Genomic DNA, 72,089 nt, shown 5'->3' with positions numbered 1-72,089 from the left:
GCGGAACACAGGGCTCAAGGGAATACAACAGCTGAAATGGAAGAAGGAAGCAAGGTAAAGCCACCGTACTGGTGGAGTAAGGGCTGAGTAAACTCATCTCAACAACCCTGAACCTTGAAGCCTTTGAATGTCTTCCACCAAGATCCCAAGTCGGCTGCCTTTTTAAGGAAAGTTCAAGGCAAATGTCTCAATTGTCTAGCTTCTGACCATAGAGTTGCCACTTGCAGAGAACCAGCGCCCTGCTGGAGATGTAGGAAATTTGGGCATCGATCCTCTGAGTGTAGGCAAAGAGAGAACAAACAGAGAGAACACCAAAAGAACACCTCTATTTTGCACCTTTTCCCTTCTGGTTGTCAACCGTTCAGGTCCTACAAAGAAGCACTGCTAGCCATCCGTGAGCCTCAACAACATCCACTCCAAGAGCAAGCCTTGGTGAAGTCCAGCTCTCCCATGGCCTCCATTCCCGGTGACCCCGCGACGAGGCTACCAGAGGAGGTTGTTGCTATTTCTGTGACTAGTTGCATCGCTAGACAGCAGGAGCACCCGCTCAGCCATGCGGCGGTGTGGTGGTTGTCGAGAAATAGGCCTACGCGCTGTCAGCGGAATTTGGCATCCGGGTTCATCAGTGCTAGGCGATCAAGCACTGAGGATTTCCTTGTCATTTTCAATAACCAGCATACGAGGGATGAGGTTGTCAGGAGGCACAACGTGCTCCACTGTGAGAGAGTTTTCAGGTTTGCTGCCTGGAACGAATGGAGGTTCGCAGACTCAACAAGCTTCAACTTCCATGTCCGCATTAGGATTGAGGGCCTGCCGGCCATGGGTTTTCCATGTCCGCAAAGGTCGTGGGGAAGTGTTGCACCATTCAATACATGGACGAACACTCAAGGTGGAAGGAAAGAACAAATACTTATGATCTTTGGCTCAAGGGGGAAATGACGCTTCCACTTCAAGAGTTTTTGTCCTAACCTCCAAGGTTTTCAGGAGGCTGTCAAATCAAATTGGGAAGCTCCGGTTGCTGTGACCTGTCCAGTTGAACGAATGTTCATCAAGCTGCAAGAGGGCTTCAGAGTTGAACTGAGTGGAAAGTTCAAAATATTAAGACACAACTTGCCATGGCAACAGAAGTCCTTCATTGCATTGACATTGCCTAAGACTTGCAGCAGCTTTCAGTTGAGGAAGAGTGGTTGTGCAAAGAGTTAAATGTCTCGGCTTAGTGTCCCTTGAGCGTACAATTGCTCGGCTGCGTTCTCGTGTGCTCTAAAGGAAGGGGATACCAATACTTCCTTTTTCCATTAGGAGCTCAGGTTTTGGAAAAGAAAGAATTTTGTGGCAAAGCTCCTTGTGAACAATCAGATTATCACCACTCAAGAGGAGAAGCAGGCTGCTGCATATGATTTCTATTTTGATCTGTTGGGCAGTGAGGAGCGTAGGAGCATGACCTTGGACCTACCCTCATTCCATTCTCATCCTCATGATCTGGACTCTCTAGATGATTTATTTATGGAAGATGAAGTTTGGGCAACTATCCAACAATTTCTGCAGGACAAGGCACCGGGCCCGGATGGATTTACCTGTCATTTTTATAAGCCTTGCTCGCAGATCATCAATAGTGATGTCATGATGGAACTATTGGCTATGAAACAAGAGTTTCTAAACTAAGACTATTAAACACAGCTTTCCTCACCCTCATCCCCAAGAAGGTTGATGCAACACAAGTGAAGGACTACCGGCCCATAAGCTTAATCCACAATTTCATAAAGCTGAGTGCAAAAACTGGCTAACCGCCTTGACCCCAAATTATCTACCATGGTTTCAACAAATAGAAGTGCCTTTGTTAGAGGACAATGCATTCATGACAACATCCTTCTTGTTCAACAAATAACCCAGTACTTGCATAGGAAGAAGGAACCACATGTGCTCCTCAAATTGGACATTTCTAAGGCCTTCGACTCCATCTCTTGGCCTTTTTTATTGGAGGTGTTGCGATATCTGGGTTAGGTCGCTGTTGGTGCAATCTTCTTTGTGGCTTGCTATCAACCTCCTCCACACGGGTTTTAATGAATGGTGAGCCGTGTGAGGTAATTATACACCATCAAGGCTTGCAGCAAGGGGACCCTCTCTCTCCCATGTTGTTCATATTAGTGATGGACATGCTGAGCTCGCTTATCGGTCGGGCCTGCCATGATGGTTTCCTACAGCCACTCTCGGTTCGAGGATCGCAACACTGAGTGTCCTTGTATGCAGATGATGTTGTTTTGTTCCTCTGACCAGCTGATGTTGAACTAGATTTGATCAAGCAAGTTTTGATGGTCTTAGCTCAGGATCAATATTCTTAAGTGCTCTGTGTCTCCCATTCAGTGCCAAGATGAGGACATGGTGGTCATCACAGATCAACTACCGTGTGATGTAAAAAAATTCCTTACACATATTTGGGACTGCCCTTATCTATCAAGAAACTTTTCGAAGCTGAGCTGCAGTCTTTGGTCGATAAGGTGATGAATCAATTGCCGATGGGAGGATAATCATTGTTCGTGTGGTGCTCACTGCAACACCCATTTACCAAATGATTTCAATGGACCTCCCTAGGTAGGTCATCAAGGCAATTGACAAGTGGAGGCAAGGTTTCCTATGGAAAGGGCGCAAGCAAACTAATGGTGGAAGTTGTTTGGTTTCTTGGCAAATTGTCTTACCCGATCCAGTACGGGGGCCTAGACATACAGGACTTGGCAAACCTTGGATGGCTCTTGTATACGTTGGTTGTGGCTGCAAAAAAACTGATCCATCACACCCTTGGATGGGGCTGCAAGTGAAAATCCACCCTAATGCGATAGCCTTGTTTGACATGGCAATAGTAACTATCAATGGAGATGGGACAAACACAAGATTTTGGAGGGATAGGTGGCTACAGGGCAGGACCATCTCTAAAGTAGCTCCCAACCTTGTTTCTCTTGTCCCTCGCCGGGTTTTTAACCAATGGACGGTGGCCCAAGCGACTGAGAACATGACTTGGGTAACTGACATTAGGGGTGTTCTCTCTGTGATAGTGCTTGAGGAATATTTGCAATTATGGGACTTGCTGGAGGCTATCACCCTACAAAATGGTGTGCCAGATCATCACTATTGGAAGCTGACTGTTTCAGGCTATTACACAAGCAAATCTACTTATAGTGCTTTCTTTGTTGGTTCCATCGGATTTGCACCATGGAAGAGCATATAGAAGACATGGGCATCGCTGTGATGTAAGTTTTTTCTTTGGCTTGTAATGCTCAACCAGTGCTAGAAAGTGGTTTGTTTGGTCAAGTGAGGACTGCGCCATCCTACTTCTTGTCTGTTTGGTGATCAATCAGATGAATCCATCAATCATATCTTGATTGCCTGCATGTTCACAAGACAGTATGGCTCACCATCCTCCCGATGGTTGGTTTGTAGCCCGTGACACCTTAGCTCGATAAACCACCTTCTCGGGCTGGTAGTGTCGATCAGTTAGAACAATCAGCAAGCATCACAGAAATGGTCTTAATTCTCTGATTATTCTTGTTGCTTGGGAGTGTGGAAGCACTACAATGACTGTGTTTTCAACAGTGTTGCCCCAAGGGTGGATAGGGTTGTGCAGACAGTGGTAGAGGAAGGCTCGCTATGAGTCAGTACTAAGCTAAGGACCTTGGGAGCTTGGTCCTTGGTCCTTAGATGGTAGCTATTGGTTGCCCAATCTAGTGCAAGTGGTGCGTCTGTTCTGATTGCCAGTGGTGTGTGTGGAGTGTGTGCGTTGTGGTGCATTTTTGTACTTTGTTTTTCTTCTCCTTCAATTAAATGACACATGTTGGCCAAAGAAAATGTCTTTCACTAACAAACACGATGAGAACACACTCACACGAATGGATCAAGCTTGGAGAAGAAGTGGAGAGGAAGAAACACCAAATATATTGATCATCAAAAATTCATCCTCTGGTCTGTATTTATAGTGCCATTCGGGGTATAAACGTATAAGTATGCCCCTACAGAAATAACGGAACAAGCTACCACCATACTGCAGTGCCTGTGACCGGTAGAACTTACACAGCCCCGAGCCCTAGTAAAAATACTTTTACCCCTACCTAGAAGATATTATCTATGGAAAACACAGTGGTGCAGGCAACCATAAGGGTGCGATGTCGAGCTGGTCGTCAATTACAACATGACGCCACACTATTTTCGGTGTAGGGATAGCCTTCACTTGTACTGGCATTAACTACCGGTCGCTTCATGTCAGATGACTGTAGGGGGTGTCCTTTCTTTGCTAATATTTCCTTCAGAAGCTAGCTGCCTTCCCTACCTAGAGAAGAAGCGGTATGATGAGCCCTTATGACCTTCAGAGGTTGTAATCTCAGTGGGAAGCCCGAAGCCTTAGGGCTCCGGAGTGGCACCAGCTGGTGACTTCCTGTTAATGCCTATGGGCCCTAGCATTTCCCCCAACAGTACCCCCTTATCTATTGACACCAAGGTTCGGAGGGGTGAGTAGATGTTTAGAATGAATTAGCTCTAGCACAGTCTCATAGTTAAGATTTCCTGAACAACCTCTCACCATCGGGGAGTCTCTTCGTAGTGACCGCGAGTGATGGTGGCGAGGCTCCAACAAAGGTGATATTGTCCAAAGGGAATTACTTGGATTCCCCTGGGCTCCAGAGCCTATGTGGAGGCCAGAGGCATGGCCGTCGTTAGAGCCGAAGGCTATCAAGGTCCATGACTCCCTCGGTCCTTAGCCGCAATCAGGCTCCAAAGGCAGGGCCCTCCAGAGCCCTGTGGTGTTTGCTGGAGGTGAAGCCAATGGCTGGGTCAGGGAGGTGGTTTGTGACCCCCTCGGCCCTTAGCTGAGGCCAGGCTCTGGGACAGGGCCCTCTGGAGCCCTGCAGCACTTGCCGAAGGCGAAACCGATGCCTGGGCCGGGGGAGGCAATCCGCGAACCCCTCAGCCTTTAGTCATGGTGAGGCACCGGAGGTAGGGCCATTTGGAGTCCCATGACAATTTGCCAGAGGTGAAGTCAATGGCTGGGCTGAGGGAGGATGATGCGCGTTTGCCCGATTTTCCGAAAGTAATCTGATAAGTCGATTAGTGGAGTTTCAACATTGATGATCCAAAGGCTTCGATCAGAATAGAACAAGAACCCTTGCAACCACTACACCACTACTCCATAGTTATCAACTGTGCCAAGACGCGATTGACCTCGCCAAGAAGTCTTTTCCTGCAAACGAACCGAGAATACAAAAAGGAACAGGTAGATGCAATCTGAATATTGCTAATTACCAATGAAGCACTCGAGTTTGGGGTTCAACAAACTGATAAACAGTGAAATTGTATTAAACAGAATAATCTAAGCTAAACTCAAGCCAAAACTATGATGGCTACTGTGTATATAAAGGGGGGCATGAGGAGGTCGACCTAGGGTTATGCAACCATGGAGAGAGGCGTGCACAACCTGGACTCCGACAGCGACACGATTACAAAACCCGGTAGGGTTCAAAATAGTGATGCAGCACCTTATTCCTTTGACTCTGACTAAACTATAAGGAATATTTATTCGAGCTCATATCCATTCGAAAGGGATCATCATAAGCTTTCCAGAATGTCCAATATTGCCTAAAACGTACTTCGTATGAGAGAGTTATGCCTGTTTTACTAACGTGCTGTCTTGGAACTCGACTTCAACCATGACCGCGACTTCGACCACAACCATGACTAGAGCTCAGCCTTGAGTCTGAGTAGACTTGGCATTCGAGGAGGACGTCCGAGTAAGGTTATGGTGCTTCTCCCACGTTCCTATGCAATAAAACATCACAAGAATTTAGTAGTAATCCATCCAAGGAAACATGAACAGCAAGGAACGAGTTCACCTGGTGGTCTAATTGTCATGCACGTGCTCATGTAATTGGACCTTGTATGATTTTAGGATTATTTGTGGTATTGATCATATCCGAAGGAGCCATGGGCTCATCATCCTCCCCCTCTTGAATTGGAGTCATCCTCGACTCAAACTCATCTTCTTCTCCCAGATATGGCTTCAAATATGAAATGTTAAATGTGGGACTAACCCCAAAATCTGCAGGTAGGTCCAATTTGTATGTATTGTCATTGATTTTCTCAATTATCTTAAATGGTCCATCAGCTTTAGACATCAACTTTTATTTTCTTAGTTCTGGAAACCTATCCTTCCTCAAATGCAACAAAACTAAATCACCTGGTTCAAATTTTATTTTCTTCCTACCTTTACTTCCAGCAATCTTATACTTTTCAGTCATGCTCTCTATATTCTTTTTAGTTGTGTCATGCAACTTAAGAATAAACTCAACATGTTTCTTAGCATCTAATATCTTTCAAAAGTAGGCAAATGTAGTAAATCAATAGGATCATGGGGATTAAATCCATACACTACGTGGAACGGACTTACTTTGGCGGTGGAGTGTACCGACCTATTGTAAGCAAATTTAACATGTGGTAAACACTCTTCCCACATCCTCAAATTCTTCTTTAGAACTGCCTGCAGCATGGTCGATAATATGCGGTTGACGACCTCTGTTTGACCATCAGTTTTTGGATGATATGTAGTAGAAAATAACAGCTTTGTTCCCAATTTATTTCAAAGTGCTATTCAAAAGTGACTCAAAAACTGTGTCATGATCCAAGACGATAGTATTAGGCACTCTATGTAGTCGAACGATTTCCCTGAAAAACAAATCAGCTATGTTTGTAACATCATCACTCTTATGACAAGGTATAAAATATGCCATTTTAGAGAATCGATCCACAACTACAAATATGTTATTCCTCCCTATCATTGTCTTAGGCAATCCTAAAACAAAATCCAAGGAAATATCCTCCCAAGGTACACTAGGAATAGGAAGAGGCATGTAAAGGCTATGTGGATTTAAGCGAGACTTAGCTTTATTGCAAGTGGTGCAATGTGACACGTAGCGCTCGATGTCACGTCTCATCTTTGGCCAAAAGAAATGAGCGGCCAGCATATCTTCAGTCTTCTTTGCTCCAAAATGTGCCATCAATCCTCCTCCATGCGCCTTCTGCAGCAACAAAAGACGAACAGAGCTAGCTGGAATACATAGCTTGTTAGCACGATAGAGCAATCCGTCATTCAGCACATATTTATTCTATGATTTCCCTTCTATACAATGTTCGAGCACTTTTTTAAAGTCTAAATCAGCAGCATATAAGTCTTTAATGGTCTCTAAACCAAAAATCTTATGATCAAATTGAGATAACATGGTATAACGCTTAGAAAACGCATTAGCAATCACATTATCTTTTCCTTTCTTATGTTTTATAACATATGGAAACGACTCGATAAATTCTATCCATTTAGCATGTCGTTTATTCAATTTAGCTTGACTTCTAATATATTTCAGCGATTCATGATCAGAATGTATAATAAATTCTTTGGGGCATAGATAATATTACCAAGTTTCAAGAACATGAACTAAAGTATACAATTCTTTATCATAAGTGGAATAATTTAGACTTGGCTCACTTAATTTCTCGCTAAAATAAGCAATATGTTAACCTTCTTAAATTAGGACACCTCCAATTCCAATCCCACTTGCATCACATTCTAGTTCAAAGGTCTTACCAAAGCATCACATTCTAGTTCAAAGGTCTTACCAAAATCAGAGAGTTGGAGTTTCAACAACTTGAATGCCTTTTCTTGTGTAGGTCCCCATTTGAAAATTACTCATTTCTTTGTCAACTCGTTTAATGGAGCAGCAATGGTGCTAAAAACCCGCACAAATCGTCGATAGAAACCAGCAAGACCATGAAAGCTACTTACTTGAGTAACAGTCTCAAGGGTCGGTTAGCTCTTTATGGCTTCGATTTTTTCTTCATCCACCTCTATTCCCTATGGAGTAACAACATAGTCAAGAAAACAAACTCGATCCGTGCAAAAGGTGCACTTTTCGAGGTTACCGAACAAACATGCATCTCTCAAAGCATTAAAAATAGCACATAAATGATCAAAGTGTTATTCTTGTGACTTGTTGTAAATCAAGATATCATCAAAATAAACCACCACAAATCTTTCAATGAAAGCACATAAAAATTTATTCATCAATCGCATGAAAGTACTAGGTGCATTAGTTAACACAAAAGGCATTACTAACCATTCATACAAACCAAACTTGGTTTTAAATGCAGTCTTCCATTCATCTCCAAGTTTCATTCTAATCTGGTGGTATCCGCTTCTCAAGTCAACTTTTTGTGAAATTATAGAACCACTCAATTCATCAAGCATGTCATCTAACCTAGGGATAGGGTGACGATATCTAATAGTAATATTATTAATGGCTCTACAATCAACACATATACACCAACTACCATCTTTCTTAGGAACCAAAAGAACGGGAATAGCACAAGGGCTAAGGCTTTCTCGTACATACTTGCGGTCCAAAAGGTCTTGAACTTGTCGCTGAATTTCCTTAGTGTCTTCCGGATTGGTCCTATATGTAGCACTGTTTGGTAAAGTTGCTTCCGGAATCAAATCAATTTGATGCTCAATCCCTCGAATAGGTAGTAATCCTAGAGGTACCTCAGCTGGAAATACATCCACAAACTCCTGCAAAAGGTTAGCAACAGCAGGAGGCAAAGAGGTAGATATATCCTCAAGTGAAACTAAAGCATATTTGCATAACAAAGCGTAGCATGGTAGATCATTATCATAAATTTCAGCAAGGTCAGATTTAGTGGCAAGCATAACACACTTTCAGTTTAATTCCATCAAACTTAGAAGTTGTTATTGCTTTCTCCTTTTTGGGTGGAAAAACTTTTTCCACTACTTGCTGATTTTTATATTCATTCTCAAGCTCTTTTCTCTTATTTTCTGCTATCTCTTGTTCATATTTCACAATTTTAGCAGGGGTTAAAGGTAAAAAATTTATGTTCTTTCCTTTATGCATAAGAGTGTACTTATTACTTCTACCATCATGTGTTGCATTACTATCAAAAGAGAGAATGCTTGCATGAGAACTACATCAAAATCAGCACAATCATGGTATGAACCAATAAAAAAATGCACCCTACCTGTTTGCATTAACTTCACCTTACCGCTATTGTGGAACCACTGAATGTGGTATGGATGAAGATGTGTTCTTGTTAGCAAGGAAAGTTTCTTGATCAAATTTGAACTTACCAAATTGTTACAGCTTCCTTCATCAATAATGACTCAAACACGAAAGTTCTTGACTATGAGGAACATCTGAAATAGATTATGGCATTGTAACTATTCCGCTTGCTCCATTTGAGTACTTAACACTCGCTGCACAATGAGTGTCCTATAATTCTCCGTAGGAGCTGCACTCAATTCTTCCTCATGGTCGATATCCGTCTCGAGTTCGTACTCTTTACCTGCAAGGTTAGCTGCAAGAGCATATTCATCCTCAACATCACTAGCACTTACATCCTCAGCATCTACATGTATGCTAGGATCAGTGTCATCATACATGCGGTGACATATAAGTGATATACAGTTCTATATCGAACAAAATAACTTTATTGAAATAAATACCAAAGTCTACAAGACAGCGGCGGAAGAACAGAAGAGGACTCCTATGAATATTCTGGGCACACCACAGGCAAACGATTGGGGGCAATGCGACCTGGAATGCTCCGTCTTCATAAAGCCTTCAGCTTCCTTCATCTCCTTGTAGTTTTCTCCAACTGAGCAGCAATTATTATTGAAAATAGCAAGTGTGAGTACATATCGTACTCCGCAACTGTAGAAAAGCATGACATGAGGGCTAGAGTCCAGAAAAGGTTAGACACTGGTTTACTGCACTAAGCAACCTTAACTTATCATTCCAAGAAATAGGCATCCTTTTTACTAAGTGTGAAGACACAACTTAAGCAAGAGAAACAGCTCGTCGGATTCCACCTAGCAACCAAACTCACCAGATATCTCATATCTGGCTACTAAAACTCACCAGGTAATCCCATTACCTGGCAACCCGATCATCCATTCCAGAACCCTGATCCCAACTAATACAGAAGAAGTCCAAGACCGTTGATGACCGTGAGCACGGCTGATTGATCAGTCATAGACTCTACAGAGTTTGCACACTTTACCCACGAGTCGTGATCAACTATTTTGCCGGTACCCGTCGGTACCTTACACACTTCTGAGGTGTGCGCCAAGAGATCACTACAAGGCCGTTACAAAGCTCCCACCGACCTGCAAGTATCCACTGAGATTTCACCGCTAACAGACGATTACATCGCTGTAGAAACCCCCTCTTGTGCCACTCAACCGTCTAATGGTGCTCGCAAAACCGGAGGGGTGGCTAATTAATTGGCCAAACCGTACCCATATAGGTCTCGTGGTTGCGCTGTTTAGCCTAGTTACATGTTCAAGAACCGGTCCTTAGGATCCCACGCAGGAACAGACACATTCCCACCGTGCAACACAACACATGCGCCTTCTTGCACCAACCTCAAACCAACCATCCTGTTAGGATCCCCATACCATGTTGTTACAAAAGATTACCATACCCGGTTCATGTTGCATAACATTAGTCAGGTTTAACTCGTAACCCAACTATAACAGCAGCTAGCATATCTACCTTTTATTCCTAAGACTCATCAACAGCGATAAGGAAAATGATACAAATACTAGTAAACTCTAATCATGGGATTCCAATTTAGACAAGCATGCATGAAGGATAAACAACTAACATAAATTCCTAAAATAGGTGCAAGATGCTTAAGTACACTTGCCTAACTGCTGCTCAGTTATCTTCGTAAGCTCAGTTCTGGCATATCTTGAAATCTCGACCTTGTAGCTCATTGAATCCGTAGAAATGCCATATTCTGCTCGCAAGATCTACCGATAAAAGAGAAAGCACAAAACAACTGAGAAACAATACACCAAACAAAGACACACACATCATAAAAACTCTATAGTTGGATAGGTCATGAGATTAGATGAACCAAGGAGTGCTGCCTGTATTTGAATAAAATTCGTTGGACAAGATTTGAAATGATAACTTGTGTTTTAATTGAAATGATTGGAATTCGTACAGGGAAGAATGAAGCTATAGAAATTAGGGTTCGTATACAATGATAAAAAGATTAACAGATCGACTACTGAATAAGATACAAAAGCTAAAATATTGTTTAATATATTGAATCCATAATTTGCTATGCGATGACATGGGGCCCACATGTCATTGTATGCTAATGTGAATTCAATTGTTAAAAAATATCTTAATTTTATAGGGGCCAAAATGCCAATGAACATATAGGACTGGATATTGCGAATATCATGATTGCAGATTAGTTTGCATGGAGAAGAACCTAGTGAAAAGGAATGATCGGTCACACGAAATGCTGGTAAGAATAGATCAATCATGATGAACAGGGTCAATTTGGGTCCTTGTACAGGAAATGACGGAAGAGTGGTTGACTGATGACACCTACGATCTGCATGATACTAGTTATCTTAGTATTTTAGATCCATATCGAGACGTGACGAGTAGGACCCAACTACGAGTAGGCGGGTTCATAGCATGAGCTATTATCTTACACGACAATGCCCACTAGTCTAACTACTAAAATAATGCATAGCATTTGCGAGATCTAAATGCCGCAGAAGGATATCAACTAAAGAAACGCTAGGCTACAACCTAATACAATATTTTAATACAATAATTCCATACTGTGCAATGACATGTGGGCCTGCTTGGTTTAGACGTGGACCTATCTGTCAAGGCAATCAAATATGAAGTTATTTATTAAAATAATGCCTATCAATTGCATAGCCACAAACTACCGACTTCAAGTATAAATATTTGAGTGGATAACTATAGATGTGGCATGAATGTATGAGACGGCAATTTGGATCAAAATTCGTTGAAAAGAATCTGAATAGGTGAAGTTGTATTTGTGCTGATTGGACTGAAACAGAATTAAAGCTACAATGTAGGGACTAGCTTAAAAGAATTCTAAGCAATAATAAAAGGAAATAAGAAATAAAGGAAAGAGGGAATTTTCTAAGAAACTTCATGAGGTGGGTGGGTTGTTTTATATACATAATGACTTGCAGGGGGTTATGCAGAAAAACACCTTTCTTCTACCTTTAGATTGCATGCACGCACGCAGGCATGCTGCCATGGCTACACGAAGAGCTCCAGCTAGCGCTGCTTCAGCCAGCCGGCAGAGAGGATGGGGGGCTCGGCGGTGACCTCCTCGACAAACTCCTACAAAGGGCAGCATCGGAGGGTGGGGCGCACAACACGCAGCGTGAGACTGCTGCGTTGGGGATGGCGGGCTCCCGGTGTTGCCGGCGACTAATGACTTAGGGTGGTCAGGAGGGGTGCAGACGTGGTCGCCGCTCGGGGTGAGCTTGTGGCCGTGCTCACCCTCGGCTGCGATGCACAGAGGCATGCGCACCTGCGAGGAAAAACGGTGGCGACTCACAGGTGGTTCGCGAGGCCACGCACGACTCCAGTTGTTGGGGATGGCAGTGAGGAGACACATCGGCACCGCACGACCACGGTGAAGCCATAAGCAGGCGCGGCAATGGTGGGTCGAATTAGGCGAGGGTAAGGAGGGGCCTCGTTGGGTGGCTGCTGCAGTTGCAAGGGCGGCGGCCGGCGAAGAGGCTCGGCGGCGAGGTCAAAGCAGAGGAGCACGGGCAGGCAAGGACAAGAAGAAGGAGAATGGAGTGGTGAAGCCTGTGGACCAGCTAAAACTGAAGGAGGCCCATGGCTAGGGAATTGATCACACGGGCTCAGTTACCGTCATGAATTGATGCTTTACTGCAATTGGAGGCCGACAATTTCCATTTTCGTTTTCAATTGGCATTCAAGCGCATTAATTTCGCATGGGCTTGTGGAACTAGGATTTGGAAATGGTTCTAGCTCTAGTATGGAAGGCGATTGATGGGGAGAAAGAAGATTCCACTGGCCATGAAGTGGGGAGGTGAAGAGGCCGGGGTTGGAAGCTGAAATGAACGGGTGCAGGAAGACGAAACAGATAGCTCGGTTCGAGGATGATATTGTCACCGTACGAACTCCAAATTGGATGTTATTTGACTCTATCTTGTAGTACTCGAAAAGATCTACAACTTTGGTATTCATTGGAGCTTCTGAAAATGTCATCTTGAATTTTAAAAATGCATCACAAGAGAAACTGTTTGAATTCTATCCAATCTATGCAGCACTGATTTTGGTGGCCATAACTCCTAGCTCCATTATCCAAATGTGGACTTCCACAGGTGCAAAATGGATCTCTCGACAAGAACTACAACTTCGGTATTGTCAAGATTTGCATTTGAGGTTGGAGGCTTGACTTTTTAGAGAAACGGGAGGGGAAGCGTTTAGGGTGCGGAAATAACAGCAGCCGGCTTCGAATGTCACTAGGGTCATTAAAGTGGCGGCTTCCACTCTTAATTGCCGGAAATTGAAAGAGGATGGAGTTGCCACTAATTTTGCTTACTTGATGGATGTCATTGTGCTTGCCTACCATATCGCGATGGTGCATGACTGCATGTGCATGCCCATGCATGGTGTTTTGCAAGGAAAGAAAATGTAGGGGCAGGAAAGCACATGAGATGAGATTGTCAAAGGAGAATTTTTGGATGATATAGATAAAAAGGAACAAGGATTTATCCAATCTTGAAATTCCTTAACCGATCCTAATATTTATATACATTTTTCACCACACAAAACAAATTCTTTTTAAACTAACATTTATTTGAAAAGCTTTCAAATTTTAGGAAAAATGTTATTTTATTGTTTTAAAATGCTCACAACCCAAAATCAGAATTTTGGGGTGTGACAAACTACCCCCCTTAAAAGAAATCTCGCCCCGAGATTTGGATGGACTAGACAGATATTAGAAGGAAGAGCGAGCATATGGCCTTAGGGTTTGTCTTGCAATCAGCTAACCCCCTTAAAAAAATTATTTTTCTTATTTGAAGAAAACACCACTCAACGTTTACTATTGCGTTGCACACATGGATATATTTTCACTTACTAATCAAAAAGACACCTAAGTGAGTGGAGTATATTAATCGTTAAGGAGAATCTTCAACGTCGAACCTTTATCTTCAGCAGCAAACCTTCATCTTCAACAGCAGGGGTTTCAAACATTCATTCGAACTAGGGTCACATTCCTATAGTTGACATATAGCTCTTATAATACTTGTCATGCCTGATTTTTTAGAAGAATCACCAGGTGCAATCTACATATATGCCAGAATTAGTTTCATCATACATGCGGTGACATATAAAGGATATACAGTTCTATATCAAAGAAAATAACTTTATTGAAATAAATACCAAAGTCTACAAGATAGTGGCAGAAGAACAAAAGAGGACTCCTATGAATATTCTAGGCACATCACAGGCAATCGACAGGCAACGCGATTTGGAACGCTCCGCCTTCATATAGCCTTCAGCTTCCTTGATCTTCTTGTACTCTTCTCCAACTGAGCAACAATTATTATTGGAAATACCAAGTGTGAGTACATATCGTACTCTGCAAGTGTAGGAAAGTATGACATGAGGGCGAGAGTCCAGAAAAGGTTAGACACTGGTTTACTGCACTAAGCAACCTTAACTTATTGTTCCAACAAATAGGCATCTTATTTACTAATTGTGAAGATACAACTTAAGAAAGAGGAACAGTTCGTCGGATTCCATTCGACAACCAAACTTACCAGATATCCGATATCTTGCTATCAAAACTCACCTGGTAATCCCATTACCTGGCAACCTGACCATCCATTCCAGAACCCTAATCCCAACTAACTAAGAAGAAGTCCAAACTCGCTCATGACCGTGAGCACAGCTGATCGATCAGTTATAGACTCTGCAGAGTTTGCACACTTTACCCACGAGTCGTAATCAACTATTTTGTCGATACCCATCGGTATCTTACACACTTCTGAGATGTGCGCCAAGAGATCACTACAAGGCCGTTACAAAGCTCCCGCCAACCTGCAAGCACCCACTAGGGTTTCATCGCTAACAGATGATTACATCGCTACAGAAACCCCCTCTTGTTCTACTCCACTGTTGAATGGTGCTCACAAACCGGAGGGTGGCTAATTAATTGGCCAGGTCCTACCATATAAGCCTTGTGGGTGCGTTGTTTAGCCTGGTTACATGTTCAAGAACCGATCCTTAGGACCTCACGCAGGAACAGACATATTCCCACTGTGCAGCACAACACATGCGCCTTCTTGCACCAACCTCAAACCAACCATTCTGTTATGATCTCTATACCATGTCCCTACCAAAGATTACCATACCCGGTTCATGTTGCATAACATTAGTCAAGTTTAACTCATAACCCAACCATGACAGCGACAACGACTAGCATATCTACTACACTTTATTCCCAAGACTCATAAACGGCGACAAGGAAAATGATACAAATACTAGTAAACCCTAATCATGGGATTCCAATTTAGACAAGCATGGATGAAGGAAACAACTAACATAAATTCCTAAAATAGGTGCAAGATGTTTAAGGACACTTGCCTGGCTGCTGCTCAGTTATATTGTTCAATATATTGAATCCATAATTTGCTATGCGATGACATGGGGCCCACATGTCATTGTATGCTAATGTGAATTCAATTGTTAAACAATATCTTAATTTTATAGGGGCCAAAATGCTAATGAACATATAGAACTGGATATTGCAAATATCATGATTGCAGATGAATTTGCACGGAGAAGAACCTAGTGAAAAGGAATGATCGGTCACAAAAAATGCTGGTAAGAATAGATCAATCATGATGAACGGGGTCGATTTGGATAACATGGATAGCTTGCAAAATCAGCCACAATTGTTATTGATAGTTTCTTGGGGATTAGCTGAGAAACCAAGTGAAATGTGTATTGGTTTATATGTGATAGTTGAGAAAACAAGTTGAAATGTGTATTGGTTTATATGTGATGAGTGATTCATAAAGTTGTTGATTTGGTTTGTCAAGTTTTGGATTGCCTGAACTTGGTTTGAGCTTTTTGATTATAGAGTTGAAGTTGGAGAAATATGTTTGCTTGTCTCATAGTATGCATGTGATAGATGCAACTTGGCGCTCGACGTAAGTGGGTGCTTGGTGCTGAACGATCAAGAAGGTTGAGCGGAGCCAACCATAATCCTAGCTATACACGTGGAGGTCAAGCAAAGCATGAAACGGAGGATGAAGACGGCGTGTTGACAAAGTCAAGCAAAAGGGATATCGGTGCAAGTGACAAGACGGTTTGAGGGATCGAGAACGGGAGAGACTTGTTGACGGTCAGGATTGCAAGACGTAGTACACGTGTCGACATCCGAGCGCTTGCTCAAGGTTTACGCAAGTGGCTAATTACGCTTTAAGAAGCGTGCTAAGAGTTTCATAGTTGGGTCTTAAAACCGTGAGAGGACTGGATGAATGTGTGGCACCATCGCGAAGCTTGCGTCGAGGTAAAACTAAGTCATGAAGACGCCGCGACCGTTCGATGGACGAAGTAAGAAATGGACCAAAATGCCCTCAGTGGTAGATAGTAGTGTACTACAAGAGAGGGGTAGTTTAGTAACAAACTGAAAAACTTACGAGTTAAGTTTCTTAGGCCTATAAATAGAGGGATTGGGCTATGGGAGAGTTTGAACCAGCCACTTGAGCTTTTTTGCTACCCATTTGAGATCCTAGTGCTAGGGTTTTAGAGTAGAGGAATGATGAGTTTGAGAGCCTATACAATAGGTGTAAGTTTTGAGAGAAAAATCTTTGTAATTTGTCTAAAATAGGGTTGACCTATTTGAGTAATGAAGTATAGGTGTAAGTTTTGAGAGGGAAATCTTTGTAATTTGTCTAAAATAGGGTTGACCTATTTGAGTAATGAAGTTTATATTTTTGGATATACTTAAATTATCCTCCTTTTAGTTTCTCTTTATTGGTTCTTTTTTTTTTGCAAGTTTTTTTATCTCAGTTGTGATTTTTGTTTTCGTGCTTGAGCTGAATTTTTTCACATTGTTGGAGTTAATCTTCTAGTTGCTAGAGACATAAAATTCATGTACAAAAGTATATAATTGGTTATTGAATTTCTTTGCCTCTAATCTATCAACTTGGAGGTTTTCTTCACCCGGTAAATCTCCTTGAGTTTTTTGGTGTTTCTTCTAAAGATCTAATTTTTGTGTGAGTTGAATCATAGATTGGTTTACTGTGGAATTTAGGATTTCATTCCAACCATGAGACCCACCTTTTGTTGGATTTTCAAATTTGGTTTTTGAATCTAAACTTCCAGGTTGAGTCTGAATTTCTGCTGTGTTGCTCTTTGTGGGGATTTTTCTTTTTTAGTGCATTAGGTGAACAAGAAGTAGGCTATTTATTTCGTAAAAATTTGTAAGACACATATTCATCTTTTCTAGTCGCCTATTTTGATCCTACATTAGCCCATCAACACTCTGGCTGCTTTATCTTATATATGCAACTTTTTAAGCTATAGGATGAAGAGAATACTACATTGTTTGGTTTTGGTATTTCGAAGTTGCTTGTCGTTGTTTGATTAAGTGTAAGTGATCTCCTTGGTCATTGGATTAGCTTTGAGATGTGTATGTGTGTTTGTGTTATTCTCATTCTCGTCAGATAATTAAAGTTTGTCTTATAATTAATATTTTATGAGTCACAATATTTATGTGGAATAATTTCCTATTAGGTATTTCAATGTAATTGATGACTTGTGGGATTCACCTTCATGGGACGTTATTAGATGTTTCTTTCCAGAAAATAATCTTAGAAGCAGAGTGATAGTAACCACGCGAAGCTGGTCTGTGGGTAGTGCATGTTGTTATTCCAACGAATGCATCTTTGATATGAAACTCCTCGGTCTCCATGACTCGACGATTATTCCTAACCAGAATATTCGGCTCTGAAGATGGCTGCCCTTCTAAGTGTGAAGAAGATTCAGACGAGATTTTAAAGAGGTGTGATGGTTTGCCGCTTGTGATTACTACAATATCGAGTCTTTTAGCAGTCCACCGGATCAGACTAAAGGAACAGTGGGAATACATACGTAACTCTCATCCCAATGTTGGAAAAGATATTAAATCTTAACTACAGACATCTTCCTCATCATCTGAGGGCATGCTCTCTGTGAGAACCTTTACAGTACACTATGATACTAGATGATGGAGAGTATCATTGTTGTGATCCAACCATCCATTTTAGTAGGTATTATTGTAATTATCTTGATACCCTTAGGGGTAATTACGTCATTAACTGATCGGACTTCGGACATTCGCCACCCATTATCGACCGACCCACAGAGGGTGGAAACCCTAATAAATGAAATGAACAAAATAAGTGAAAGCTTATCCGGAGAATAAACTAACATTTTGATCTTCCCTAATTAAACATATAATTTACAAGTTTATTATAGTTTTTTTTTCCAATTCTACCTTTATGATACCCATGATACTCTTTAATGATACCCATGATACTGATGGACGATAGAGTATCATTGGACCAATCTAAACCACCGGATAAAAAAAATGGACGGTATGCACTCATTTAGGTGTACCGTAAAAGTCCTCCTCTGTATTTGGGTATGTACCCAGAGGATCATGTGATTAGTAGGAAGTAGGAACAGTTTGGTCAAGCAATGGGTGGATGAAGGCTTTGAAAGTAATTTGCGAGGGCTAGATGCAGCAGATGTTGCAGACAGCTACTTCATTGAGCTTGTCAATAGGAACTTGATTCAACCGATTGGACATAATGACAAGGTGTTCTCATGTAGAGTACACGATATGATACTTAAGACTTGATCATAAGCAAGTGCACGGAAGATAAGTTTATTAGCTTGGTGGATGACTCACAACCAGCAAGTACAGGACTGCACAACTACAAAGTCCGTAGACTCTCTATCCTATCCCGTCGAGCTGAGAATGATACAACGATGCCTGTGGGTGTTGCCAGCCTATCACAAGTTCGATCACTTGCAGTCTCTAAGAACGTACATGCAGTCTTAAGAGGGACAATGCAGGTACTTCGTGTTGGGATGATCTCCCGTACCTCTTTAGATGACGAGTCAAACTCCGTCGGTCATTGAGCATTGATAAATATTGCAGTTGTGTTTCAGGAAGTGCAGGCGAAGGCTCTGGTGGACCTTTGATCGGAGACCCAAAGATTGATCCGCGACACCAATTGTCAGCATAGGCGAAGGTTCTAACGGGCCTTCGATCGGAGCCCGAAGGTCGACCCGCGGCGTCGAGATCAAGATAAGTGAAGACTCTGGCGAACCTTCGGATGGAAACCGAAGGATGACTCGAGGTGCAGCGCCGAGGCTGGTCGAAGGTGCCTGGTGGACGTGAAAGCCCGTATAGCCGCTCAGAGTATAGTTGTAAATGTGCAGATGTGCTTGATGATAACATAATACCCCGAATATGCTAGGAATGTGACAGTTGAAGGGTGAAACTGTAAATTCTAGTGTAGAGTGGTTGAGTACGGGTTATAAATAGATTAGAACTATAACTAACGTGACAGAGAAATTAAGATTATTTCACCCTCTAATACGTATCACATTTCGAAACCTTCATCTTTCTCTCGAAGGCTTTCCTTGTCTGAGGACTTAGTTCCAACACCTCGGTCATCAGATTTTAAGTTTCTCCGTGTGCTAAAACTAGACCTTTGGTGTGACTACAGAAACCCAGGGGTGAAAGTGACGAATCTTACTGGTATTAGCCAACTGCTTCATCTGATATATTTGAGGGTGATGTCTGTGTATACTGGCAAATATTCCGTAAGGCTGCCTAACCAAATTCAAGGCGTCCGACAGTAGGAGGTGCTGGAAATAATTGGGACTGAAGTTGAAAGCATCCCGTCACATATTGTTCGTCTGCCCCGCTTGTCTCATCTAAGTCTCCAAGGGTTGTCTTTGCCTGATCTGATCAAAAATTTAAAATCCCTTCGAACCCTGGAGCATGTTGACCTGCTGCACAGCTCCTTGGAGAACATAAACGGGCTTGGTGAGCTAACCAAACTGAGGCGTCTGTTGCTCTATGTCGGCAGATAGAGAGATGGAGAAATGGCTGCGCCGGAGGCCATGAATGCTCTGCAATCTTCCATTCAAAAGGTCGGTAATCTCAAACGCCTCTATCTGATTAATTTGATGGGGATCGGCAACAATGTCGTTGTGAGTTCATTATCCCCTTCCCTACATATCGAGCAGCTTACTCTGTCAGGATGTGTGCTGCCCCGAGTTCCCAGATTGTTTATCAACCTACGCAGCTTGTATTGGTTGGAATTGGATATTGCTGTTGGTAGCATGTGCAAGGATGATCTTCATCTTATTGGGGAGCTGCCCTCCCTCACCAATTTGTATCTTTCGATCGCTGCACCTGAAGTGAAGGTTGCCGTCACACGCATGCGGGATTCCCACATCTCATCTGTTTTGAATTTAAATGTAATAAGCTATCTTACTTGATCTTTGAGGAAGGGGCAATGCCCAGCCTCCGAACCCTATATCTACGATTCTCTGTGGAGAAATGTCACGGCACTACACCTGTCGGCATGGAGAGCTGTCCAGCCTCCAAGGAGTCAAGTGGTACAGCTTGTTGGGAGCACCTTGTCGCCCACAGAAAAGAACAGATGTGGATTATGTGTTCAGGAACACAATTCGACCTAAATATGACATGGTGGGGGTTTGCGTTAAATTACATGGATTGAACCGTGGAAGGGTGCATAATTTGAAACTGAAATTTTGTTTGTTGGAGGCACAAATTTTGTTCTGAGAAGCAGTGGTCCGGGTTAGCCTGAACCGTATCGTTGTGTTTTCGTGCTGGTGATCGGACTATGCTCCGTTGGTTATATGGAGAGCAGATACTTTTTTTATTTGGCGACTTATGAAACTGTTGAATTGTCACCGGGTATTAGTACCATGTGTCTTAAGAGCTATTTATATGCCTCACTGTAATGAGCAGCACCCTATTTATATGCGAGTTTATTTGTTTTTAAGAGCTGCTCCTATCTAGGATGCACTGCAGATGACGAAGGAATTATCATGACTGTTGCTTTTTATGTTGTCCTATATTCCAATTTAGGAATAATCATTTGATCTTTGCATGCTCAGATAAGTGCGTTCTAGGTTCTCCTCGCACCTACAATAAAGAATAGAGGAATGATATTTGCTGTCTCGGGAAGAACACGGTAAAGAATAGAGGAATGATGTACTGCTCACAAAGAAAAGAAGATGCTGCAGACTGCTTGCTCGAAGATGCTCATAAGCATCTTGCGGTGATGTCCACAAGACCATGGAGTTTATTAATCCTCTGCGCGGGGAGCATTGAACTGGTTAAGTGATTACTTGCTTTACCAGTTTATCAAATCAACAACTCTGGCTGCTTCGCATGTTGGTGTGACCTATCATGAATGGTGTGCACTCAATTTTTTCCCTACCGGTTTCACATTCCATGAATGTAAGAGCTTATGTAATTGGTTATCCGTAATCGTTTTGTGTCATTACTCTTAACTCCTTTGAAGTGGTAAGCAATAGTCCCAGTATTATATGTTTTGCAGCAGATCTAGATCATAGCAGAGCATACACTACTCTATCTAAAATTTAAGAATTATCCCTCTTTCCATTTTATACCCTTTAAATTCTGAAAAATGTCCTTGCTACGATTTCATGGGAAGATCTGATAGTAATCATGCTAGGTATGTTGAATATAGTGCACTAAATAAAAAGATTGCGTATAAAAAGTTCTCTTTTGATTGTTAAGGTTGGATCTGATTTCCTGTGTTTCTCCAAAAAGGAAAAGGGTTTGCAAATGAAGTTATTCTATTATCAGACTAGACATATGAGAGTTAACAAAAAAATTTGGAAATTTAAGCAAGTTGTTTTTTCAATCAGAAACAATGCTGGTAAAGAAGATATAAATTTCAGCCATTATTTTTGCAAAGGAACATTAGACCATAAAAATGTTTTATTTTGTAACATGGTCACAGTTTGCTGTTTATTTTTCTTATTCAGATGCTATCAGTTATCTATTCATTGATCGTGTCTGGAAATTATATATTTGGGTGAAGCTACAGATAATGCAAAGATGTTCAAATAACCTCCAAGACTGGATCTGTGGTGACCGATCTGTCAAATATGTAATACCACTTGGAGATGTACATATATTTTTTTGTCATTTTGATCAAATTGCTCGGTTTAATATTGATTGTCTGAAATTATGGGCATTTTTAGCTTGAGGTGGTAGCTTCCTTTCTTCGTGGTGAACCAATATTTACTGTTTCTTTCTTTTAAGCATTCTGAGATTGACTTGCTCTTTTGTGTCATGAGTTTAGATTGATTTTGCAGAGAAGCCAAGTTCAGAGTGACTGATAAAACCTTTTGCTCCTTCTTAGATTGAATTTGCACTCTTCAACTTCTCAGAAGGGCTGTATAGAAGTTTTGGAAATCAGAAAACAAATGGCAGGTAATCTGAATTCTTTTGTTTTAGTTGGATCCATTATGCTACTATGTGCTACCCAAATCAGTGTGATTAGAAGCTAGGCATGCTAATTGAGTTTCTCGTAGGCTCATAGCATTGCCATGTTATTGGGGATCTCGGTGTTCTGGGTGTTCAATTATGTTAGACAGCTAACATTTTTGTGTACATGTCAGTATCGTTAACTACTTCTCAAATCCATTGTGTTTTTATTTCCGTATTTTAGAATTTGAACCAACTGGCAATACTAAAATTACTTTGGATCATTTTAGGTTTTTTGTGGTTTTTGCTTCTGTTGATGTCAGCATGATTTACTTGTTTAGGCCAGTACATTTTCAGATTCTTCTGTTTATTCAGTGATGCCACAAAGTTGGTAATCAATTTTACTTCTCATTGTCATTATTATGTTGAACTTTTAGATATTGCATTTTCACTTTGCATTAATGCCTAATTAGTGATCACTCATTTGTCATTTCTATAAGGAAATAAGCATGTGTAAGCAAAGTTCTTTCCAAATTTTGTTATGCCTTGTATGAATTTTTTGGGTCCTTCCAAAGTGAAGGAAACAAAGAATAATATAAATATTTGCTTGATCGTTCATTTCAGCAAGCAATATGCATTTCTCCATGATTAGGCTCTTCATTTTGAGTATCATGTTCAACTTTAAGTGATTTTCTTCCTCCATTGTATGAACCTTATAAAGAATCCAATATAGTACCACACCATATGTATGAGATTTTTAGTTTCAAGGAGCACTTCTTCCACTTTTAGCAAGACTAAATAATATGTAAGGATGATGCTTTTAGTATAGTGTTCATAGATAGTGATGCAGAAACATGTATGTCCCCTGTGTCCTGGTAGTTGTTTGAAAAGCCTCTTGTATAGCCTCCAACAAAATTAAATCCACCGCAAATACTTATCTGCTACATTTGTGTTGCTTTGCTAATCCGAGTTGTGTTAGAATGGTGAGAAGCATGATTTTTCATTGCTTTTTTATGTTATCATCTCTCTCCTTTTAACCACAGCTCATCATAATTCAGAAAAAACTTTACTGATCCTGTTCCTAACTTGGATTATCATTCTCAAATCCATAAGAACATTGATCCAAGAGAGTCAAGCGATGTGATACCCTCTTAACCATAATGTTGTTAATGACCTTGGGGATTAGAGAGCTTGATCACGTTATTAGGGTGGATGTGTATATAGAGAGCTATAAGATGGGCCAATACGGGCCTAGATGATATATGGGCTTAACACCCCCCTCAAACTCAAGGCAGATCTGAAGCATTGAGTTTGAGAAAATGAAGCTGATGCTGCTCTCGAGTCTGTGCTTTAGTGAAGAAATCTGCAACTTGCAGTTCGGATGACACATACTGAAGAGTAATTATTTTCTGATGGCAATGAGACCGGGTAAAGGAGGCATCAACACCGATATGCTTTGTAAGTTCATACTTTACAGGATTACTGATACTCTTTATGGCTCAAGTATTATCACAAAGAAGAGGTGTGGGATCATCACAAGAAATACCAAAATCTGCCAACAACCATCAAAGCTATACAATCTCAGAGGTGGTAGTGGCAAGTTGTCGGTGAATCAAGAACCAGAGGTCCCCGAATCCCGAGGCCAGGCCAGCAATCTACCACGTGGCGCCCTCCCGCGGGGTCATCTCCGCAAGGTAAAAAAGACTAAGTCCCGGGAGAGGGTGCTCGGGGCCACAGTCAGTGGTCCCCGAGTACCCGGGTTCCCTGATGATCTGCGAAGACTAAGTGACCGGGAAGAAAGTGCTCGGGGAGGTTAACAGTGACCCCCGAGCACCCAAGTCCCCCGACGACCAGGAGAACCGAGTGCCCCAAGGACCCAAGGAAGGAAGTTCCGGGAGAGAGTGCTCGGGGTTGCGAGCAGCGGCCTCCGAGCACTCGGTTCCCCGAGGATCCGTATAATCAAGATCGGGAGAGAATGCTCGGGCCGTGAACAGTGGCCCCTGAGCACTCGGTTCCCCGAGGACCAAGAAAGGGCATTCCCAGGAGAGAGTGCTCGGGGAGGTGAATAGTGATCCCCGAGCACTCGGCTCCCCGACGACCCAGGAAGCCCCCCGTCAGTGGCCCTCACAGGGGTCCAGCGATGAGGTGTCAGCCAGTGAAAGGCCCAATGCTGCATTTAAGAGCACGCGTGCCCTGTCACCTCCAACTGCTCCTGTCACGCTCGGTGTCAGTTCCTGCCATATTCTGGCAGAAGGGCGTGGGGATATTTAAATGCACGGGTCCCATCCCGCGCTATCCGGCACGCCTCGAGATAGCATCACGAGGCCCGAGGCGTTTTGTCTGCCGTGCTACTGTGGTAGGCGAACAAGACGGGGCGGGCACGCCGGGCCGCTCTGCGGCTGCCCGGTGGGCCCTCTCCACGGCGCCCGTTGCCAGCGCCATCATGACGATTGAAGACCAGGCGCGGGGCGCGTTTTCAACCCCCATCACTTCGCGCAGAGGTCATGATGACGCCCTTTCCATTTATGGCACCTTGGAACTCGTGCCCTCTCTTTTGAGGTGTGCTACCGTCGGCGGGTATTTAAAGCAGTCGGCAGCACGGACAAAGACAAGCGGGAACACAGAGGTAGATCGAACACAGTCTACGGCAAATTCAGGCTCAAACAAGCGCACACAAAGCCAACTGAGTCCAACAGAGATCGAAGAACACCTTTGTACGGGCATAGAAACCGAAGAACAAGGAGCCCAAGGCTCTAGGATAGATAAACATTCTTGTAACTAGCACATTCCTGAGAGATATTCTCAGGATATTTATAGCATCCACACAAGAGTAGGGTGTTACGCGCAGTGTGGCCCGAACCTATCTAAAAGTCCCCCAGCACATTTACTCTTTTCTGTATTAGATCATTCCACCCCACCTGCCATCGCATTTACATCCATTTATTTCTCCAGCAAACATATTCAGAATCATCCCCCCGGTCGAATCTCTAAAAAGGTGTCCCTCAGGATCCTTGCAACAGGAGCTAACCCTCCGACAGCTGGCGCGTCAGGTAGGGGGGTTGCATCCCTGAATTTGTTTGTTTTGTTTTCTCTTGCAGAAAAAATGGCTGGTGGCCATCGTCTCCAGCGCTTCGGCTCCAGCTCCAGTGAGGAAATGGAGCCCCTCGCTCAGGAGGCCCCAGTCACTGCTGCTTCCCAGCAGCAGCCACGGTCGGCACGCACGGCGTTCCCCTCCCAAGGGGACCATGGTGCTGGGCCCAGCAGGGCCACCACCGGTGCACCGTCTAACCCTCAGCAGGTGGCCGAAACTCCTGCCGCCAGATCCACGTATGGACAGCACCGGGCGCCGTTGCTGCGTAGGCTCGCCTTCGGCGAGGCTAGTCCTGGGAGTGCGCTGCTTGCAGCGCAAGCTCTCCTTAGGCACCCGCCAGTCCAGGTGGCGGGGGAAACCCCGGAAGGCCGCTAGCTCCAGGAGGTGGCCGCCTTGGTCGGCACGGCTCACCGCCAGGTGCTTGCCGAAAGTTCCTGCGCTACCTCACACCGCGGCGCAGCTAAGACCGGCCCATCATCAGGTGGTGGTCACACTGGCCGGGCGGCCTCCAAGCGGAGCGCTGCCCCCCCTGGCCACTACTGGAGCCCAGGACCTCCACCTACACCTCAACGAGCGGAGGGCCATCGAAGACGTGCGCGTCACCCTCGAGCGCCAGCGGGAGACTCGGCATGAGGCTGAAGTCGAGAACCAGGCCTCCTCCTTGCCGGCACATGATCGCCGGGGCTCCCCGGCGGCGTTCACCGCCTAAGGGCGCTGCCCGCGCCGCAGGGTACGGCACAGGCTATCGTGCCTTCACCAGCGAGCTCCGCCGGGTCAAATGGCCCACCAAGTTCCGGCCAGAACTGCCGGAGAAGTACGATGGGTCCATCGACCCCGTCGAGTTCCTCCAGATATACACCACTGCTGTCCAAGCGGCTGCCGGCAGTGAAAAGGTGATGGCGAACTACTTTCATGTCGCCTTGAGGGGCTTTGGCCGCTCCATCAGCTCCTGGGATGATCTTTGCCACCAGTTTGTGGCTAATTTTTAGGGCACATTCACGCGCCCTGGCCTGGAGTGCGACCTCCATGCCGTTAAACAGCAGGAAGGGGAGACGCTGCGATGCTTCATACAGCACTTCAGCCAGGTCCGCAACACCATCCTGCGGATAACCCCTCACGCTATCATTGTCGCGTTCCGGCAGGGTGTCCGCGATGAGCGGATGCTCGAGAAGCTGGGCACGCACGAGGTCAAAACCATCGTGGAGCTTTTCGCGCTAGCCGACAAGTGCGCCAAGGCGGCGGAAGCTTGGGCATGGCATGTTCCACACCCTGAGCATCCCACTGCCGATCAGCCAGGTCCTTCCCGCTCCGACAGGCGGGAAAAGAAAAAGAGAAGGAGGCGCGAGGCTGTCCCTGTTGAGCCAGCCCAAGGCCCCGCCCGTGGGCCAGCCCAGGAACCCGACCGCCAGCAAGCACGTCGGGCAGCCACCGACAGACGGCCTGCGCCCGCGAGGGCTCTGGCCCAAGCCCCTCCTAGGGCTCCGGCTCCCGCAAGGGCTCCCGCTTCGGCAAGGGCTCCCGCTCCCGTGAGGCCCGAGCTGGGGAAGTGGCGCCAGATCCACCAGACCAGGTGGCATGACCTCACGGAGTGCCGCACGGCCAAAGGCCTCATTGAACAGCGCCAGAGGGACCGCGAGGAGCCTCGCAGGGGCGGCGACGACGGAGCCGCCCCCTAGAACCAAGAGCTCGGCTTCCAGGAGCCCGAGCACACCGTCGCCTTCATCGATGGAAGCGCGTACACGCCCTCCTCCCGCCGCAGCATCAAGCCCATGTGGCGCGAGGTGTGCTCGGCAACCCCGAGCGAAGAGGCCGCAAGGCCCCTGAAGTGGTCGGACGCCCCGATCACGTTCAGCTTGGTCGACCACCCCGCCAGTACTGCAGGCGTGGGGCGACTACCCCTGGTAGTATCCCCCACCATCTACAATGACAAGGTCAGCAAGGTGCTGATCGACAGGGGCGCAGGCCTTAACCTCCTCTCTAGGGAGGCTTTTGAGAAGCTGCAGGTGCCCTTCAAGTGCCTAAAGCCGTCGCTCCCCTTTTACGGGGTGACACCCGGGCACTCCCTGCCCCTCGGGCAGGTCGAGCTGCCCGTGACATTTGGGAGCCGGGACAATTTCCGGACAGAGAACGTCATCTTCGACATCGTGGAGCTCCCCCTCCCCTACAACGCCATCCTCGGGCGCCCGGCGCTCGCTCGGTTCATGGTGGCCACGCACTATGCGTACCTCACGGTCAAGATGTCGGGCCCTGCGGGCCCCATCTCCGTGTCTGCCAAGACCAGCAGCACCGTCTCCTGCGTCGAGTAGTTATACTCCGCCTTGGTCTCAGCTCGGGCCGAGGTCGAAGGTCATCCAGGGGGCCCGGGACCCTCTTCATCCAAACCCCGACTCGCGGCCGACGCCTCCGTTCCTACGAAGGAGGTCATGGTGGGCAAAGACGCCTCCCAGGTCGTCCGAATCGGCGGTGACCTAGGCGGCAAATAGGAAAGCGCGCTCGTCGCCTTTCGATAGGCCCGGGATCCCTAGGGAGGTGATCGAGCACCACCTGGCGGTGCGCGTGGACGCACGCCCGGTGAAGCAGAAAGTCCGGCGACAGGCGCTCGAGCGCCAGGAGTTCATCCGGGAGCAAGTCAGTAAGCTCCTTGACGCCGGATTCATCCGAGAAGTCCTCCACCCCGAGTGGCTGGCGAATCCAGTCATGGTCCCGAAGGCCAACGGCAAGCTCCGCATGTGCGTGGACTACACCGACCTAAACAAGGCTTGCCCAAAAGATCCTTTTCCTTTACCCCGCATAGATCAGATTGTAGATGCAACCGCGGGGTGTGATCTTTTATGTTTTCTAGATGCAAACTCTGGTTATCACCAAATTCGTATGGCCATAGAGGATGAAGAAAAAACTTCTTTTACCACCCCGGTGGGGACTTATTGCTATGTATCGATGCCTTTTGATTTGCACAACACTGGGTCTTCTTTCCAGCGCGCTGTCCGCATCACCCTTGACTCGCAGGTTGGTCGCAACGTTGAGGCCTACATCGACGATCTCGTGGTCAAGTCCCGAGACCGCGTCATCCTGCTTGAAGATCTTGCCGAGACTTTCAACAGTCTCCGCACTACCCGCTTGAAGCTCAACCCCGAGAAGTGCGTCTTCGGGGTACCTGCGGGCAAGCTCCTCGGTTTCTTGGTCTCCAGACGAGGGATCGAGGCCAACCCAGAGAAGATCCGGGCCATCGAGCAGATGCGACCCCCGGCTCGACTCAAGGAGGTTCAGCGTCTCGCCGGTTGCATGGCGGCCCTCAAGCGCTTCATCTCCAAAGTCGGGGAGCGAGGACTCCCCCTCTTCAAGTTGTTAAAGAAAACCGATCGCTTCGACTGGACGTCGGAGGCCGAGCAGGCCTTCTGCAATTTGAAGAAATATCTCACCTCGCGAGCCACTACTGTTCTACATCTCGGCCACTCCTCAGGTCGTGAGCATGGTACTGGTGGTGGAGCGCGATGAGTGCTCGGGGCAAGGTGTTGGGTCCCAGCTCCCGGCCGCCCTCGAGCACTCCCCAGTCCTCGTGGCTCCCCCCGAGCAGGGGGTCGAGCCCGAGCACTTGGTTCCCCCCGACCAGGGAGCCAAGCCCGAGCACCTGGCCAGCCCCGACCACGCCGCCGAGCTCGGGGGCTGTGAGAAGCCCTCGGGTGAAGCCGCAGTCCGGGCCCGTCGCGTACAGCGATCGGTGTACTTCATCAGTGAAGTCCTCCGGGATGCCAAGACAAGATACCCCCAAGCCTAGAAGCTGCTCTACGCCATGCTCGTTGCTTCCTGAAAGCTGCGCCACTACTTCCAGGCGCACAAGGTCTCGGTGGTTACCACGTACCCACTGGGGCCCATCCTCCAGAACTGAGAAGGGCACCGGGCGCATCGTCAAGTGGGCGGTGGAGCTGGCGGAGTTTGACCTGCACTTTGTCAGCCGCCAGGCGATCAAAAGCTAGGCGCTCTTTGACTTTGTGGCAGAGTGGACGCCCGTCCCTGAGATCGATCAAGAAGAGTTTTCCGCATATCCTAGGCGCGATGCTCCCGGGTACTGGATTATGCACTTCAACGGTTCTCTCACGGTGAAAGGCGCGGGGGCCGGAGTGGTTCTCACCTCCCCAATGGGTGAAGAACTCCGGTACGTCGTGCAGCTGCAGTTCCGAGCAACCAACAACATGGCGGAATATGAGGGTCTCATCGCTGGCCTCCGGGCCGCGGTGGGCCTCGGGATTCGTCGCATCCTGGTCAAGGGAGACTCCCAGCTGGTGGTCAACTAGGTATCAAAAGAGTACCAGTGCACGGATCCTCAAATGGAGGCGTACGTGGCAGAAGTTAGGAAGCTGGAGAGGCACTTTGACGGCCTGGAGCTGCGGTACATCTCTCGCCGTGACAACGCTCTGGTCGATGACCTTTCTCACCTGGCCTCTTCCCGTGCGCGCGTCCCTGCCAGAGTCTTTGAAGAAAGACTCACACGGCCTTCCATCCTGCCTACTGAACAGGACGAAGGGGAAACCTCGAGCCCAGTTCAAGGGACCCCGGCGGCGCCCTCAGTGGGAAGCCCCGACAGGGTGCCGCCGCCCGACGAGTGCGCTGCGCTTGCTGGCTATTCTCAAGATGCCTCATGGATGGACGAGATCCGAGGGTACTTGAAAGAAAAGTTCCTCCCCGGGGATGATGCCTCTGCTGAAAGAATTGCTCGGCAGTCCAAACGCTATGCCATAGTAGATGGGGATCTCTACCGGCGCGGTGCAGGCGGCGTCCTCCTGAAATGCATCACCCGGGCAGAAGGCGGCGAGCTTCTCGCTGAGGTCCACGAGGGCGAGTGCGGTGGCCATGCATCATTTTGCACGTTGGTCGGGAAGGCCTTCCGGCAAGGTTTCTACTGGCCTACAGCCCTCCAGGATGCTTCCGAGTCAGTTCGGCGCTGCAGGGCATGCCAGTTCCACGCCAAGCAGATTCACCAGCCAGCTCAGGCTCTTCAAACCATCCCCCTGTCATGGCCCTTCGTGGTCTGGGGGCTGGACATTCTGGGTCCATTCCCTCGAGCAATCGAGGGCTATGAGTACCTCTACGTCGCCATCGACAAGTTTACCAAGTGGTCGGAGGCGGTTCCAGTCGTCAAGGTGACCAAGAACACGGTGCTCCAGTTCATCCGTGGTATCACCAGTCGCTTCGGCGTCCCGAACTGGATCATCACCGACAACGGCACTCAGTTCACAAGTGCCCTGTTCGGGGGCTACTGCGAGGACCTCGGCATCAAGCTCTGCTTCACCTCTGTCGCTCATCCTCGGAGCAATGGGCAGGTGGAGCGTGCCAATGCTGAGATACTGAAGGGGCTCAAAACCCGAACCTACAACGTGCTCGCAAAGCACAGGAAAGGGTGGATAGACGAACTGCCTGCTGTGCTATGGGCCAATCGGACCACGCCGAGTCGCGCTACCGGGGAGAATCCCTTCTTCCGGGTGTACGGTGCTGAGGCGGTCCTCCCCTCCGAGCTCACTCTTGGCTCCCCTCGGGTGCATGCCTACTCTAAAGGCGAACAGGAACAGCAAAGGCGCGATGACGTCGAGTACTTGGAAGAGCGCCGACAGCGTGCCGCTGTCCGAGCAGCCCGCTACCAGCAAAGCCTACGGCGCTATCATCAGCGTCACATCCGTGCCCGGTCTCTCGAGGTGGGGGATCAAGTTCTCCGACGTGTCCAATCGCGCGAAGGAAGGAATAAACTGTCCCCTATGTGGGAAGGCCCCTTTTCCGTGATCGGTGTCCCGCGAGAAGGCTCCTTTCTGCTGGCTGCAGAGGACGGGCAGCCGCTCCCCAATGCGTGGAACATCGAGCATCTGTGCAAGTTCTTCCCGTAGATGACATGTATGCGTGCTCAGGCCAACCAGGCCGGGGGCTCCCCCCGCCCAAGTTGGCCGGGGGCTACCACTAACCGGGTAAGTCACCCAGTCTTGTAAAAATTTTCAATACAATATATACGTTATCAATGTCCAGTTCTTATGTCAAAAAAAATTTCTGGAAACCATACGTTTAATCTGTCTGGTGAGATGCTCGATTGTGCGAGAAAAAATTGCTCTCTCATCTTCCCCGTTGATAAAAGAATCTCGATTGGTATGCGTGTAGGCAGTTGCCGCTGACCTATGTCTGTCGTGGTAGGCTATGGTGTTTGGTATCATGGCAGTCCCCCGGGCATCACTGAGTCCCTGGGGTTCTCGGGTAATCCTATCACTCGAGCAAAGAGTAGTCTGGAGCCTAGGCCCCAGGGGCGGGCTGTCGGTGCTCGGCCTGGTCTGTCATACCCGAGCGCCATTGAACCATAGGACCTCTGGGTTATGCCTCTGCCTGTATAGTCCGCCAATCCGGGTATTCGAGAGGTGTCGGGTCGAAAATGAGAGCAGTCTATAATGAGTACCGCACTAACAGAGCGCACCAAGCAAAGAATCTTTCTATTTTCTCAAGTCACAGATCAACAATCAAGAGCAAAACTAGCTCGACCGCGAGGGCCTCAGTGCCCAGGTCGCTGCTCGGGTCCAGGGGTCCTCGGGTGGTCCTACCGCTTGGGCATGAGTGGTCGGGATCGCCTGGTCCCAGGCTCCCCATCGCGCTCCCTAGTGCTCGGGCGCTCCAGCCGAAGGAACCAAGTTCCCGGGCACCCCGAGCTCAGAGCGCATGCCTCTCCTGGATCAGTCGGCCGAAAAGCTGACAGCTGTCCGGTGAGTGGTCAAAGTTATACGAATTTACATTCAGTAATCTACTGTTCCCGAGTTATCCTCGAAGCCCTCACATTCTAATCTGTTCGGCGAGATGGTCTCCTCGCGCACAAAACTCTGCCCATGTGTGCTTTTCCTGGAACGACAGAACAGACAGTAGAAAGGTGTACGTACGAACGGCGATGTCTGACCGAAGTCCTTCATGGTGGTCGTGGTGTTCGGTCTGCTTAAAAGGCCCGGGAACTATTGAGCCTCTAGGGTTCTCGGGTAATCTCACCGCTCGAGCAAAGAGTGGTCGGGAGCTTAGACCTTGGGGGCGGGCTGTCGGTGCTCGGTCCGGTCCGTCCTAGCCCGGGCATCACCAAACCGTGGGGACTCTTGGTCGCATTTCTGCCCGTACGCGTCTCTGGTCTACTTGTTTGAGTGGTCGCAAAATGGGAAAGCGTTCACTGGTCCTGGCGTGCTCCATGCTGGATCGACCTATCTCCCGAGCAAGGAAGTTCGTGCCTTTGTCTCTTGACTTAGCCGCTGCGGACTCGTGAGGGCTTGGGGACTGAACGCGTGAAGACGGCCTCACTACTCGAGCGATGAGTGGTTGGGGCGACTTCACTCTCGGGGAGGGAAAGGTCGGGCTCGATCTGACTGAGTACTCCTCGGGACATCAAGGGAAAAGAACAGAGACTTCAACAAGCAGAGAACACTGGAGTTGCGACCCCAAAGAAAGGCTTCCATTATATTCAAAAGAAAGGACAACTATTCTGAGGGATCACTCCCATATTTACATCAAGTTAAAGAAAAAGAAAATTACAAAAGCCTAATCTAAGTCTGAGTCGTCGGGCTCGGAAGGTAGCGGGGACTCCTCGCCGCTGCTGCCCGCGTCTGGCGGCGGCGGCGGCTCCCTCATGAAACAAGCCGCTACCACAGCGGTGACACCCCGGGCGGCCTCCTCCTCGACCTCGACCACCCCTTCCTGAGCTGGCTCCAATGAGAAGTTCGGGTCCCGGCTCCGGTAGTAGGCCAGGACATGCTCGACCATCGCTTGGGTTAGGCCACGCCCTTCCTGGGCAGCTAGCTCCTGCATGGCCTGGGAAAGTTCCTTGAGTCGCTGGCTGATCTCCTCGAAGCCGAGGGTGATGTGGCCGATGGTAGCTCGCTTCATCCCCTTCTCGCCCACGTGGACTCGCCCGAGCCCAGCCACCCTCACGGACCTCCGTGCCTGCCGAAGGATGTCTCCCATCATCAGCTTCATATTGGTCCGCTCAGCGCTGACGGTCTCGAGCTTGTCCTTCAGGGTCTGCGCCGGGCCGCCCGCGGCCCCCTTGCCGCTCGTCTGCAGCCTGCTGCTGGCGGCGCTCCCGCCGTAGGCACTCAGAGCACGGCCGGTCGCATCATCCACCCTGGTAATCTGGATAGTCCTGGGGTTCCGACGCCCTAGCCGATTGACCAGCCCCTGGGCGTTGAACTCCGGCAGCATCGCTTGTAGCGCCACCTAGTTCGGGTCGGTGCAGAGCGCCAGCTGCTCCCAGGGAAGCTCCGCCCGGGTCAGGTCCTCCACGCTGGTCACCACCCGGAGCAGGCGCGCTAGCGCCGCATCGTCCAGGTCCCACTCCGCGGCGATCTAGGTCCTGGTGATGTCCTGGGAGCCAGTGTACACCCAGCAAGGCCGGACCCGCTCCCGTAGAGGCACTAGGTGGCAGCACAGGTAGTCCGCCACCACCATCACCGAAGTGAGGTCGGCCTGGCGCAGGAAGTCGATGCGGTCCAGGACCGGCTCCATCCGCTTGTCCGTCTGCGGCGACGCCTCCCAAATTGACCTCTGGGGCTCCGCCGCCATCTCCGGCAATGTCAGGCGGTCGTGGGGACTGACGTCGACATAAAACCAGTCGCGCCACCAGTCGTCCCATTTGCTCCGCAGCACCTGGGGAATGTACTGATCCGCCAGGCCGTCTCACAGCCGAAAATTGCAGCAGCCAACGACGTCAGTGGTGGAGAAGCCCCTCTTCTTCCCGGCTGGCCACAGCACGAAGAAGTGTCGGAAGAGCGACACCGATGGTGGCACCCCCACGAACATCTCGCAGAGGTGGGTGAAGACCACCAAGGCGACGACCGAGTTCGTGCTGAGGTGCACCAGCTGGATCCCGAACGTGTCGAGGATCTGGAGAAAAAAGGTCGAGAACGGCGGCACTAGCCCGGCCGCCACGAAGGAGGCAAAGAGAACGATCCGCTCCGGCTGGTTCGTCACCGGCGGGAAGCTCACCGGCCTCACCACCGAGGCCTCCCATTGGCCTTCGGGCACCATCATCTTCCGCACTTTATCCGCTACCTCCTCATTCACGAGTCAGGACTCTGGCAGTACGCTGTCGGGTGTCTTGTCGCGGTGGCTTCCTCCCTTTCTCGGCATCTTGTCAGGGTAGGGGATGAGTTGGAATGGTGGGGGAAGAGGGGTGCTCCGATCGCCTAAGGAAGGGCGAAAACTCAGGAGTGCAAGGAAGAAGAAGGTTTGATCGCAAAGATGGCGTAAAGAGGAGGGCAGTTCGCTCCCCTCCTCCTTTTATACTCCAGGGAAATTCAAACGTCGCCTGCCGCGACGTGCTCGGCGAGACGATTTCCTCGGCCAGCGCAACCGCCAGGCGAATCTCCCTCGGGTCGCGCAGTTATCAGCGGTTGCCAGGCACACTTTCCTTGATCAGCGCGGTTGCCACGCGTGTCGCCCACCTCGTTATCATGCGTCGCCCGCCTCGTTATCACGCGCCTCGGGAGTTACGCGCATTCGTTACCAGAAGCCCGAGCTAGAGAGGCCAGTGCCTGAAAGCGCGCCGCGTGGCGTCAGTGCTGGGTTCGGCCTCGATGACGACGAAGGGCCCATCCGCAGTCTCTGAGCCATCGCCTACCAATGGGCCCGGGGGCTGCTATCGGTGAATCAGGAACTAGAGGTCCCCGAATCCCGAGGCCAGGCCAGCAATCCGCCACATGGCGCCCTCCCGCGGGGTCATCTCCGCGAGGTAAAAAAGACTAAGTCCCGGGAGAGGGTCCCCGAGTACCCGGGTTCCCCGATGATCTGTGAAGACTAAGTGACCGGGAAGAAAGTGCTCGGGGAGGTGAACAGTGACCCCCGAGCACCCAAGTCCCCCGACGACCAGGAGAACCGAGTCCCTTGAGGACCCAAGGAAGGAACTTCCAGGAGAGAGTGCTCGGGGCTACGAGCAACGGCCCCTAAGCACTCGGTTCCCCGAGGATCCATACAATCAAGATCGGGAGAGAGTTCTTGGGCTGTGAACAGTGGCCCCCGAGCACTCGGTTCCCCGAGGACCAAGAAAGGGCGTTCCCGGGAGAGAGTGCTCGGGGAGGTGAACAGTGATCCCCGAGCACTCGGTTCCCCGACGACCTAGGAAGCCCCCCGTCAGTGGCCCCCACAGGGGTCCAGCGATGAGGTGTGAGCCAGTGAAAGGCCCGATGCCGCATTTAAGAACACGTGTGGCCTGTCACCTCCAACTGCTCCCACCATGCTCGGTGTCAGTTCCTGCCATATTCTGGCAGAAGGGCGTGGGGACATTTAAATGCACGGGGCCCATCCCGCGCTATCTGGCGCGCCTCGGGATAGCATCGCGAGGCCCGAGGAGTTCCGTCTATCGCACTGTTGTGGCAGGAGAACAAGATGGGGCGGGCACGCCGGGCCGCTCTACGACTGCCCGGTGGGCCCTCTCCACGGCGCCCGTTGCCAGCGCCATCATGACGACTGAAGACCGGGCGCGGGGCACGTTTTCAACCCCTGTCACTTCGCGCAGAGGTCATGATGACGCCCTTTCCGTTTAGGGCACCTTGAAACTCGTGCCCTCTCTTTCGGGGTGCGCTACCGCCGGCGGGTATTTAAAGCAGCGAGCAGCACGAACAAAGACAAGCGGGAACACAGAGGTAGATCGAACACAGTCTATGGCAAATCCAGGCTCAGACAAGCGCACACAGAGCCAACTGAGTCCAACAGAGATCGAAGAACACCTTCGTACGAGCATAGAAACCGAAGAACAAGGAGCCCAAGGCTCTAGGATAGACAAACATTCTTGTAACTAGCACATTCCTGAGAGACATTCTCAGGACATTTATAGCATCCACACAGTAGTAGGGTGTTACGCGTAGTGCGGCCCAAACCTGTCTAAAAGTCCCCTAGCGTATTTACTCTTTTCTGCATTAGATCATTCCACCCCACCTGCCATCGCATTTACATCCATTTATTTCTCCAGCAAACATATTTAGATTCATCCCCCCGGCCGAATCTCTAAAAAGGGGTCCCTCAGGATCCCTGCGACAGGAGCTAACCCTCCGACACAAGTGCTCGAAGTTCTACCTCTGTACTGGACTGAGATACTATTGCCTGTTTCTTGGACTTCCATGCAAGAGGAGAAGAACCAAGAAGAATGTAATAACCAGTGACAGAATGACGATTTGTCGGAGCACTTGCGCAAGTGGAGTCCAAGTAAGCATGAAACTAGAGCGGACTATCACGTGCATAAAACAGACACTGAGAAGATGTTCCCATTAAGTATCTGAGCACACGAAGTAAATGTCCAAAATGAACCAAAGTAGGAGCACTTACAAACTGACTCAAAATATGGACAACATCAGCAATGTCAGGTCTGATAACAGTGAAATAAACAAGACTACCCACAATATGCCTATATCGAGACAGATCCTCAAGAGATGTACCATCAATAGGACAAAGCTGCAAGTGAAGACCCATATGTGCTGCAACTGTTCAGTTACCAGTAATGCCAGGACGAGAAATGGGGTCTTGAATGTATTTGGACTAAAAAGATAATAGCTCTTAACAAAATGTAAAATCTCAATCCCTAAGAAATAACTGAGAGGATCCAAGTCAGACATAAAAAATTGCTCACTAAGTTGCTTCTTCACATGAAAAATATGTTCCACATCCTCACCCATGATCAAAATATCATCAATATATAGAAAAAGCAAAGTACGTCCATGTGAAGAGATGAATAAATAAAACAGGATCATGATCACTAGGTAAAAAACCAGTAGCTCGTATCACAGAGACAAAGCGCTCAAATCAAGCATGAAGAGCCTGTTTAAGACCATATAAAGCACGACGAAGATGACAAACATGTCCAGAATGAGCATCAACACCTGGGGGTGGCTGCATATAAACTTCCTCATGCAAATCACTATGAAAAAAGCATTTTTAACATCCATCTGAGAGATAGTCCAAGAACAAGTAGTGGCTATGACAATCAGAGTACGGATAGTAGTCATGTGAGCAACAGGAGTAAATGTGTCATCATAATCTTGTCCTTGAATCTGCTGAAAACCACTGGCAACAAGACGAGATTTATATCTATCAATAGAACCATCGGACTTGGTTTTAATCTTAAACATCCATTTACATATAATAGGTAATGTATGGGATGATAGTGGAACAATATCCCAAGTGTCAGTATGATCGAGGGCAGCAAGCTCCTCAGACATGGTAAGCTACCATTTCGCAATACTAGAAGCTTCCTGATAAGTGGATAGCTCATCAATAATAGCACTCACGTGTAGTACGATCACGTAGATTATATCTCGAACCAACATGTGACTCATCAGAAATAGCATACGACTCATCAAAGTTGTCAGATTCATCAGAAACATGAGCATCGGGACTGGTTGAGGAGGTAGGACTAGGTGGAAGCTCTATGAGATCTATGAGACGACAAGTGTATACATGTATGATGGGTGGTTTAGATTGTGGAGGTGGAGCAGAAGTGGGTGGAGGCTCATTAGGAATGAGTGGAATGAATGGGGGCGGTGTAGAGACATCATCACTGGATGAAAATAGGAGGGATACACTAAACTGATGTGGGCTCTGTGGGAGAATAAAATGGTTGAGTGGAAGGGTTATAAAAGTAAGGAACAAAGGTCACATCACGAGAGATGCGTATGCAACAAGAGGAAGGATTGTAACTATAACATCTAGACCCCTAGTTAAGTGGTAAGTGTTTCGGTGATTAATGACAACCGTATCATTATGTCTAGCAATTTGTTTCAAAGGGAATCAAAAATTTTAGTTCACAATGATAATTGGATATTATTGGTCCCTAAGGTGATTATGTGGACGATCAAAGGACTTGTGCATCAAGATTAAGGATTTTCTAGTTGTAAGTGTCGCAAAGGATATGAAGGACACTAAGAGTAGCATATGTTGTTTTTCTTTAGTCTTTTAACTGTACTATAAAGAGAGGCTAAGATTAGTAGCTTGACCTAGTGAGTCTAGACTTGGTTTGATGTACACATGTGAAATTCTAGCACTAGCTAGCTCATAGAAGCCAATGGTTGAGATGTCAAGAAGTTAGAGCTCAAAAAAGTTTTAATTGAATGAGCTCAGAGAAAATTACCTCACCGGATGATCCGGTCTATGTGAAATGATCTCACCGGAGCATATGGTTATCTCAAGACAGAAAACACTCTTGATGCATTGGATGCTCTAATGAACATAGTGATGGAATCATCGGATGATTTTTTGGTGTCACGTGGCCAAAATTGTTAGAAGTGTTACACTAGATAGTCCTGTGTTAGTGTGGTGAGAGTATTAGACTAATTTCAGCAAAAGGGGAATTGTCAGGAAAAAAATGATGTTCAACTCACTGGATTATCCGGTGATGCAATGATGACAGCAACAGACTATTTATTCCAGAGGCGATTCGAAGTGAAGAAGTTTGAAGCTCAGTTCACCGGATGGTCCATTGATCATGGTATGTACATCGGACCAATTCTTGCAGAGAACAATTCGAGTGGCAGGTGAATGCTCAATCACCGGATGGTCTGGTGAAGGCAAGAAAGGATCACTGGAGCAATATTTCCAGAGAGGGATGTTTTGGTTGGTTTGAAGGAGTTCCACTTACCGATATTCTAGTGATGGACAAGTGTGTACACTGGAGCTTTTGTACCATAGAAGATTTTGAGGGTAGAAGTTTAACGCACCGGATAGTCCAATGATGGCATTGAAATCATCACTGGAGCATATTTTCTAGAGATGGTTGCAACGGGCAGTTTGGCTAGTTTGTACACACAGGATGGTCTAGTGTTAGTCGATGTTCACCGGATGATGGCACCAGATGATTTCTCAGCATTAACGGCTAATGACAACTGGCACAGTGGCAATGAAATTTTGTACTCACCATATCATCTAGTGTGAGTAAGAACGTACTCACCATATCATCCGGTGTTAACAGAAAAAGTGGGTGGTTAGGCAATGGCTAAAATTTGGATCTTTAGCCGATAAATACCCCTCCACTTTGTTTCATTTAGCTCTCTAGTGACCCAGAGGAGTTCATATATTGTGTGTCATCAAGAAGCAAGAGAGAGCATTTGAGTTAATTTCAAGTCCCTAATTGACGATTAAGGATATCATTGGTGCTTAGAAAGTAGCAAGTGTGTATCTAGCTGTAGTCTATGCTTAATCTTAGTTAAGTGAAGCTATTGACTTGTTACTCTTGGTAGTTAGCAATATCTAGTCGGTCTTTGGTGATTGGAGGTGTCTCGGTGAGCTCTTGGAGTTTTTGTGGGAGCCTCGGGAAGAGCTATGTACTTGGTTTGATGTCAGCCAGTCCGAAGATGGAGAAGTAGCAATCATGAGGGAGCACTCTAGTCTTGCTAACTTAAGGGGGATGCTCTAACGAGGATTAAGGGGGAGTGCCAACTCTTCGATACCTCAGGAAAAAAAATCTGGTGTTTTCTTATCCATCTCTTTACTATATCACAATTTAATTTGAGTATTTACATTATTACAAGCTTTTAGTTCCATATTTTCTTAATGTATTTGCTTGCTTGTTTTGTTGCCCTCTCCTAGCTTGTTCGTGTAGTCGTATTTCTTTTTATCTACGCTAAGGTTGCTATTTGTTTTAGATTTCGGTAGAAGTTTTATTTGCTTAATTCACCATTCCTCTTTTGAGACATTCAATCCTTTCAATTGGTATCATAGCCGAATGCTCTTGATAGGTTTAAAATCCTAGAGCAATGGCACCGAGGATTGGAAGTAGCATGCCAAAGTTCGAGGGAAGGAACTTCGGCTATTGCAAAGTTCACATGGCGAGCTATCTTGAAGCTATTTCACCTGAAGTTTGGCTAGCTGCCTCCATTAGGTTTGATCAATATTTTACCGACCAATAAGTTAGGTGGACTATTAAGGAGAAGAATGTTATATTTGAGGGAATCAGTGAAGAGGTTTCCTCTGGAGTTAGGAGCAAGGAATTTGCTAACGAGATTTGGACCACTCTTTGTAAAATTTATGAGGGTTCTAGGAAAATCCATGATGAAAGATATCATGCGCTTATAAATGCTCTTAATCAATTCAAGATTTTCTAATGAGTTATGCAATGATATTTATTCTTCCATGAATATGTTTGTGGAAGAAATCAATTCTCTTGAACTTACTCAATTATCTCAAACAGATGTTATTCGTAAGATCTTGGTGGTGTTTCCCAAACTGTAATACAACGTTGTCATCTCTCTTCTTCATGAAAGGAACATCAATGACATGACCATCAGTTACACCGTTGGGAAGATATATGCTCATGAGATGTTCTTGTTTGGAGATCTTGAGTCTTCATCCAAGAAGAATCTTGCTGTGAAGACAAATATGGTTGACAAGAAGTAGATGAAGCTCCCATCATTAAGTGAAAGCGATGAAGATGAAGATGATGATGACGACTCCGACATCGAGCTTGCTCTTCTCATGAGAAGAACCACATGGATGATCTCCAAGTTTCAAAAGAAGGGCTACAACTATGATCCCAAGATAAATAAATTTCGCTTAAAGAAATTTGACAAGTTCAGTGATGGAGACAAGAAGTGATACAATTATGGTAACCTTGGCTACATATCATATGATTGTCCTCATCCCGACAAGAGAAACAAGACCAAGTCCAAGAAAATTGATGCAATTGAGGATGAGGACAACCATAAGAAGAATGATTAAGATAAGAGGAAGAAACTCTTCAACAAGAAGGATGGAGGCCGCAAGGCCTACATTGTTGGTGAATCGGTCTCTGGCGAAAACTCATATGATGATTCAAGCGATGATGAAGATAACAACTCCGCGGACCTCGCCATCACCAATGATGATCCATCTCTACCTTCACCACCTAAGCTCATGAATGACTATGTTACTATCATCAAGAAGCAAGGATGAAAATCAAGTCTCTTGAAAATGCAAATTCTATGCTTAGTTCTAGTCATGATGTGTTACTTGCTAAATACAATGATGTGCTTAAGAAACATGATGAAGTAGTTGCATCTAACAAGTCTCTTGGGACTAGTAACAAAAAGCTAAAACTTGAGCATATTGATTTGAAATGCAAATATCAAGAACTTGAGTTAGCCTATGATGTCATTGATCCTAGCATGAATGAATTGCCTACTATTGATGTTGTTAACGTCAACGCATCTACGTCTTCTGATTATTTTCTTGATATACTATGCTCCTCTTCATGTGATAATATATCATCTTCTAAGACTAACCATGCAAGGGAGCAAAAGCTTGAGAATGAGATTGCAAGTCTCAAGTCATGTGTAGCTTGGTTGACTAAGGAGGAGTACAAGCACAAGAAAATTCTCATGAAGAATGCATTGTACTACAACAAGAGAGGCCTTGGCTACTTCCCTAACCCAGTGGAAAAGGTCATCAAGATACCGGAGATCAAGAATTGCTTTTCATGGAAGTTGGTTCATATTGCCCACATTGTCAAATCACCGGTCACCACACCAGGGAATGTCCAATTTCTACTAAACTCCTCTCTACTTTGCCTTGTAAATACAAATCTACTTTAATGATTATCATTTTCTATTACATAAGCTTAAGAGTGGAAAAGTCATAGCTAAATTCATTGGAACTCAAGCTAAGGGTAAGCTTTCTAGGCAAATTTGGGTGTCTAAGACTCTTGTCTCACTTTAAAGGTACCAAACTTGGTTGGGTACCTAAACAAAAAGTTTGATTTCATGTGTGTAGATGAACTACAAAGCCGGTGGCAAGTATTGGGTGCTTGATAGTGGATGCACATAATATATGACCGGCAATGTAAAAATATTCACCTCACTAGAAGATGATGTGAGAGATCATGACAAAGTCACATTTAGTGATAACTCTAAGGAAAATGTGGTAGGATTGGGTAAGATAGCAATCTCCAATGATCTTTCTATCTCTAATGTTCTTTTAGTAGAGTCTCTTAGTTTTAATTTGCTTTCCATAACTCAACTATATGATTTAGGCTTCATATGCTTATTTAGTAATGCTGAAGTTATCATAACTAGCAAAAAGCATAATGATCTAATCTTTAAAGACTTTAGATATGGATATATATATATCGACTTGCACATATTGGAATGAGCAACTCAAGAAGACGTTCAAGAATGGAATGGTAGTTGGGTTGAAGGATGTTGTAATCGAGAATGACAAGTTGTGTAGCGCTTGCCAAGCGGGGAAGCAAGTTGCAAGCCCACATCTATATAAGTTCATGATGTCTACATCAAGACCCTTGGAACTACTACACATAGATCTCTTCAGACTAACTACCTACAAAAGTCTTGGTGGTAATCTCTATTGCCTTATCATTGTTGATGATTATACAAGATACACTTGGACTTTTTTCTAAATGACAAGAGCAAGACAATTGAGATCTTCATGAAGTTCGCAAAGAGGGCTGAAAATGAATTTGAAGCCACACTTGTGAAGATCTAGAGTGATAATAGCACGGAGTTTAAAAACACATACATTGAAGAATTTTGTGATGATAGAGGCATAAAGTATGAGTTCTCATCAACCTACACCCCTCAACAAAATAGCGGGATAGAGAGGAAGAACAAGACCCTGATCACTCTTGCAAGAGCAATATTGGATGAGTATGGTACACCAGAGAAATTTTGGACGGAATTAATCAACACGGCGTGCCATGCATCCAATCGAGTGTACCTCCACCGACTATTGAAAAAGACGCCATATGAGCTTCTTATTGGGAGGAAACCCAGTATCTCATACTTTCGACTGTTCGGGTGTAAGTGCTTTATTTTTAAGAAAAGAGAATTCCTATAAAAGTTTGAAAAATGTTGCGATATTGGTTTTCTTGTTGGTTATGTATTTAACTTCAAAACATATCAAGTATTCAACAATGCCACCGGTCTTGTTAAAGAAATTTGTGATATGGAATTTGATGAATCTAATGGCTTCCAAGGAGAAAGTGTTTCTTGTGATGATGTAGGTGATGAACCCTTGAGAGATGCAATGACAAATGTGGCAATTGGAGATGTCAAGCATAAGGAGGATGATGAAGATGTACCTTCTACTACTACTCCATACACCTCCATAGCGCCTCAAATTGATGAAGATAAGGACAAGGATGATCAATCACTTCTATCATATAATGTCTATATCTCTCAAGAGAAAGTTCAAGCTCAAGATGTTGCACCACCGCAAGATATACATTAAGAACCACAAGTGAAGCATACGTATATTTTCAAGGATCATCCCATTGACTTGATCCATCTAGGGAGTACGAACTCACTCTCGTCAATATGCTTTATTTTGTAAACATTACTCGTTTGTCTCTTGTTTAGAACCCACACATATAGATGAGGCTCTTAAAGATCCGGATTGGGTGATGTCTATGTAAGAACTCAACAACTTCACCCGCAATAAAGTATGAGTTCTTCTCCTTGGTCTCCTTCTTGACTTGCTTGCATTGGAAGGACTTGTGACCTTCTTAATGACATTTGAAGCATATCACGGTGGACCTTTCTGCAAGCTTCTTCACCATGCTAGCATAGTTATCTTGAGCAGGTTGGACATAATTCTTGTCCTTTAATCTTACCAAATCCTTCTTGAGTTTTTCGACTTCTTGCTTGAGCTCATTATTTTCTTGTGCAGTGAGTTCATTAGATAGTTCTATGAGAACATTCTCAACACATATCTTGCAAATGGGTGTGCATGATATATCAATTAAATCATTGCAAGAAGCAAAAGCATCTACCTTAGGATTAAAATTAAATAGAGATGCAAATTGTTTCAAGTGAGCTTTAGATTGAGATTCAATGCACTTAAATTTTGCCTTAAGCTCATTATGCTCCCTAGCAAATTGAATTTGCTCAATAATTGTTCATAATTAGAAACAAAGGTAGCACGAATGTTATTAAGTGAATTAATTTCTAAAGCTTTTTTGGTTATTTCTTAAGTGACCTTTGTTGCTCATTGATCAAATAAAGGAGTTCATCGTGGGAGGGAGAGGTCGAACCATTGCTCGTCTTCTACCAAGGATCTATGCATTGCTAAGCATTTCGATCGACTCTTAGACATTTACCACTTCACCAAGGCTACAAGGATATAGATGACCAATTCAAGGTAAGGATTATGCGATCAAAATAGGTTCTACCCATAAAAACCCGATATCGGCTTCCTATACATGCAAACATATACATAAGCATATTTTATCAATATTTAGATTTCATTCAATTCAGAAAAGGTGCAATATGATATATGCTTGCCTTGTTGCTCAGGTAGCTACCTATAGTTACCCACGCAACACCCGAAATCTGAAAGAGTTGTCTTCGACCACGGTTGCCTCCCGCTTTGGCTCCTTGTGCGCTAAACAAGAACGCGTGTAATGATGAGCATGAATGAATGCAATGAGGCATGCCACAATGCTTAACAACATGCTAGAAGTATAAGATATGCGAATCAATGTAATACTAAACAATCTAAATGAAACCCAGAAAATAACAGCCATCAGGAGTATCCGGATTGGTTCAGAGTATACGGGCGACCCTTCGGAAGAGGTGCTCGGTTACTGCTTTTTATTTGACTGGACTGGAGTATCCGGGTGAATCCAGATTTTCTGGGTTCCAGAGTATCCGGGCCATCCTCCGGGGAAGTCTCTCGGTTAGCCCTATTCTAACTTGACTTGGAACCTCCAGGTTGGTCCGGACTATACGGGATGTGCCGGACACTCTGAGTGAGGTTCTGAACGAAGCTCTCGGCTACACGATAACATAACTACCTGGAGTCTCCGGGTTTGTCCGAATAATCCGAGTGATACAGACTTGGGTTTTTCATGATTTTTGCCTCGGGTGATTTGGCTCATATTACAAATCTGTGCTACACAAACGTGTATATGCCCTATCTAAGGGATCCTAAACCAATCTCGCACCCTAAACTCCAACCAATTTTGAACACAATTCATCGGACAAATTCTGCTGAACTCGGAGTATCCGGGTGAGTCCGGAGTATCCAAGTCAGCCCAGAAAAGCTGTTCTCGAGTGGATTTTTGGTTGATTCGAGTTGCGATCTTTTCCAAGCCTAAAAGGGACATGTTAGAGATAGTCGAAGGGTACTAGAACTTGCTCATCAACTACCAACACTACTCTAGAGCTCAGATTCGACCAAAACTTCATTTTTTCTTTAAAAAGCTCAAGAACGCCAAGAACTTCAAGAACTACTCTATTCTTCCACGAAAACAAAAATAGATTGGATAGATGAGTAGCTCATGAGCTAGAGAATGGAATGGTACCACATTCATACCTTGAATCCTCCACTTGAGCTCAGATTTTGGGAAGAAAGGGAGAGAGAGAGCTTGAGCTTGAGTGAGAGAGGGACGAGAGCTGCTGCTGCAGCAACTTGGATGGCGTGTGGAGTGAGGAGAGGAGAGAGAACATGTGGGGTGCTTCCCACTTGAGAGAGGGAGTGGGTGAGGTGTGGAGCCACATGTGGGGCCCACATGTTAGAGAAAATGGGTATTTCCAATGCATTTTTCATTATTTTCTCCCTCAATTTTCTCTCTCTTATCCAAATCATTTATAATGAAGTGCATTAGCGCTCTGAAATACCATCACGCAAAATTAAGCATAATGCTTAAGAAGCATAATTTTGCTTAAATACATGATTAAAAATTTGGGACATGACAGCTTCTCACCACTTGATTATCGTCAATTAGTGTCAAACCTAGCTCATTTATCTTATTGACAAGAATATTCAAATGTGAGTACATATCATTAGCACTTTCATGGCCTGATTCTATTGAGCTTAGTAACAAGCACATGATATTTCTCATTGTGCATATCCTTTGTGTCTTCATGTATTTCAATGAGACTATTACATATTTTATGTCTATTGGTGAGAGAATAAACACAATTAAATTCATAAACATTTAAAGATGATAAAAGGATACTCTTCGCCAATGCATCTAATTGTCTTTCCTTGTTGGTGAAGTGAGGTCCCATCCCTTCCTCGATGACTGTCTAAACATTTAGACTTTTGTCTTGCAAAAAATAAGATATTTGAATTTTTCAACGTGGGAAATTTATGTCATCAAAAAGTGGAGCAATATGGGTATCTATACTGACCCCGAACGTTACAACTCTAGGATATTAAGCCTATTAAGAGCGAGGCTCTGATACCAATTGTGAGGAACAATAACATCCTAATAGGGGGTGAATTATAACACTTACAAACTAATTCGCCCAAAAACTTCACAAGATAAACATATCTCAATTTCTATCTAAATGTGCTCTAGGTTTATTTAGTGTGTCTAATCTACCACTTAAGAGGACTGCAACCTACTCTAGCAAGGTAAATTGCAAGTGTGTAAATACGAAAACGTATAAGGTAAAGAGAAAAACTCGACACAAGTGATTTTTATCATGTGGTATCGATGGCATGAATGTCATCTCTAATCCACGTTGGAGCTCCACAAATAATATGCTCCCGGTTGCCAAGTCTTTTCGGTCACGGCTTTTGAGCTACCAAGTCACCAAGATAAGGTCTCAAGCACGATGAGATATCATGCCACCAAGGCAAGGTCTCACCACTAGTCTCTCTTCCGGTCACTTGCTGTCATGATCACTTCAGATCTTAAGCCACTAATGCAAGGGTCTCTATGTCCCCATACACGTGTCTTGCCGTCACTCCACAACAAGTCAAAGGGTCAACAAGCTTGAACTACCAAGACCCAAGATGCTAGCAAGTCACCAAGACTTCAAGGTGCCGACGTACCACTCGGTACAAGTTAGGATCACTCATTGATCCCTTCTTTAAGCTGCAACACCTAGCTATAACTCACTCTAGTCTTATAAGCACTAAACACTCTTTAATATTGTGTTTAATCATCTTGGATGATCACTTTAAGCACTTTGGTGGCTTGGATGTCTTCTTAAGTGTATATGAACTTCTTTTAAACTCCAGCAATATGCCATATCTTCAAATGACTGAGTGGAGGGGTGTTTATAGCCTCAAACCCGCCAATAGTCATTTTTCCAATGGCTCAAAAAAGCTGTTCACACCAGATGATCCGGTGAGAATAGTAGTATTAACACCAGATCATCCTATCAGTACAAACTCAGAATCTAGCCGTTGGAACTCCACTCAAAACCTCCGTGAATACCAGACACTCCGGTGTGCCTTCAAATCCTTCAGCAAGCCTTCCAATGAGTTATGTTGAGTCATCCGAGTCTTTGCAGCCTTTGTGTAATGCATTGGTTCATTCATATGGTGTTCATTTCATTCACATCGGACTATCCGATGAGTTGAACCTTCTTTTCTTTTCCCTGAAAATGCTCTGGTGTAACTATCTCTGTGAACACCGGATACTCCGGTGTGCCTTAAAATCCTTCACCAGACCTTCCGGTGAGTTATCTTGAGTCATCCGAGCCTTCACAGACTCTCTGTGTAAATGCTCTCGTGCATTCGTTCGGTGTTCATTCCATTCACACTAGACCATCCCGTGAGTTGAACATTCTCTTCTTTTATCTGAAAATGCTCTGGTGCATCTATCTCTATGATCATCAGACTATCCCGTGAGTTGATCTTTATTCTTTAGCACTTGTAGTCGCCTTTGCAAGAAATATTCCGATGCCATACCCCAGTGTGCACAAACAAGTATCAGACCTTCCGATGGATTGATCTTCAGTCTTCTGCGTTTGCACTATTCTTTGCAAGAAATGCTCCAGTGTTACCCTATACAAATCACCAGATTATTCGGTGAGGTCCTCAACCTTCTCCTCTTTTGTTAGAAATACTCTGGTGAGCTCAACACACAGAGCACTGGACTATCTGGTGAGGCTATCAGCATCTGTGCATATTGGTCCGGTGAGTGAAAACTTCTCTACACTGGACCTTCCGGTGAGGTTAATTCTCCTGAGACTTCTCCAATTCAATTAAACGTTATCCCAACTACGGTGGCTTCTTGATGTATTGTATTTATGAGACCTACTAACATATATTCTTGATAAACATATTAGTCCCAATGACTATATTATCATTAATCATCAAAATCACAATCATAGTCTAATAGGATCGTTTTTGCTACACTTCTGCAGAAATTCAGTTCAAAATCACAAGCAAGATGTACTTTGACATAAGTATTCAAAATCCTGTGGGGAAGAATATTGGGAGGATCGTCATCGGCTTCTATGGAGATTATGTGCCCCAAACAGCAGATAACTTCCGTGCTCTTTGCACTGGAATGAGGGATTGCTGGACTCCTTTGGTGTCGTGTCTTCTTAGTTTTGAGGATTGCCTTGCCCGAGCATGACAAATTTTTCTTTATTCAGGAGAGAAAGGGTTCAGTACAGGGGATCCAGTTTCCACCATGTCATGATTCAGGTAGGAGACTTTGCAAGGGCAATGTGCATTTTTACCCGCTCTCACTAAACTCTGGTGTCCCTGCATTTGCATATTTATGCCATCTTACGGGCTGAATGAAGAGAAATTAAAGAATATCGCATGCTACTGTGCCAATATGTTTTCTCAAAAGAGTGAATGATTCTACGTATCTTTCTCTATAAATGTTTGGGCATATTGAGTTGGATTGGATTTACAGCAGTTTGGAGTACTTCATGCTGGGCATTTAGATCATGAATGAGAAAGAGGAGTTGTCCTACACACAAGTTTTTAGATGGTTTTAGTAGCTTTGTGTTGTACAGCAACCTTTGCTATGCTGCCAAACTCTCGTTATTGTAAATTATGCCCCTGATCTAATTTCCTTTGTACATACATGCATTTATATCCCTGTCTTGTTTGCGATTAATGACTGGAATTAGAAGTGGTTGACATCAGGTTCTCCTTTCCATATGGATGCACACATTTTTATCATAAAAGCTATTTGTTGTCCACTCTTTGCTGTTTTATGCACCAAACACTTGACGGTATTTCCACTAGCATGAAAGCAAGGTTTTGAAAATCAGTACCTCTGTTCTTTTGGTCATGCAAGCTGATAGCGATTACACAGTCCCAACTGTTTAACTATATATGCGGCGTAACTGGCAATAATATGATAAAGATAGGGCCACCCATTCCTTGTTTAAGGCCTAGTAGTTCCCTTTTTAGAACACTATAAAAGCTATGTTTTTGTGTTTGAACGGTTGAACTTTGAGATAACCTAATAGGAAGACACAACTTTAGCATGTGATTGAATAGAAATGATGTTTGCAAGGTACCAGAGGGAAAATCATATATGGCCGCACTTTCAAATTGAAAATTTCAAGTGTATGTTTTACATCTGAACTCCTCCAATCATTCGCTGAGTTCATGAGAAAAAAAATTGGATTGCTACTTCTGTGAATACACAAGAAAGATTTTTTCTACCATTGGCAATTTTTATTCTCCTCTCCTCTGTGCCACTGGATCTGTCGCAACAATCTGCCTTAGAGGCCGGCGTGGGCTCACAGCCTTAGCAGCATGCTACTCATGGGGGAAGCAGAGGAGATCGGAGGAGCAAGGAGGTAACAACACCAGCACCGTCGACTTGAAGTGGAGGGCACTGGGGTGTTGGAAGTGACTAACGGCAACGTGGGAGGGGAACAGGGCAAGGTAGCTGACCATTTCCTATTCCTCTCCTTGCATTCTCGGTTTATGGAGGTGCAAGACAGTGACTATGGCAACTATCACCGCATGGCAAGGAGACCTCTTTGAACCCCATATATGCATGCCCTTCTTTTGATGATATAATTTGGCTTCAACTGTGATGCATTTCAATTGTTTGTGATATTGCTTGTACGAAGGATGGATGACCAATTGTTTGTAATGCACTTTATTAGCATGTCTTCATTGCAAAATTTGATTGATTTCAGCAATCCAATTATTCCTGGGATATAGACATGATGCAATAGATATAGATAAGAACACTGGAAATGACGAATTAACCAACATCAACTTGTGTTTTTAGTTAGCTTAGAACTATTCCTGGGGTTGAGTCTTTAAAACATAAGTGTGATGATGATAACATGCAAGACTCAGATTGTTGATGCAACGTGCCTTAAATCAAGGAGAACTTAAATCGCATAAGTAGGGTTTTAGGTGCTATAACTCTTAAGCATATGTGGTTTTATTGTAGGTTTGGTTTTGTTGACCTTCATGCTTTTGCTACATCTACTAGATATGGTAGAGAAGGAAAAAGAGAAAAAAACATCAAGAGAACAATATCTAGAGCTATATGAAGTATTAATTGTTTGAAAACCATATTGTCACATTTTATCGTTGCCACTGTGTGTAGCATCAGGTATACTGTCAATGGTAACATCTTGAACCACGTGAAGTAGTAATTGTTTGAAAACCATATCTATAGCTGAACAACTGGAAAATTGAGATATGTAAATTAAATGCCATAGTTTGGAGGGTTATTTAGACACTTTCAAAATATTATTATATGTTTAGTGCATACTTCTGGCTCAACGACAGGTCACACGACGCGCTATATTCTAGTCATATTACTAAATCTCCATCCATACCTATGAAAATATGCACCACGATGTCTCCAACGTGTGACATGCAAGATGCATCATGTCCTTGTCTTCTCACTTTGTTGCAGTAGCGCCCAATAGCAGAGCTAATATATTCCTATGTATATAACATGCATATAAGATTTAATTGGTATTTTTTCAAAGATCATATCATTCCTACTAAGCCATAAATAGCCCAACATAATGCAGCAGCCCCACTAACAATTGCAATTTTAATTTTGATCCCATCCCTGAAAGCCAATCAACAATCATATCGTTGATACTACTAGGGGATCCAAATCAAAAGCAACATGGATAACCCTCTAAAGAAACTTAGTAAAGTGACAATCAAAAAATAGATGTTGTAGTGTTTAATTGTTGCTACAAAAGCAACATTTTCTACTCATCCAATTCTGTCTAGCTAAGTTGTCTTTGGTTAGTATTACACCTCTCTTTAGGTACAACAAAAAAAAAATCTCCAAAGGCAACTTAAGTTTTCATAATTCTTCGTTCACATTTGTGATACCATTGTTCATAAGAGCCTTATACAACGATTGCACCGAAAATTGGCCATTTTGATAGACTCCATTTGAATACATCTATAATATTGTTCAGCTAGATATTGGCAATTCACAATGATTACGCCATTCCACTTGTCTGTTCCCAACCAAAGCTTTACGAAAAGATACATTTAGTGGAATACTATTTAACACTGTAGCTACTGATGTATATTCTTTTTACGTACAATGTTATACAATGAAGGTTTTTGGTCATTAAACGGGAGATTACCAAGCCACTAATCTTCCCAAAATGAATCTGGTTTCCATCATTCAAATGGAAGGTTCTCAGATTAAGAAATTGATCTTTAACCTTCACAAGGCCTGACCAAAAGTCTGAATCGTGTCGTTTCTTTTCTACACACTACTGCAGAAACCGTTTACACAATCGACTCATAACTATTTTTGTAATGCCCTAAAATTTTGGAAAGAAATTGGAAGTCGTCATTTTCGATTTTTTTTTTCGGTATTGACTCGCTCTCACCGGGAAAGAAAAGAGAAGAAATTGAAGCAAATTGCAGCAATGTATTTCTTTTAAAATAGAGAAGCTTTAACCAGGAAGTGGGCTGAGCCAACGTGGGCTTGGGCTAGTCAGCCCAACCCCTTCCCCTAGGCCCATGCGCCCTTTTTTTTCTTTTCCTTCTCTCTTCCTCCTCCAACTAGCCAAAGACCCTCCACCCGATCTGTTTTTTTGCCTCCACCTGACAGCCCTAGCTTGCCTTCTCCCTTGTGTCGCCCCTCTCCCTCCCCTTGGTGGCACCCCTGCTCCCTGCTCTGCCCTGCTGAAGGTGGCTGCTGCTGCTCGGATTTGACCAAGAAGAGGAGAAGAAGGGGAAGGGAAGGGCAGCAAGGAAAGCAAGGAGAAGAGGGGAAGAGGGGGTTTGGAGCTAGGGATTTTGGGGTTTTCTTGCTGTGGTGCCCTAAGGTAATAATTCCCCTGTTGTTCTTCATGTTTTGGTTGATGATTATGGTCGGTAGATCTTGGTTTGAGAGGTTTTGGTTAGGGGAATTTGTGGTTTGGGGTCGAACCGAGTGTTCTGCGCGCAGGCAGATTGAGTAGTGTGCGTGTTCTTGATATTTCGGTGACCTAGATGATTTTTCCTGTGGAAGTGATCAACTAGAAAGTTGTAGCTAACGTCAAAACCTAGCTACCAGTGAAATTACAGATTTTGTGGCCATGTGGTTTATGAGATATTGCTGTCTAAATCTGACTATTATACCTCTGTTGAATTTCTGTCAGCGTTGGATCTATTCTATTTTTGGGCATCTTAGTTGCCGAGCCAATTTTTCAGAATGCTAGAAGGTTGTAGAGGATTCATTAAGATTTCCAATGGTGTGAACAATGCAATTTTTCATTGGTTGTAGCTCTAGTTACGCTGTTCCGAACTTTTCTGCAATTAATGGTTGACAGATTTTGTTGTCGAAGTTCAGAACTTGATTAGGCCTTGTTAGAAATGTTTTATGTAGATCTGAATGATACAAAAGTTTAAGCTTGTGTTATTATATACATGTCCACAAAATTTTAGAATTTTTCGTTGCGTATTTCTGGAAATAAACAGGTTTGGGTGGCTGCTGTCTGAAATTGACGACAGGTTTCTAGAGCTGTTTTGCTATGTCATTTAGGAGACCTTAGAGGCATGAGAAAATTGTGTCATAACAACAAAAGTTGTAGCCCTTGTTCTGTAGTTTCTGAAAATGTCTTCATTTGCTATTATATCTGTGGTAGAAAAATAGATACGAAAAAGATAAGTACTTCTGCTCCTGTCAAACTACTGCATGTGTGCTGTTTTTGGTCGATATGTCTTGATTGAGGGTTTCGGGCATAGGAGCGCTTTGTTTTATGTATTTGCATGTTATGAGGAGTGTTGGTGCTGAGTTATGGTTATGTTTAGATGGTGGTTCTTCGTCTCACACTTGAAGTTGGCCATTATCGTTGGTAGAAGGCAAGTAAACGTAGCTACGTTGTTGCTACCGTTTTGACTTATTATTTTCATCACCTACACCTTTATTTCAGAACCATGACAATTTAACTGTGAACTGAACTTTATGTTATGCTTTATGTTAAGCATGTTTAATCATTGACTTATATCTATCCTTACGTTGCTACAATTTTTGTGAGCTATATTGTTATTTGACTTGAGGATGAAGTTGAAGTATTATTGGTAGTATATTTTAATGCAATTGCTGCATATTTCTACCATGTGCACTTACATTTGCATATGCATTGGAAGTTATATCGTAAACATAATGACTGTACCGGTACGCATCGTACGTTGCCCGAGGAGGGGTGCGATGTAAAAGAAGACATATCATTGCATTCATATACATTCTTGGAAATTAATAACATTTATATGTTATTGTGGATATGAAGTTACACATATGGTTGTGATCTTTATTGAAGTTATTCTTTAATGTTGTTAATACTATCCTAACATGTCTTATGTCTTGAGAAAACTGTATTAAATTGATGCTTAATCAACTTGTGGTTTAAATAACTTGTCAAAACAAGTTTGCTTGCTGGGATTTATATCTCACCCTTGCATTACTCTTTCCAGGTATTTGATGCATGTCGTTAAGGGATGGGAATGTAGCAGCACGTTTTGCACTTCATGTCTATATTTTTTTAATCATTGTGCTGTAATAATAAATAAAGTTTAGTCCTTAGAGTCGTACGTTTGAAGTTTAATGTGTAGTGGTGAAGTTAAACTTAATATTTTCCTTTTGGTTCATATTAGGATGTTTTTATCCGTTATTGTGATATTCTGCATATCTTGTTTATCTGTGTTAATGCTTTCGCGATGCTTATTTTTATAGAGGAGATGCTGCCATTTTTTTATTATTATGGCAAGTTGTAGGTTGTGTAGTTTAGTGACATCCCAGGATTCTGGCGGCCCTGGGGTGTTACAGTTTTCCCAATCGGGGTTCAAATTGACAACAAGAAGGGAACTATAAAAATAGGCAACTATTCCAATCGGCTATAAGAACTTGCTGCAATAATCTTTATTACAGTCAATTGCTACCACCAACCGACTGAGCTAAACAAAGTATTGCAATCGGTTTGTAACATAAACCACCTATAATTTGTTCTTCTTTCTCAATTTTAAGTATCAAGGCTTTCTCAATTTTATTGTCTCGGCCAATGTGGTTGTATATAGAGGTGTTGTATAGTAGGTTCCCAGTTGGTTAACTGAGCAAGGAGAAAATTGTTCTAATCACAAAAAGTACCAACCGACCATGTGTCATTAGAAAATAAATTTAATTTTCTTTCATAGGTGAAAAAAAGGTAGCAAATCTTGGTAGGAAGCAATGATCGTATCAACACCGGTTGTTAACTAGAACCGACTATACTAGTCGTGGTCGGTTAAACCACACCACCATATCAATCTAACCGACTAAGGGAATAAATTACATAAAAGTAGCTTCCCAGATAACCAACTGTACTAGTCGTGGTTAGTTAAACTGCACCACCATATCGGTCTAAATGACCAAGGAAAAAAAGTGGGGTTGACCTTGCAGGGTCGCGAAAGCTACTCGTGCATTCCAAACCACTACAAGCCCAACCCAACCCTTCAATTATACAATTCAGAGCCGAGGTTTATAAAGCATGCAAGCTCTTCCTTGATAGGCAATATGGTACTAAAGGATACCAAAGGTAATTTTTTAAATAGTATTATTTTATTGGAAAATTACAAAAATATAATTCAAAATGAAAAAATTATAGATATATGTGCTAGTCGGCACTCCAATTGCCGACTAGCCACCTATCGACAATCGAAGTATCGACTAGTCCCTTGTTGGCGTTCGAATAGCATAATGACTTTTCGTTTGCCGACAAGTGGTGGGGCAGGAGGCCAGCACGAAGCCATTAAGGCTGTCGGCCGTGCGCGGAGGCCTCTCGACACTTTGAGTGCTATGACCACGTAAGACCTCTCGGCACTTCGAGTGCCAAGAGGTATGTAACCGTATCGTGGTCTGTGGCCACCTCTCTCTCTCTCCCTCCCTCTCTCTCTCTCTCTCTCTCTCTCTCTCTCTCTCTCTCTCTCTCCCATTCACTTTGTTTCGAGAGAGAAGAGGGGCGGCGGCGGTGAACCAGAGCACGGATGTGTGGGGAGAGTGAGGGAAGGAGAGGGGTGATGGGGAGAGTTCCTTATCTGCTACGCCACATTGCTATGCTTCTTAGAATGAAATAACACCACATTGCAGCACATAATATGACAATACATTAAATGACAACACAATGCTACAGTCAGTACATGTCATCGTTACCCTGGTAACTTTATTGTGTGACTATTTCCATACAACAATGCACACACACTACACATATACTCTACAAAAAGGAGTCCCCCTCACTTCAATCAAACCATTCTAGCAAACACAACTTACCTAACTCCTATGGCTTCCTAGAGGTTTAACCCCCATAGAGGTCGACAGTGGCATAAACATCTGTTATGCTCCTGTGATCACTGAGCCAAGATTGCGATGTCCGTCAAAGTTTCCACCTACAGTAGGAGGTACTTCATGTGCCTAGACTTAGACCTTGATTTTATGGTAAATTTCATATTTCCCTTATTTCCAAACATCAGAATTCATACTACCAACGACACTTGTATCAACTACAGCCTTACTGTTTCATGCAACCGATCGACATTGTGAGCCCCTAGTACGACGATCATAGCATCACAGATGCTGAAATAAAAGAGGAGTACATCCTAAGGATGGAGGAAGCACGACGTGTGAGGCATGAAGAATATCATCGCCGTGAACAAGAACACAAGTGGTAAGAGGACCTTCGCATGCATGACATCAAATGCCAACGTTGTGAGGCTGAACTTAAGAGGTAAGATGACAAACTGCAAAGGCGAGATGAGCTACTCCGAAGATGTCAGGCTATCTATTGTTGCCAAGAAGATGTTGAGAGTGAAGCGGAGCGTGCAAGAAGAGGGAAATATCCCCGCTCGACTCAATAGACCCTTTATTCTATTTCACAATAAATGAATCATGAACCTATATTATTTAGCAATGTTGTATTGTTGCAAAAAAAATCGCATTGTTGTAAAAAAATATAATAAGAGACATGTCGGCAATCCAAGTGTCGATAGGCCTCTTGCCCTCCTAACATCCGACAGGTCTATCGGCCAAGCACCTCCTTGCCGATAGCCCTATTGGCCTACAAAGAGGGACCTGTCAGCACACCAACAACTAACAAGCCCTTGCCCCACATCCACGTGTGTGTCAAATAGGATGTTGACACTTCAATTGCCTATAGGTGGCTAGACGTCAATCGGAGTGCCAAGCGGCACCTATATCTATAATTTTTTCATTTTGGATTATATTTTCACAATTTTCCAAGAAAAATAATATTATTTAAAATATTCAAAGTTAGCAAGTTGCAACGACCATGGATGAAGAAGGGGAGGTGGAATAGAGTGAATATTAGCCCACAATGATATCATTCAGTTGGCCCAAACGAGGCTAGGACCAATGATTTAGACAACATCTCCTTGTCTGTAGCCAAGGCAACACAAGAGTGATGAGTCTTGTAAACATTGTGAATAACTAGTTGTCAGACTTAATACTAAATATAAACTACATAATAGATAAGTTAATAGCAATTAGTTATCTAGATAAACCACGTGATAGTAATTTCAAACTACATATATAACATTTCTCTACACAACCATTCTAATGTTTATACTGTGTCCAAGATCTTGCTAATGGTACAACGAAGGGTGTTGGTCCTTAAATGGGAGATTACCAAGCCTCTTATCTTCTCAAAAATGAATCCGGTTTCCACCATTCAAATGGAAGGTTATCATATTAAGGAATTGATCTTTGACCTTCATAAGGCTTGACCAAAAGTGTGAATTGTCTAGTTTCTTTTCTACATGCCCTATTGATTGATTCCTTAAGTACTTGTTCTTAAGCAATCTTTGCCAAACTATGTCTTCCTTAATTAATTTGAATAGCCATTTTCTAAGAAGGCACTAATTTCGTAAGTCAAGATTTTGAATGTACAACACGAGTTAGAGTTTTTTGTTTTTTCCTCTTTATTGCACTGCCACTAGATTATTCCATCCTGCTACACCGATGAGCATCAACGATCGGGAGAGTAGGTCTCTGAAACTCATCATCCTTGAGATCCTATAATGGGAGAGGATGAATAAGGTTTTCGAAAGCACTCGGCGTGATTGTTCACGATCTGCTTACTATATGTTCTCTTCATCATCGCTTGTTGCATCATCATATCGAGGGCCCCTACATCTCTTGTTACTAATTGGTAAGTTCACTATGATCAGATTTCTTATTTTTTCATAGCTACCATGCTTAGTATTCTGCTGTTTCATTTGAGTATATTAGAGAGATATGTGTAGCACTATTACATATATGTCTAGGATATACGCTTACTATATGATTATGTTAGTTCATAATTTATCTGGATTAAATTAAACCTAAAAGTGTCATTTTATTCAACAACTAGTAAAGTGACCGTGCATTGCAATGGTTTCTAAATTTTATACCCAATATATATTGTATTTCTCATATTAAGTGAATCAATTAAACAAAAGATAGTGATTCATGAATCATTTAGTATTGATTAAGATGATTTTACATGATTGGAACAAAACATTGGTCATACAACGACATTATTAACAACTGAACATTGCCAACTGTCAGCCCTTTGCACTCATTGATGAAACGAAAGCACACAAAAAAAAATTATTGGGACTACAGCAGAATGTATTAGCATGTAGTTAATTGAGACATGAAAGTGCGCAAAGGGCCGTTTTGCATATTATTTCCGGTGTCTTGAGCTTCCTGTTAAGGCTGCTTACAAGGAATTTATTTAAGCTCTTCAATTGATATGACAAACACAATCATTTTTCTCTAAAAGAATTAAAGAAATTCTATTCAACAAAAAACTTGTTTCCCTCATCATCAAATGCGTTAGCCTCCACATCATGGGATCGGACTGACTGTAAAATTTAAAGAAAAGCTATATATTCAACCAAACTTATTGTCCCCCCATCATCAAATGCTAAAAAGAAAATGCCACATGTTGTGTAAAGAATCAATTTGTCCGTGTAGCTAATTTTTACGAATATCATTTTATATTCGAACATACGACACAAAGAGGTTGCCAAACATTCATTTTTACCAAATAATAGGCAATACTCTTCTATGTCTTCTATGCTAAACAGTCATTTTCCACCACGATTTAAACATGCAAAATGTAAAATCGACTGGGAAGTCGTCACACATGGTAGAATGTTTGGCTCTCGTAGCTGCAAAAGCAAGAATCACATAACACATATCTATGAGTGCATGTAGGCAAAGATCAGATCCCAAAATTTCACCAGAACTACGTAAAAAAGAGAAAGAAAAAAAAATGCATGCATGCAAGTCAGGGAATTGACAAGCTGCTTCTTTTTGAACTTGTGGCCTTCTGATGGCTTCAGGAACTGTAGAGCACGAGCGAGCGACGTGAAGGTGTCAATGTCACGGCGGCATTCCACATGCCGCCTGTGCGTTCTACCCCACAAGCGTGGTGCCAGGGGCGAAGCCAAGGCCCGACCACCTTGGGCAACTGCCCAGGCTCTGACTCGGCCTACCCTTGTAGATATATGTAATCGAACAGGATGACTGCTATTTGGGTAGGCAAAAGTCAGGCAAAGGCTCGTTTAGGCTAGCATCGTAGCAAGTTGCACGACCCGTAGTTGCCCGCATACGGCACCCCGGCACCTGCATAGGCACACGGCCGCAGGCCGCAACCCCCAGCACACACTCCTATGCCCAACCCTACACAGTTGCATCTGCGCTGCCACTGACATCCACCAAGGCACCACCGTTGCCTCATCACCCAGATCTAGATTTAGGAGGCAGATCCACATTCACATCATCGTGGTGTCGCCTATGTTTAGGAGTCTTAGTTTGATTCATATTGGAGTCGAAGTTGTAAAGTGCATGTGTGCACTATAAAACAAGGGGCCCATGCCCATGTAAGAGTAAAGAGAGTTGAGTATTAAGAAATAGACCACGTCATGTGTGTTTCAGCTGATTGTTGTTAGGGTAACTCCCTATTATCGAGTTTACAAGTTCTTGTTAAAAACTTGGTATCATGTGCTAGTCTTCTATGGCTTGTTCTTGTTGCACAGATCAAGAACTTGTTCTTGGGTTGTGTACTAAATCTATATGATTCAACCCTTCTTGATTGTGTTCTGTGAGATCACGAGTCGGAGGTTATTCAGTGTGGCGTTGCATTTGTACCTCGGATTGCAATGATATGGAAGTTATATTTATATATTTTTGTTCTACCATGAAGGATCGAGCCATCCTACACTGATCAACCTCATCTCGAGGTCTGATCCTCATCATGCAAAACTCAGAGAGCTCCCATGGCCACTTTCTCGTGAACGAAATGAATGTCTAGCTCTATGTGTTTGGTCGTGCAGTGATGTACTGGATTGACCACCACACCGATGAGATATTGTCGCAATAGATGAGGGTCACCTTTTTGATGGTATAGTGAAGTTCACCGAGTAGTTGACAAAGCCAAATGCATTCGGCGATAGCATTGGCCACCGCATGGTACTCCGCTTTAGCGCTTGATCGTGACATCGTCTGTTGGTGCTTGGATGACAACGTTAGAGTATGTTGTGATGTGTGTTGAAGATGAGCCGGAGAGGTGGAGCCCAAGTGTAGTTATGCCTCCAATGTATCAAAGAATCCATTTGACAAAGTGGCATATGACAATCGCGAGGATCATGCATGTGAAGGCAAGCTTGTTGCACAGCATAGGCTATGTCCGACCTTGTCATCGTGAGATATCGCAAGGCACTAGCCAAGCTTCTATAGTATGAGGGGTTCCTGAACTGGGCTTCAACTTCATATTACATGATGTGGAGATCAGCTTGCAATTGGCCATGCTCGCACATTCAAAGAGGTCTTCTGCGTACTTGGCTTGACATAAGAACTCAGCTGTGGAGTGTGACCCTTGTATGTGAAGTAGTGCAGCTCCCTCATATCCTTCACTATGAATTCTGAATGGAGTTGATTGATGGTGCGGTGAAGAAGCACGTTAGAAGAAGCCGTGAGGACCATATCACCTACGTACAGAAGAAGAAACGTTGTGTCGTTGTCTCACCGTAGAATGAATATGAAGGAGTTTGAGCACACCAAAGAGAAGCCAATGGAGGATACGAACACCACGAACCCCATGCACCAAGCTCTTGGTGCCTATTTAAGTCCATAAAGAGACTTGGACATAAGGTAATTGTCATGCAACCATGTGGTGTCAGTGAAGCCGAATGGTTGTTGACAATAGACTGCTTATTGAGGTTGTCATGGAGAAAGGTGTTGGAGATGTCCAACGGATAGGATGGCCATTGGCATGAAGCAATGATAGATAGTATCGTCTTGAACATTGTGGGCTTGACCACTAGCTAAAAGTGTCGCTGAAATTTATACCATGACGCTGCAAGAACCCCTGCAAGACCCATCATGCCTCATAGCAATCCATCGGGCTTGAATTTGTGCCAAAACACCCATTTGCCAGAGACAAAATGTGCGCCTTGTTGTCGAGGCACCAACGTCATTCACTTGCAATGCATCAAATTCCATTTGCATTGTCACTCGCCAATGTGGATCACGAAGATGCCATTGTTCGTTGTCACAACATGTGCTCGAGTTCGGCTTTCAGGTCCCAGTGCGGCCATAGGATCATTGGGTGGAGAGGCATGTTCTTACCACCTTGAGCCATAGGTGTGATCATCATGGATGGCATTGAGGATTCTATCATTTGTTGACCAATCAACACAGGTGATTGTGTGTACTGAGGCACATTACATGATGTCAATGGTGCTGAAGAGTCAAAAGTTGAGGAAACATGTCGATGGTCTGATGATGATGTTGTGGCAGCATTCTATTGAGGGTGATCTTAAGATGTTGGAGGTGGTGGCGCGTGAGTGGCCACATGAGGAGCATAAGTTGTGTAACATTGGTGCGCAACTGCCGTAGTTGTGGGAGCTAGAGCATGCAAGCTGTGGGAGTCCACATGTAAGATGGGATCATTGGAGTCCATCGCATGTGGGGTATGTGATCGAATCATAGGGATCGGTGCTTGTTGTTGGAACGGCAATCTAGTTTCATGAAACCTAACATGACGCGACATGATGACATGACGTGTGATTGAATTGTAACACCGATAGCCTCGATGATCATATGGGTATCCCAAGAACACACAGACAGCAGATTGGGTTGATAATTTGTGTTAGGATGCGGAGGACATGTTAGCGTAGCAGAGGCACCTAAAAATGCGAAGGTGGTCATATGATGGAGGATAGTTAAGAAGAAGCTCGTGAGGAGTAGCATTCCCAGTAGCAATGCATGGATGCTAGTTGAGTAGATAGGTTGCCGTTGCGAGAGCCTATGCCCAAAAGGAAACTGGCATGAATGAATAGAAGAATAAGGTGTGCACGCTTTCATTGATCGTGCGAAGAATCCATTTCTCTTTTTCATTTGGCGTACACCAGTTCATTGGCCAGGCTTGCACCATGCCTGTCCAGGAGTTGAAACTGGGCATCCAAGTTGTGGATGGAGTGGAGTATGCTCGAGGTGTGCCACCTGTAGCATGGAACCCGATTTTGTTGGAGGAGTAGCTGGATTGAATGCATTTCTTCTTCTTTTTTTATGATCGTTGGCCGCCAGTTTCAGTGGCCTAGTCCCCATGAAAGATCAGTGTCGTGGCGCACTCGGGAATAGTGCTTGAGTAGCCAACTGCTTCTCGGATTGTTTGGCCGGAAACCCTCAAGAAGAAGAAAGGAACACATGGATAGCAATGATGGTAGTGGATCCTTACCGATGGTGATGGGTATCACGTGGAGAAATTTGGGGTTCAACCTGTGCAACAGGTTGAGCACCTGATTTTCTTCGCGCATTGGTTGGCCGACATCACGCAGAGCATCTACAAGGGTCTTCAATCGGGAGAAATATTGCATAATGGTCATCTCAACTTGATATAGGCTCCGAAATTCAGCGTCAATGTAGACGATGCGAGTGGCCGGTTGTCCCAGAACAATCCTTCAATGGCTCAGCAAACGTCGTGGGTGTTGCTAATTGGCTTCATCATGAGGTCTAAGATTTCTTTAGACATTGTGTTGTAGAGCCAATTGATGATGGCGTAGTCGATCATGACCCACTCTGGGGCGGTAGGGGCCTGCGCCTATGTAGTGTTGATGTGCGCGCCAAGCGCGAACTTGTCAAAGAAGGTGTCAAAGAACATTCCCCATTGTGTGTAGTTTGATTTCGAGAGATCGAGGGTGATGGGAACATGTGATCTGATGTTGACCATCTGAATTGTAGAGGCGAGAGTAGGCGCAAGGACAGGACTTGCGCCTATGTCAGCGCTAGCATGGTCAGAGGAGGAGGGAGGGGAAGAAGAGGTAGAGGAATAGGAGTTGGTGGCATTGGGGTCCATGGCAGTGGAAGGTTGGGGCATAAATAGGCTATAAATGACGGATTGAATGTACTTTGACACCATGAACGAGATTGTAATCCAACATACTCATTGCATTGGCTGGTTTAGAGTATTAGTAGCCATATACAAGAGCACATTGAGCCTAACCATCCTTTAACCAGCTGTGAAGACCCGACCAAACAATATTCAAACTAATCATCAAGCGGATCATTGACATAATCACAACCACGACGATTAATCAAAATACCGCTCTGGCAGTCCCGGCACGTGTTTTGTGCCCAAGGATCGGAACACATGCCTTCCAACATATTCATCACAACATAGTTTAATAAAGAGCGGTTAATTAAACATTTATATTACAAGTCTTTAAACATGTAGTTGTTTCCACAATTTACATCAAAAGGAAACAACAACTACGTAGCGGAAGATAAACCTATACAACAAAAGCCGACGGCACCATATGCCCTTAGGCACCGTCCCAAAAGTACCGAGTTCGGAGTAGAGTGTGCTACTCCTGCCCGCCACCCTGATCGGTAGGCACAAAGTAGCTGAACACCACCTCTTCCTCGCCGACCTGTGAACCTGCAATAACTTAAGGTCAGCACCCTGAGTACGAAGGTACTTGCAAGTCCTACACAGTATGGGTATATATATTCCCGACTCCAAGGATCATGCATTAAGCTGCTAGCAAAAATTAAACATGGTTAAGTTAATTAAGTGGTAAGTATCCTAGACATATGTGTGAGCAACTAACTTAACCAACTTATATTAAACTACCCTGCCATAACCAACAACTGAGCATATGTAAAAGTAACAACAAGTATATCAATGTGAACAAGTGTCACCTCGAACCACCAACCACCAACCACCATACCAGACCAAAATCACATGCCCAACCATCAACCTCATGCCATCATCCACAAACCACAACGAGAACTCTACGACCGGGTGCAGATAAGTGATAGACATGCTCATAACCGAGAGTGCGGCAGTTCGAACTGTTTATACACCCAGCAGGGGGATACTCCTGGACCCACACGACACGAGGACCATACGGCTTGTGCCACCCGCAAAAGTGCACACAAGGGGGTACCTGTGGCAACCTTTCCCAACCAGCCCCAACCGTGTGGGGCATGCATCATCGCTCGGCGCGGCGATACTAGAACTACTCCCGGAACAAACTAGTACCGCTTACAAACCCGCCCGCTCACACCGTCGATGTTCACGCCCACAAAGCCACAGCTACAATGGTATTTGGCTCGCCTTACCATCAGATCGGCATGTGGTGAGTAAGGTAAGTGCTAAAAGCCGACTACCCCGGCGATCAGCCTTAAACGATGCAAGTGGTCTATAGTGCTTGGGTTTCCTCTCCCGACTTGCCCCCTGGACTTTCCACCGAGGCAGACGACACCCCTAACACCGCCCACATCTCGTCTCATACTCACCACTCACCAACCATAACATCACCAACAACATGTAATTGTAAACAGTGGTAGATCCAATCCTCGCGAACAACGGAGAACGTCATCGTTCGACTTCTACCGAAATACCTAAGCATTGCTAAGCATAGAGAAGACCTTTAGACATCGACATCACCTCTAGGCTTCAAGGAACATACATTAACTTGTGACCAAGGTAGAAGAATGCAACGGCATAGGTTCTACCCAAAGGTACCTGACAGATGCATACATACATAAGCATAGATAACACTTTAGACTTTCAAGTTAACACGGTGCAATATGATAGATGCTTGCCTTGCTACCCTGGATCAGAAAGATATGGCATAACGAGATCTCCTTCGGCCTCCGGAATAGATTGATCGGCGGTCACTATAAGACATACACGTGTGCAATGCCATGAGTATGAATAAAGTGCAACAATGCACGCCTCAATATGCACAAGATGAAATGCCATAAAAATATGCTTTAAAATGAATAAAAACATTTTTCCTAGCTAGAACAAGTCATAAGAAAATTAGAAAAATTGGATTCACCCACTTTGGACTTGTGAAGAATTATCGGTGAATTAATGAAACTTTAACCTAATTAATTAATCTCATAAATTTAATTCAACATTTAATGGCTGGGGATATTTTTAATAGATAGAGTAGTTTATTATGAAACCAAAACAATGGTTTTATAGTTTTTGGAGTTACAGAGAATTTATTATGATTTTTACAAGTTTCATCCAACAGAAAACTGTGTTAAAACAGCTGACAACGGTCAGACCGCGGCATATGGGCAGTCAGACCGCAAGGAGTCGCGGTCAGACCGCTAGTGAGACCACCCGCATACAGAGAGCTTTGGTCCCTAACTGTCTGACCGGCCTGAGCTGGCGGAAAGACCATTGTATATAGCCAGGGAAACTTGGCGAGCTCGCCGGCGATGATTGGGGTTCCGCGGCGAAGAACTAGATGCTGACCGATTCGACGGACGGAAATATGGAAAGAGGGTATCAGGATGTTGACCTTGTCGTTGGCAAACTTTCTAGCAGATCACTTCTCCATTGGAAAGCTCCAAACTCCAGATCCGGCTTTCGGAAGGTGGGTGTGCCTAGGGGGAAGAAAACGATGAATACCCGCTCGAATATTTCAAAACGGCGAAAACCAAATGGATGGATGAGTAGCTCTCGAGCGTGTGGTTGCGTGGGTACCACACACGTACCTCGGCTTCGCTTGTAGTGGCGGGAACCATGGGGGAAGGGAGAGCTTGACAGAGAGAGTGATAGGGAGAGAGAGCACGTGTGGGGAGAGATAGAGGGGCTGCTGCCCATTTGAGAGAGAGAGTGAGGGATATTTCCCTCATGTGGGCCCCACAAGTTAGAGAAAAAGTCCGATTTTGCTTCTAATTCAATTCTCTCTCCAATTTTCTTTTCTCCGACCTCATTAATCCAAATCGAGGTGCGGTAGAGCTCCAAAAACTCCAAAAATTTTATGTCTTGATTTAAATCCGTAGGAGATCCTAATCGTGAATTTGCAATGCAAATTTCAATCTAGCGATCAAAAGCGATCCAAATTGAAATATGAAGCTAATGATGCATGTTTAATACTAAACATGCAATTACGCATTTCGGGGCGTGACAAACCTCCCCCCTAAAAGGAATCTCGTCCCGAGATTCGGTATGAGTCGGGGAGAGAGCGATGAGCACGCTGAAAGGAACATAGCACGCCGGGAGGTACAATCATGCTATGAGAGGTGTCATCCAAAACACACTTTCATTCACATGTCGATACCTAGACACATGAGAGATTCCAAATATGCTATATTACATCCACATTTACAAGTTCTCTGAGAAATCAGGATACTCAGAGCGGAGCTTATCTTCCCACTCCCATGTCTCTTCGGCTTCCGTGTGATTGCTCCATTGCACTTTCAAGAACTTGATTGAACTTCTCCGTGTCTTGTGTTCGGCTTCGTCCAAGATATGGAGTGGCCGCTCACAATATGTCAAGTCTAGTTGCAACTCTTGGGGTGCAACATCAATGACTTCTGTCAGGACTCGGAGACATTTCTTCAATTGTGACACATGGAACACATTGTGCACGGCGGAGAGAGATGGCGGCAAGTCCAATTGATATGCTACTTCTCCACACCGAGCAAAAATCTGGAATGGACCCACATATCGAGGCGCTAGCTTGCCTCGGACTTGGAATCGGCGAACGCCTTTGAGAGGCGAAACCTTGAGATGCACATGATTCCAATAGCAAACTCAAGGTCTCAACGACGGCAATCTGCATAGCTCTTCTACTGCAACTAAGTAATGAGAAGACTCTCATGGATATTCAGAACATGATCTTCCGCCTCCTTGACCAAATTCGAACCTAGGAAGGCCCGTCCGCCGGATTTGGACCAATTTAGCAGCGTTCGGCATCTCCAGCTACAAAGAGCTTCAAAAGGCGCCATCTCAATACTAGCCTGGAAGTTGTTGTTGTAAGAAAACTCCGCGAACGGGAATCATATGTCCCACTTCTTCCCATAAGTGAGAACACAAGCTTGGAGCATATCTTCTAGAATCTGATTCACTCTCTCCGTCTGACCATCCGTTTGAGGGTGATACGCTGTACTATGGAAGAGCTCGGTCTCCATAGCTTCTTGGAAGCTCCTCCAGAAATGAGAAGTGAACTGCATGCCTCAATCAGAAATGATCTTCTTCGGAACTCCCTGGAGGCACACAATTCTGGTGAGGTACAACTCTGCATACTTCTTGGCGGAGTATGCGGTCCTGGCAGGGAGGAAATGCGCGGACTTTGTCAACCGGTCCACGATAACCCAAATGGAGTCATACCCACTCGAGGTCTTCGGCAAGCCGGTAATGAAATCCATCCCAATCTCCTCCCGCTTCTAGGAAGGAATGGTCAAAGGCTGAAGTGTACCAGCGGGCCTGAGATGCTCTGTCTTGACCCTTCGGCAAACATCACACTCGGAGACATACCGAGCTATCTCTCGCTTCATGCGAGTCCATCAAAAGCGAGGCTTTAGATCTTGATACATCTTCGTGCTGCCCGGGTGAATGGATAGCAATGAATCGTGGGCCTCATCAAGAATCTTCTTCCTCAATGCCTCGACTCTCAGAACCACTAGACGGTTCCCAAACAACAGAATGCCCTATTCATCTTCAAAAAAGCATAAGGCCTGACCAATCTTCCTCTTCTCTCAAATTCGAGCCATGCCTTTGTCATCCTTCTGCGCCACCTTGATTTCGTCTACGAGAGTGGACTTGATCTCCATGTTTGCAAGAAAACCATCCTGGACCATTTCAAGCCCAAGCCACCGGAAATCATCACACGGTGTGGAGTCCATTAGTGAAACTGCAAGACAATGACAGTGAGCTCTCTGACTCAAAGCGTCAGTGATCACATTCGCCTTGCCGGGATGGTAGTCCACTTCAAGCTCATAGTCCTTGATCAGCTTGAGCCACCTTTGCTGCCTCATGTTCAAATCAGCCTAAGTAAAGATGTATTTCAGGCTCTTGTAGTCCATGTAGATACGGCACAAGTTACCCATCAAGTAGTGGCGCCAGATATTCAGAGCATGCTCTAGATCATGAGTTGGATAATTCTCCTCATGGCGCTTCAACTGATGGGATGCATAGGTAATGACCCGGCCCTCTTGCATCAGAACACACCCGAGGCCTATGCCGGACGCGTCGCAATACACATCAAAACCCCTACTCACATCTGGTTGGGCGAGCACTGGAGCACTCATGAGCAACCTCTTCAAAGTCTGGAAAGTCGAGTCACATGCTCCTGACCACTCGAATACGCTGCCTTGCTTCAACAACTCAGTCATTGCCTTGGCAACCTTGGAGAAGTTCTCGATGAACCGGTGGTAATAACCCGCGAGTCCGAGAAAACTCTGTATATCAGTGACACTCTGGAGCTAAACCCAATCGAGCACATCCTGTACCTTGCTCGGGTCAACTGCAACCCCGTTCTCTGACAGAACATGCCCCAAAAAAGCCACCTCCCTGAGCCAGAACTCACATTTGCTGAACTTGGTGTCTAGTTGATGATCTCTGAGTCTGCCAAGAACAACACGGAGGTGCTCAACATGTTCTTCATCTGTCTTAGAGTATATAAGAATGTTGTCGATGAAAACCACAACAAACTTATCCAATTCCTCCATGAACACCATGTTCATAAAATACATGAAGAATGATGGCGCATTCGTCAATCCGAAGGATATGACGGTGAATTCATATAGACCATAACAGGTCGAGAAAGCTGTCTTCGGTATATCCTCTGGTCAGACCTTGATCTGATGATAGCCCAGTGTCAAATCAATCTTCGAAAAGACTCGGGCTCCAGTCAACTGATCAAACAAGATGTCGATCCGAGGGAGCGGATACCTGTTCTTGACCGTGACCTCATTCAACGGACGATAATCAATACACATCCATAAAGTGTCATCCTTCTTCTTCACAAAGAGTGCCGAACATTCCCAGGGTGAGGAGCTCGGACGAATGAACCCCTTTGATAGCAATTATTGAATCTGCTTCTTTAGCTCAACTAGCTCAACTAGCGACATCTTATACGCCTTCTTCGAAATTGGGGCTACACCGGGCATGAGATCACTGGAGAACTCCACTGCTCTGTCAGGCAGCATTCCGAGCAACTCATCTGGAAAGACATCCGGGAATTCCCACACCACAGGAATACTCCTCATGTCTATGGTGGGGACAGCCTTCAAGGTGAAGAGACAAGATTTGATACCCTCCAGCTTCAATTGAATCCAGGTGCCGGACGGACTATTTAGAGTAACTGTCCGCTGGGCACAATCTAACATGGCCTTGTTCTTGGAGATCCAGTTCATCCCCAATATAATATATATTCCCCTCAAGTTCATCACTAGTAAGTTTGCCCCGAAAGATATCTCGTTGATGATCACTGAGGCATTGGACATGCATTGCTTAACAAGGACCTTGGCCCCAGGTACATCTATGAGGTAAGGCGTGAGGATGGTGCTAACTGTCAACCCATGACGCCAAACATAACTTGCCGCTATGAAGCAATGAGAAGCTCTAGAGTCGAAAAGAATAATTGCAGGTACAACGACAGAGTTAGAACGCATATGCAACGTACCCATCAGGATAGTGTCACCCTCCTAAATGTCCTCGACGATGGTGTGGCGTGCTCGACCACATTTGGGAACATGAGTCGCCTGAGAGGACTGAGGCACTGTCTGAGCTGGTGGTGGCCGTGGAGCAGTCACTGCGGCTTTCGGCCTCGGATACGGGCAATCCTGCACGTAGTGGCTGACACGGCCGCAGTTGTAACAAGGGCCACCGGGGCCACCTGTCACACTGCTCTGTGAACCGGCCGGTTGTGGAGGCTATCCTTGTGGAGCGGAGAAGGCTGGGCACTGAACGAGCCACATCGGATGTGGAGCACCCGACACCGGCATGCGAGATGGTGGAGGTAGACTCTCTGTGCGGGCGCACTGCGAGCTCCCGTCCATGGAAGGCGAGGAACCCCTCCTGCGCTTCTTTTCCTCCTGGTGGTTCTTAAGCTTGAACTCCAATGAGAGAGACGTGCTCACCAACTTGTTGAAGTCAGTGAACTCGTGTGTGGACAACCGGTCCTGCATCTTCGAGTTGAGACCACTAACGAAGCGGTGTTGCTTCCGCTCATTGTTGTTGACCTCATCAGGAGCGTACTGTGCAAGGTGATTGAACACCTGCACGTACTCCATCACGGTTCGACCTCCTTGCTTGAGGTCCTCGAACTCCCGCCTCTTGATCTCCATGAGGCCGCTCGGGATGTGGAAAGAGCGAAAGGCCTCGCGGAACTCCGCCCAAGACACTCGGTGGTTGGCGAGGTGCATGGCCATGAAGTTGGACCACCATGCGCTCGACGGGCCCTGAAGTTGGTGGGCGGCGTAGAGCGCCTTCTCGTGATCCTCGCATCTGAGGAGAGCAAGCTTCTGCTCAATCATCCAGAGCCAGTGATCGACATCCAAAGGATCCTCAGCTCGCGAGAAAACCGACGGTTGAGTCCTCAGGAAATCTAAGAAATCATCTTGGCGCCCGGCTCCACCCCCTCCATGAGGAGCTGTGTTGCACACGATAACTTCAAGAAGCGCCTGATTCATCTGGCAGTTCTGCTCAATCATCATGAGCACTTCCGCCATAGTTGGCAGTGGAGGAGGGTTGTTCTCATTCGACCCCTCTGGATCATTCACATCACGATGAGTCCTAACCATTCTGTAACGACATAAGAAAAGGGAAATGTCAAATTCCGACTTAGCACAACGGATTCACCGGATATATTGTTAGAATCCCGTAATACATGTATATAGATCATGCATGCATGAATGCAACATGGAATGATGGTATGCTCGATCCTAGTTACCGTTTCTTTCTCGTGCACTTCTCTCCACAACAAGCATTGAAACTCACAAGCAGTTATACAAGGGTATAATATTGCATTTTCATACATATTGATCATGAAGAGGCATAAGCAAAACTTAGTGAGTTGTTTAGGTGAAGTTGACCACTTACTAAACAACGCTCTAAATTATATTTAGGCTACTTAATTAAACCAACTCTGATGCCGCACTGTGAGGACCCGACCAAATAGTATTCAAACTAATCATCAGGTGGATCATTGACATAATCACAACCACGATGATTAATCAAAATACCGCTCCGGCAGTCCTAGCACGTGTTTTGTGCCCAAGGATCGGAACACATGCCTTCCAACATATTCATCACAACATAGTTTAATAAAGAGCAGGTAACTAAACATTTATATTACAAGTCTTTAAACATGTAGTTGTTCCACAATTTACATCAAAAGGAAACAACAACTACGCAACAGAAGATAAACCTATACAACAAAAGCCGACGATGCCATATGCCCTTAGGCACCGTACCAAAAGTACCGAGTTCAGAGTAGAGTGTGCTACTCCTGCTCGCCACCCTGATCGGCAGACACAAAGTAGCTGAATACCACCTATTCCTCACCAACCTGTGAAACTGCAACAACTTAAGGGCAGCACCCTGAGTACGAAGGTACTCGCAAGTCTTACACAATATGGGTATATATATCCCCGACTCCAAGGATCATGCATTAAGCTACTAGCAAGAATTAAACATGGTTAAGTTAATTAAGCGGTAAGCATCTTAGACATAGGTATGAGCAACAAACTTAACTAACTTATATGAAACTACCTTGCCATAACCAACAACTGAGCATATGTAAAAGTAACAATAAGTATATCAATGTGAACAAGTGCCAACTCGAACTACCAACCACTATACCCAGACCAAAATCACATGCCCAACCATCAACCTCATGCCATCATCCACAAACCACAACAAGAACTCTACGACCGGTGCAGATAAGCTATAGACATGCTCATAACTGAGAGCACAACAGTTCGAACTGTTTATACACCCTGCAGGGGTATACTCATGAACCCACACGACACGAGGACCATACGGCCTGTGCCACCCGCTAAAATGCACACAAGGGGGTACCCGTGACAACCTTTCCCAACCAGCCCCAACCGTGTGGGGCATGCATCGCTCGATGCGGCGATACTAGAACTACTCCC

Source organism: Phragmites australis, chromosome 7 (assembly GCF_958298935.1).
Source record: "Phragmites australis chromosome 7, lpPhrAust1.1, whole genome shotgun sequence".
In the NCBI taxonomy this organism is placed as follows: domain Eukaryota; kingdom Viridiplantae; phylum Streptophyta; class Magnoliopsida; order Poales; family Poaceae; genus Phragmites; species Phragmites australis.
The sequence above is the reverse complement of the archived record's forward strand: the minus strand, read 5'-3'. Positions refer to the sequence as shown.